The sequence below is a fragment of the Streptopelia decaocto genome, assembly GCF_964273445.1.
Source record: "Streptopelia decaocto genome assembly, chromosome: 3".
Taxonomy (NCBI): Eukaryota; Metazoa; Chordata; class Aves; order Columbiformes; family Columbidae; genus Streptopelia; species Streptopelia decaocto.
The window spans coordinates 111,333,196-111,405,284 of NC_138656.1; the positions used below are offsets into that span (position 1 = coordinate 111,333,196).

The 72,089-nt window shown below is 36.7% G+C and overlaps 1 protein-coding gene across 1 annotated transcript; it reads right to left on the reverse strand.

Moving 5' to 3' along the window:
* Positions 1 to 7,916: 7,916 nt before the first annotated feature.
* APOB (apolipoprotein B) lies at positions 7,917 to 45,007 on the reverse strand (the record flags this gene model as incomplete). The annotated part of the gene is made up of 29 exons (XM_082048166.1): positions 7,917 to 9,743; positions 10,861 to 11,044; positions 11,844 to 11,958; positions 12,747 to 20,327; positions 21,284 to 21,660; positions 24,037 to 24,182; positions 24,430 to 24,617; positions 24,752 to 24,927; positions 26,285 to 26,495; positions 27,114 to 27,235; positions 27,465 to 27,647; positions 28,405 to 28,616; positions 29,808 to 29,975; positions 30,758 to 30,949; positions 31,244 to 31,420; positions 31,961 to 32,198; positions 32,555 to 32,766; positions 33,824 to 33,970; positions 34,094 to 34,211; positions 34,400 to 34,627; positions 35,648 to 35,867; positions 36,626 to 36,711; positions 36,908 to 37,032; positions 38,035 to 38,190; positions 38,376 to 38,529; positions 39,569 to 39,714; positions 40,575 to 40,690; positions 43,339 to 43,377; positions 44,950 to 45,007. The coding sequence occupies 29 exons, from the start codon at positions 45,005 to 45,007 to the stop codon at positions 7,917 to 7,919; spliced, it is 13,902 nt and encodes a 4,633-aa protein (XP_081904292.1).
* Between the last annotated feature and the right edge of the window lie 27,082 nt (positions 45,008 to 72,089).

Genomic DNA, 72,089 nt, shown 5'->3' on the forward strand with positions numbered 1-72,089 from the left:
TTGTCAGGGTAATCAGACATAGTGTATGGATTAAGAAGATATGTAAAAAGCAGAAAGTTGACAACTTTCAGTGAAAACCTTAAGAGGGAAGACATAGCAGTCCAGATCACACACATACCTGACCACAAAGAAGTCATCAGGTAGTTATCCCACTAGTGAAACACCAACATACTTTTTTTTAAAACAAAAGTGTGTTTCTACAAGGACTGGAAAAATTAATTTCAAATCTTTTGGAAGAGGAACAGGACAATACTGAATAAGATCAACCGTATCACTTCACAAAATTGTACATTAAATTCACCAGTGCATTTTGGCTAAAAGAAAAAAGTTAAGTCAAACTGCCTCACTGCAACATTTTAAAAATATAACTTTCTGATTTTGTGTTTACACAAAAAATTGAAGCTTTAGGTGACAGTCTTGGTGGAACACCATTGGTGGAGCTGCTGAATTAATGGGACCAGGGTGGGAAGAGTTATGTCAGCAGTTAGCTAACAGACACGTTGGGGAGACTTGGCTGGCTTGATGTGCTGAAACGAAGGGGATGACCTAAGGATTAAAGATTAGCTTTAGGCTTTTAAATTGACGGTAATGTACATTGTACATGTGCGTGTGCTTGCATGGATGTGTGCACATATAGACAGATATGTCTGAGAGACGAGGTGGGGTTTGTACCGCTGTAATGCATTTGATTTCATAGCTTTGTGTATATGGGCTATGTGTGAGGAATGTGTGTTCCTTCAAATTTGGCTGGTTTTCTGCTCTGCAACTTTAAAATGAAATTATTTTGCATAACTTTCTGTATTGTTTGTAAGCTGTAAGCCAGTCATTACCCTAGAGAAAACCAAACGCTTTTTAAAGAAACCAATACAATAACAACTGAGAAAAAACATTATGGGGAGACAAACAGCCTTCTAACAATGTGAAATGTCTGTCTGAAGTGTCATGCAACACAAAGGTAGTAGGTGTTTGTGAGACCTTATTTTTAATCACTGTCTCTTTGAGAATATTCAAAGGTAGTAAACCTGAAATAAGTTAAAATAATTTCAGACAGTGATACCACCTCCCCACTTTTCTTCCTATTTTTGCAGCATAATGTGATGCAGACTCAATGGGAGTGTGAAGTGTGAGAGAATGAGCATGTACTCAATGGGGAAATGGGGATTTTTTGGCTAAATGCAGAAGCTTGATTGGATTGCCTGAGGATGGTGTCTAATACCATCTTGTTACTGGCTTTGGATCTTAACAGCCTCTCAAGCTAGCCTCTGATTTACAAATTAAGAAGGCTTCAGAAGGAAAAGAAAACGTGATATTTCAGAGTAACTGGTGGGTGCTATGAGGGGTTGTTTAAGAGCCTGGTCACAAAAGAGTATATCAGCAGATGGAGTGATTTCTGGGGGTTCCAGAACAAAAATCTTCCATACAGAAAACCTGACAACAGAGCTATAATTGCCAGTGCTTTCAGAGCAGCAGTAGAGCTGAGTACAAAGGCATCCATAAAACACTTTCTACAGAAAACAGTTCTGAATAAAAACACTATCAAGCTTTTTAGAAATAAAGTCCTGTAATCATAGTGCATACCAGAAAAGGTCCTACTGCAAAAGTGTATGTTCACTTTTTTTCCTCTACTTGGCAACAATATTGGAATACATCTTAACTGTGGCAGAGGTAGTGCTAGCAGGGAAAAGAAAAGTATGTTCTGGAGACTATTTGCTTTCCATCCTTAGCCAAAGCTGTACACAGACCAGAGCAGAATATTACCTCTGTAAGAATAACAAGATTGCCCCGAAACCCAAGAGTCCCCAGCCTCTTGAGGTATCACTTCCATAGAATTATTATATAAGTGGCAGGCAGCACTGGAAGAGTTACACATCTGTTATTTTTCCCCATGCATCTCCTCAGCTAAGATCATCTTTACTCACCCTGGTGGCTTCCTCTAAGTATTGGACCATGCCATTTGTAGAGTAGATGTAGTGAGCATTTTCATTCTGTATGGTCTGGCTGCTGTCCCTTTGGTTCACTCCTTGCTTCAGTCTCAGGTCCCCCAGATATCCATCCTGCATATGGCTTTTGGCTCCAGTTAGAAACAACCAAAAGTTCCCTCTTTAGGAGTACGGGACACTGAATAGAGGGTTGTTCCAAGTCCTGTTTCCTACAGGCTATATAACATTTGAGCTAGTTCCTATCACTTGTTCAGAGACCAGAACTTACTCCTTGAGTCCCAAAGGCAGTATAGACTTATGCATAAATTCAAGATTGTTTCTAGCATGTCCTCTTGAAATAATTGATTAGGAAATCAAAATGAGGTTATTACTTGTCATGGGTCTCTGCTTACAGGAAAGAGCTGGCAAAATCTTCACAACAGATGCCCGGTGTAAGCATCTCACGTGAGCTTTATACCGCTGTAAGCTGTTGGTTGTACTGCTGCTCAGTGTGCTTGATCCTCTCACTCTGCCAATGCCCAGACTAATAGATGATCCTTCTTCAGACATTCTGAGAAGATCTAGTGTTGCTGTTTATTCTCCTAACAGCTACCGAAACCACACTGTCTGACTATAAATGGTAAGAACCATAGCATGGTTTTGTGATCAGTTCTTGTGTGCTGGGAAATCTCCATGGTTTGGCAAAGCAGAAAGGTACTTTTGTTTAAATTGATGTAAATAACACAGAAGAGGAAAGAAGCAGAATCAGCGGAGAAGACTTCGACTGCTGGAATGCTTCCAGGGAATTTAGGAAGCTTGCATAGTAAGTATGGACCAGATAAAGAGTACAAGATACAGTTGTGGGGAATGATAGCATTTGCCATGAAGAATTTGTCCTACATTGTTACCTATACTACCTACAAGATTTTGCAAACTTATACTCACAAAGGGACATACCCAATGTTATAGGACTGACTGGCTGGTTGTGAACACGTTACCTATCCAAATTCATGTCAAGTTCACAGAGAAAAAATACTTCAAGGAAGGTAAAGGCAAGGGCAGAGACATTCTCATCAGTAAGAGAAACAGTGAAGTGTTGCTTCTTGTGCAAGAGTAGGTGAAAGAAAATGTTTCCAACACTACAGGTTGAAGCATTTTTGAAAAGCCCTGGACTCACAAATTCTGGTGGGCCTGGAACCCAGATATATTAAAGAGAAATTAAGGGAGATTTTTGCAGAAGATGGTCCACGTTGATAGAAGTGAGCATCACAGACATTGATGGGCAAAGGAAATTATACCAAAGAATAATGTCAGATAGCTGGCAGGTAATACCCAGGAAATGTGCAGTTTCCTAGGGATTTTGTGTGTTTTATGTACAGTTAAGGAAGAAGCTACATCCTGGAAAGAAAACAGCTGCAATAGAAACATGGTGGAAGAGCTGTAGCAGTATCTTACTGTCAATCTAAAGACAGAAGTTCAAGCCTCCTAGCAAACTTGCCCTGACACCTGCTTCACCTCAGTTCAGCCATGACTGGTTATCAGGTTGCTTGAACTGGAGATGAAAGATGGATGGATGTGTTCTGTAAAAGCTCGTCTTGACCACACTATTTCAATTTCCTGCTATTGAAATGTGCCTTCATCGTACCTGTTCAACAGCATTCCAAACATCTAGCTGGCCTTTAACTGGACTGTTGAATGGTGGATATAAGAAATACACTAGTATGCATATGTGTGCTGTTTGATGCTGCCAAAACAGTGGTAGCCTAGTGACAGAGACTATTAAAATTGGTGTTTGCATGAGTTTGGTATCAGGGTCTGTGCCTCATACTTCCAATCAGAATGACAATGCATTTACACACAGAGATACCATAAAACATATGTCTTTGTATAATAACAGAATGGTGATGAAGCCAATTGCACATAAGCCATTTATCAAAGGTATTAGGTCAGGTAACCTAAAGCCATACTGGTTTAGTCACAGAGAATCAAGGAGAAACTTAGGTTGGAAGGGACCCTGAGAGCTTGTTAGAGCAACCTGTCACTCAAAGCAAGGACAACCTTCAACTCAGACTGGGTTACTCAAGACTTTGACCAGTCGGGTCTTGCAAACCTCCAACATACGCTTTTGTTCTAGAAGGTCCCAATTTCTCTCAATACCTTGGATGGATAATGAAATGGGGGAAGGGGTGATGAGAGGTATAAGGATATTTCCATGTTTAAGGCATGGAACCAGAACCCAGGATTCTTGGCCCTGGCAGACTTTCTCTGTGAAACTAGGTAAAGTTGAGTAAAAATACTTAAAGAGGCTCTGGCTAGTGTCGTGCAGGCAACCTTCATTCTGGCCTGTCTTGAATTTGTTAGTGATTAATTTTCCTGTCTGCATGTTTTTTCAAAGATATTTTTGTGTAGATTTTTATAGATAATAATATAGACTTTGTCCTACAGGATCCCAAAGTGCTTCTCAAGTTATATACATAACTGGCCAAAGCCTACTCTTGCTGAGGCCAATAGACATTTTGCCATCTATTTCATCTGGGCCAGGATTTGGTTGTGTAGAAACGGAATACAAGCAATTCTGTATGTCTGTATGGCCTTTAATAAATTCTGGTTTCTCACCTGAGCAATAAATCTGCCAGCAGAAGAGCAATATAAAATTTGGTGTCACTTACTAAACAAGTAAATGTTTCAATAAAACTTTGTAAGGTATCAATAGGTCATAATGACAGTTGCTCTAAAAGTATCAGTCGCATAATTTAGAGCCAGAGGTGGATGATGCACTATATAGTGTGTGTGGGTGTGGATGTATGTGTAGAATCTGTGTATTTGCAGAAAATTATACACATATTTTCAAATCACTCAATAAAAGATCGGCTCTAGTTAGTTGCATAATCTAAAATTCTGGAACATTTTTGCTGTCCTACGTCTGCAAAAGTTTTTCATTTAGGAACACACACGTTTCTTGTCAATGTTATTTCTACAATCACTTAGTTAGAGCAGGGCATATTGTTCTCTGAATTTCTTGTTAAAATGTTTCACTTAATTAAACTTTTACAACCAGTTCTGCTCTATGTCTGATACTTGCTGTAAATTATAAAGAAAAACCCCTCTGGCATTTATGAGAATTCAGATGATGAAGAGTATAGAAAAAAAAAAGAAAGAAACAGTGTCACTGAGCCCTAGATAGTTGCTGATTCCCTGTTATCTTCCACACTCTTCGATGTAATGAAATATAATATAAAATTCCTTATTATATAAACTAGACTGAAAAAGATGCCAGAATGGAACTAATAATATTTCAAATTATTATATTGTAAACATTTAATAAGTTGAGTAAATTGCAGCATAATTTGAATAATTGTAGTTTTGTCTACATTTCTGTAACTTATTATGTGAAAAATAAGGCTAAAATGTGCAAGAACCTGAAAGAAAAACAACCAACCAACCAACCAAAAAACAACCACCCCAAATCAGGAAGCAAATCACAGGAAAACTAATGGGAATTAAAGTTACACTTGGTTGTACGTGCTTGTGCGACGTACCTGTGCACACATGCAATTAGACACTACTCCTTCCTTTACCAAAATGTTGCCAGAGTTTCAAGAGGGTTCTTGAGATGGCCTCTCTGGTGTCAGGATTTAACAAAGCAAAGTTCCAGCAAGATCTCATTTTTGAGAGCAACGTTCTGCTTCCAGGCCCTCCCAAAACCAACTGTGCAATGACTGCAAGATGGCTGTCACATCGATTACAGGATTGAGAGCTTTAATCCAATTGGCGGCAATGCTGCTGTGGACTTGGAAATCTCCTCTAACCTCTAACCACAGATTAGTGAACAAACTATTGTGTTTGCTCTTGGGAAGCTTCACTCTTGCCAAACAGAGCCAGTATTTATGCTATTTGGCATCTTTTTTATTCAGTTAACCCATTCCTTATAAGTAAATCCTTTTTTAGAATTTATAACCCTCCCAGGAACTATGGGTGATGGACAGAAATAAATAGAGGGGAAAACAAAAGAAAACAAAACTTTAAATCTCTTTTCTCCCATAACTTTTATAATTTCTTCTATTGTCCTTTGTTTCACAGGGCTATTTGTCATGATGAAGGGAAGCAAGAATCAGACAGTGTCTGGAAATCTGGTTGTGCTTAAACATTTGTGAAATTCAGGGAAATGAGTTGTGCAATCTGACATCAAATAAAGATCAGATGACCCATGGGCTTCAGTTTCCTTGTGAATGAAGGTAAAAGGGCTCTGCAGCTGACATCTCTATTTACTGGGGTACTCAGTAGGACATGTAAACAGGGATTTTTATACGTCTGGCTCCCCCGGGCAGGGTGACATATGCAGATGAGTTCTATTCAGAATGTAAAATTCTTGTTTTATCGTTCGCAGGGGACTACTCCATCTCTTTATCTGACAATTATTGCTGTATTTGTGGTGGCTGAAATGTCTGAAGAGAAAATGGATTTACCTTACTTTCTAAGAGATGCCCACTCTGCTGACAGCTAGATAGGTGCATGTATACTAATGTGCTTGTTGGATTCTTATTTTGAGGTTAATGTAACTCATTGGTGAAAAATCATTATTGGCAAACTTACTCAGGTAATAATATTATCTGGCAATAGGGATATCCAAGTTGTAGAGCCAATTAGCTCTGAGACCTTGCCAGATCAGTGTGGGCCAGCTGTGGAGATGGGAGTGTTGTTGCTGCAAAATTCAACACTGGCATTGGGGTCTCCCCTTTGTGTGGTGCTGCTCTGTGATGTAAATATGTATCTGTAATATGTATTTTTTAAACAGATGCTCCATTGCTTCATGTAGGCAATTAATCAGACCATGAGATGAAACCGGACTCTCTATTTTCCCATCAATGAACAAGGAACAAACATATTACAAAGTGAGCTGATTGTTTCAAAACAGACATTATGCAAAATTTCTAGTGTTGTTTGTTAAAGAGTTTATTCTCAAAGAGGCAACATTATTTCAGCCCGAACATGCCTTTCTCGAGGACTATCTATATAGTATTCCAACAGCTGAAAATAAACCATAACAGGTCCATACATTTTCCACTCAAAAGTAGTCTTATTTTGTGAGTGACTTCTTCAACATTTTTTAAATTCATCTTTAAATTGAGAATTCATTTAAAGAAGTCTAGGTTTCAGCCTTAGGGGACTGAGGGGAAAACTTCTTGAGTCCCATCATATTCAGTGATGCCAGTGAAACTTTGACAGTTAAGTAAACTCACAGTAAGTAAAAGTTAGACAATTTCATGTGAAACCAGAAATATCATGGGGAAACAGGTAAGAAAACCCTGTATTTCTGAATCATAAATTAGCCAGTAGAAAGAAAACCCATCTAAAATTCTTGGCATAGTTTTCTGAAAACTGACACAAGCATAAATTTATTTTTCTTAACAGAACAATGGTATTATCATCTGCAGTTTTCTATATATGTTTATATTTCTATGTTCTTTTTCACTTTTTGATGTTATTTCCAGAATTCATTAATTTTTTTCTTCATTTTTTTTATACATGCTCTTTTTATCTTCTTTTTCTCCCGGTCTTTTCTGTGAAGGCATTTCTATGCTGAGAAATAGATGTGTTTCCAAGTTGTTCTTCAGCTGCCTTGTGAATGTGACCTTTTTATGTTAAAACCTGTTTATTCTGTGTATTCAATAGCTTTTGTGACTGCTTACAATATGTATTGCACATTATTGGCTTGATCCAACATACAGTGAAATCATAGCAAAGACTTCCCATTGACCTTGACAATTGCTGGATTAAGCCCTATGGTCCAAGTAAAAGTAGCTGCAATGAATGACACAAAAATGTAGTAAAGAACTCATTTATTGGCTTATTAAGCTTATTAAAATAACCTAGTGTAGATTATTCAGTTTTCATTTACAAATTCAGATTCAAACAGTATCTACCTGAAGCTGATTGCTGTTATTTTTAAATATATTGTGGTACAACCTTGTTACTTTTCCTCTTCTGCATGTCCATTCAGGTCTTCATGCGCTGCTGTATATTTTCCATAATCTGCTGAAGGCTCAGTTGCTCAACGGCAAGTTGTTCATCAATGAATCTTTGCATTTCTTCCCATTTCCTGGAGCCTTGCTCAATGCCTTGCTGAATCAGTGTGCGTGTAAGTTCCACTTTATTTCTGAGTGCCTCTCTGCTTTTTTGGGGCATTCGGTAAATGGACTGCCAGTCAAATGGCTTGGGCACATCTATTCTAAGCTCTCCTTGACGAACAGCTATATATGGCTTTATGCTCTCACCTGTTATTTGCTCCAACCAATGAAGAAGCTCTGAGATATATTGCAGGAATGCAGAGTAACTTTCTATAGTTAAATCAATTAACCTTTTGGCCTCACTGATTAGTTTTTCTTGGGAATGACTAAGCTGCCCGTAGACCTCCTGGAGTTTTTCTTTGAGTTGTTTGTTATGTTCATTGATTTTCCTTTTAGCAGCTGCAGACCAATATCGGATTTTTTCCTGAGTAGCAGCAGAGAGTTCCATGATCTTCTGTTTTCCTTTTCCTTCAATATCAGTTATAAGGTCATAATATTCCTGCCTGTAGTTTTCCACCAATTCTCTTACTTGGTCTGTCAGGCGTTTAACTGAGTCTGCAAGATCTCCAACATACTTGTTATGCCAATCCACTAGTGTATCTATTAGATTCTTCAGCCATCCTAGTACCTTATCTTCCACCTCATAGTACTTCGCTGACCATCCAAGTGTAGATGGATCAAAATATTCCTCCCGCAATGCCTTTACGTAGAGGAGCAGCTGGCGCAGCTTTTCTGAAAGGTCCTGGAATGTCTTCTGGCTGAAATCTTTAAACTGAGAAATGTATTTTTTAATATCTTCTGCCAAGGATCTCAGTTTCTGTGCATAGTCTGAAGCCATTGCATCTTTGTATAGCTGCTGCATTTGGACTTTGACGTCTCCCAAATTTTTGGATTGCAAGCTTCTTACCATTTCTTCTACCTTCTGAAAAACTTGTTGCACTATTTGTTTCAGTTGCTTAAGCCTTCCTGCAAAATCAGCTTCCTGGAGAGTAGCAAATGTCTGCCTGACTTTTTCCTGCAAGTGTTTCAGCATTTCTTTAATTTGATCAAGCACATTACGACCTCTAAGAATTGTTTCAGAAGCAGGAACTCTGACTTCCATCTCATTGATAGCTGCAATCAGGGCATCAAAGTACTCCTGGAGTTTTGAAAGGCATAAATCAGCAATTTTTGCTACCTTCTCTGTAGCCATAAGGTATATTTCTTCACCAGTGTATTTTTCAGACAGTCCAGGGACCTGGAATTTTGTGGTTTTCAGGAATTCAATGGCTGAGTCAATTAGGTGTTTTATTCTCTTATGGTACTCTTCTATTATGTCAATTGTAGCATCCAAAATCTTTGCTTTTATGCTTTCATAGTCAAACTGTTCAGCTTGATCTGCTGCTTCCTGATATAGATGTTTAGCTTTGACCTTCATCTCCTGATATTTGTCAGAGGCCTCATTGGCAGCTGTGCGAAGCTGAGCATCTATTTGATCTATTTGTTTTACAGCAAATGTGTATGCTTTGTCAGCATTATTCTGCATTATATTCTTCATCTTTAAGGTGGCAGCACTAATTTCCAGTCCCATATGCTCCTTATGATACCGATTAACATACCTGTAGACTGCATATGTAATTTTAGGTACTTTTTCTTTTAGACCCAGCAGCAAGTCTTTGGCAGCATCCTGTTTCCAGTTGAACTTCATTTGAATCAGGTCAGGTTTCTTGAAGGATATCTCACTTTTTAATATGTCAATGTCCCTCTGTGGAGCAGACTGAAAATATAAAATAGTATAATGAAAAGTTAGCTTGTATATAAAACAAATCTGATACTACTCATGAATGTATTTCAATAGTCTAATTTTGCTTCTTTAATTTTACCATATATTAGAACACACACACACACTACAATTTTTTTGTATACTGCATGTTTGTTTTCATCTTGAAAGCTTATTTTGGAACACATTATCTTCTATCAAGCTACTTTGTGCCTCTTTGAACAGCAGGACTAGAACATAACTTAGTCTGGTCTTTTTTGAAATTTGACTGCATATAAGATTTTCCCTTCCTTTGTATTAAACGTCTATGATGTCCCATAAGGCATTCAAAGTACTTGAGAAAATAAGGCTTCTAGTCATTCTTGAAATCACTTAAAGTGAATTCAAAAAGCATTTTCTTAATATGAAAATATTAGAAAACTTCATTTTGTAATCATTTAAATCAATGAGTTAATCTGAAGAGTTGCTCAGACTAATTAAAGATCCCTGCATAAGAATCTCTTTATATAAACAACTTTTCCAGGTTTTGGTAGTAAATAGTGAATTAAGAGTTGCTTGTGATTCCTAAATTAGTATATCATCTTGCAAGGTAAGATTTTAAGTTTGAAGTTATTGTACTGTGCCAATAATAATGGCACCTTTTATTAGCAAATCTAATAAGGTTTTTACTTCACATAAAGTATTGTGATGGACTAATGGATTAAAAAATAAGACACTCTATAGGTGGTCTGTTCCCTTCCAGTGGCCTGGTTCCTAGAATGGACACTTTTGTTGTAATTATAAGTAGCCTGATAGGTATACATTAAACTTGATGGGTGGCTTATCTAGAAGTGGATTTGCACTTTCGTCACTTTCAGGGGGTGTGTTTCCTCAATCATCGGAGAAGGCAAAATTGATTGTGTGGAGGAGCTGAACCAGCCTCTTCACACAGATGCTACTTTTAGCAATGGAAAGGCCAGTGCAGGAAACAAAACCTGTAATTACTGCTAATATACCTTTTGCTTGTGCAAAGGATCTGTAATTTACGTCTTAAGATAAACATACACAAATTCTAAAAACTTTTCCTCTTAACGCACCCAACCTTTTTGCTTTTTATTTCTAATATCAAGCTTACCCGGGTTCGGTAGTAAACTTTTGCTGTGAGAACGTCAGTGTCCTTCTCAACAAGATAGCCCAAGGTCCCAGCAGAGGGTGAAGATACTGAGCCAGATAACCTCCTGTCAGTCCCTTGATAACGCACATGGACATCTGTAAATGTTGGGCTGATGATGTCTAGTGATGCAGTGTTGTCCACGAGTCTACAATAACAGTGAATAGGCAGCTATGAAGGAATGCACGAAACACAGTATGTCTAAATGCAACACCACTTGTGATTTTATATATGTGCATATATGTAAAAAATACCTTTGTCATAAAAATAAAATGTAGGTTTTTACTATGCACATTTCTTAGGATTTAGCCTAACACATTCAAAACTTTATGTCACTCTGATTTTCCTGTTTTAGATAAAACTGTATTGAGCTCTGTTGAGAATTTTCATTAAATCAGGACAGCAAAGCAAAACCTGTAGCTGTACCACTGTCAGCATTCTACAGACTTCTACAAGCTGACCGCATTTTTTTCCACTGACACTAATACAGGCAGTAAGTTTTACCTGCATTTGTACTTGTCTTCACAGACTTCTATCCCTTGGATATTTCAACAAAACACTTGCAGAATAAACCAGGCACTTAGAAGGCCAAGTTTATAATCCCTAGTACTGGTATTTGTGAACAAAAATTACTCTTAAAAGCGTTTCGGTGAAAAAAAAGAAAAAAAAAAAACAACAAAAATCGAACAGCTATGTTGATGGTCAGATCTAGAACTACTCTGATTATAAATTACTGTTTTTATATCTCAGAAGTGTTCTCAAATGAGGCTGCTGAGAAAAGCTATTCTAGAAATACTGAGAGCAGCTATATCGAGAGGGAAAAAGTCACAGCCGACAATGACAGGGTAGCTACACAGGTTCTTATTAATCACAGCAAAGCAATCTGAGGCATTAGAGATCAAAGCAACAATACATCACTGGCAATGTTGTCTATTAAGAATTTTTACCTAATTCCCGAAAGAGTAAGATCTTCCTTGTAGTTTGCACTCATGTCAAGATGTGAAAAGCTGCCAGTTGACTTCATAACAAACACGCCTTCTTCATATTTGTAGCTTGAAACAGCTGTGAAAAAGATTTCAAATGTATATGTTTCCAGGGCTTATCAGCAAACAATACAAAATAAATGTCCAGTTGTATGTTAGATGGCCAGTTGTGGGGTGTTTCAGTAGTATATAAAATTATGCATCAAGAAACTGAATGCTCATAATGCCCCAAATAAAAAGATATGAAAATATTTCTTCAACTGGAATGTTTTAAAATTCAGTTTTCCTCTATATTTAGAACAACATGGATATAATACTTTGCATTCATGCACATCGTAAGTGGGGATTCTAACTTTCTGAGAGTTCAGAATTTTATTCTGATGTACATTTTTAGTATTATTATAAATTCTTAAACTCAATTCTATATGGGAGTCCAGAGTTTTCTGAGTTTAAATAATTTTTGAAATCAAATATGCTTAGTTCCTAAGGAAAAAGATAGGTATTTCTTCATCCAAACTGAATCAGATAGAAAGTCAGCCTGCCTTCTCTCCTTTACATGCAATATCATAAGTGTTGGAGGAATGATATGTTGTTCACAATTTAAAGTAAGAAGCTGCCACAAAGAAAACAGATCTTTTACATTTTTTTCACACTGTGCCATACATATGCCTGGTCAGTAGCCTTCAGGGTGACTGACAGACACTCTGAGAATAATTCATGAAAAAATGCTGCTGATGATAAAAGAAGCATAATCAAATGTCAATGCTAAATAGAGAGCAACACCTTCATATGCATAGTTCTGAAAGAAATAAATCTGAAAAAAACCCACTATATAGTATTGTGGCATATAAAATTCTAAGGTCTTACCACTCAAGTCATATTCCAGGAACTGCAATGTTGAGCTGCAGGTAGAGTCAATGGACTGTTCAAAAGAGTCCTTTTTGTTTGTTAAGTCTGTCTTCCAGGTGACATTGTACAAAGGTGAAGCAACTTTGAAAGATCCACTCAAGGAACCAAATGATGGGATGTAAATTCCAGCAGGCAAGGACATTTGGAGAGGGGGGATCTCAATTTTCTGTTCAGGAATTGTAACCGTAGGCAGATCAAAATCTGCAATCTTACTGGCTACTTCATCCAGATCTACATGGAAACTGCCAAGAGAAATAGTCTTTGGAACAGTGAATTGAGACACAGTTATTTGGTATTCAGGTATTGTCACCTCAAAATACGGTATTTTATATTCTTCTAATGTAATATAATTGGCTCCTACATCCACTTTGGGGAATCTTAGCTTCGGCAGTGTGGGTAAATTTACATCAAATGGCATTGTGTTTAGTGTCTGTGGAATTTTTATGTTGCGCAAGTCAATGGTGTATGCTGGGACCTGGAGAGTGGTGAAAGGAACTCTGAACTCTGGAGTGCTGAGAACAGGACTTGGAGCCTTTAGATGTAACTCAGGAATACTGAGAGTGAAGCCGTCGGTCAGTTTATTCACAGGTATGGGGAAAAAGTAACCATCGTCACTCTTCGTGTACACGAGGGATACTGAACCATTTAAGTACTGTTTTCTGTAAGGACGGGTCGTGACGTCCAGCTTCAAGATATCCCATAAGCTCTTCTCAGAAATGGGACACTTTATGTTCTTGAGGAAGTACATGTATGCTTCTAAAGATCCAGAAATATCAAACTTTGCCTTTGACTTTTCGTTTGATAACTGCATATCATGACTGAGGGATAATGACTGAATTTCGCCTTCACCCTTCCAGCCAACTTTCTGGTTTGCAGCACTGATTTTCACTATGACAAATTGATTAACTGAGGCTGTGTCCAGGAGGGTATTTGGCTGAGTGGCTTGAATTTGAAGATCTGCTGATATAGCCCAAGGAGCCAGCTCCAAGGTTGCTTTGCATCTCTGAGCCCCTGTTGTTGTGAAAAGAGGTGTATATCGTACAGAATTCTTCCCGTTGTGCTCCCAGACTGCATAAACACGACGGGTAGATGCTTCAACTGCAAGTATTTCTTTCATTTCGCTGTTGCAGAGTCCATCCACTTTGGACTGGGCATCAAGCTTGAGAGATGACCGTGCTCCATTAGCATTCAGATAGGTGTGTGCCTCATGGTCTAGACTTCCAGAAAATGCATTTCCAGTGAAAAATTCTCCATCAATATCTCCAATTGTAGAAGTTTCTACTGATATGTAAGACGTAAGGCTCTCTAAAGCAAGTTTGTGAGCAATTCGCCCCTTAATGCTGGTGCTATATTTAGTAGTATTAAAATCATACATTAATTTTATCCCTGAGGAAAGAGTGGGTTTAGACTTAGTATTTCCAGAAAGTTCCTGGCTGAAATTCAATTTTAAAACTGGTGTGTTGATTTCTACATTTGTTGCCACTGAAGCTTCCAGGTTCTTCTTTGTGAGACTAAGAGTGCTGTCATGATTTCCTCCCAGAAATTTGCTATTATTCAGGGACAATGCTGTGGCCAGCTTCAACCCCCTTTTTCTTGTCAAACTTGTTGAACCGTCCAGTTTAAATTGTAGTGCATCAATGACAGAAGAGGATGAGACAGTGAGATGCCCAGCAATATCTGACTGATTAAATAGCCCAGCATTTGCAGTCAAAGTGATCACACTGGATTTAAATGAGAAGTCGTAAGTAATGTTTCCCATGGCAGGAATTAAGATGTGGTTTGACGGGCTGTTGATTCTGAATCTAGGAAGCTTTAGAGTGCGTAGATCCTGTGGAACATGAAGGACTGGAAGCTCCAGAGAAGGTAAGACTAGCGTGTAAGACGGCACTGAAAAGCCAATAAATGGGACTGTGAATCCTGTTGTGCTTATTTCTTTTGGGAGCATGTAACCAAAGGCTGGCAGCTCAGCAGTAAAAGGAGAAACATCAATATTCACAATTGGAATGGTGTATCCTGGAATCTTGAAGGTCCGTGGTAGTTTGTTCAGTGATGTCTGTATTTTGTACTTGTCAAATTTTGTTTTGGCTTCATTATATGACTTTGTGAGAAAATCTAAAGCGGTGTTTCTTCCTCTCTCAAAATGCTTGTTGAAGAAAACGATGTATTTATTAAGTACTTCATGCACAGTTGCTAAAGGAAGTGGGATTACATGCATGTCTTTGTTTTTGTCATACTGAGCATTCAATTTTAAATCAAAGGATTGTCTTGTTGTCTTCAATAAATCCTTCAGGCCTACATGTTCCCACAGTGAATAATCTTTCAGCTGTGGAGTTTTGATTCCAGTGTAGGGAATCTGAAGCTGAGGAATGGTTAGAGGAATACTTAGGAAGTCCAGGTTGGCATCTCCATTCATTTCGACATGAGCCTCAATTCTGTCATAATTGTTGCCAGCAGACATATTATGGGAATATCTGTACTGATTGAACCTGCCAGTAGTTTGCCAGCTGACCTGCTGAACAGAGGAACTCAGTGCAAAACCATAGTTATTCAGGAAGTCAATTTTGCCAGTCAGTTTCATTGGGAAGCTGATTTTCACATTTCCATCATTGTTTGTTAACAGACGAATTTCAAAAAGCTGTGCCAAGAATGAAACCTCATTATTTACAGTTCCTGTAATCCGTCCATTGAGTCGAGCATTGTGAGAGCCTGTTAATTCTACTTTCATTCCTCCAAGATGTCCTGCGCCTTTCACATTCAGAACACTACGTCCCACACGTGGTGACTCAATTTCAGACAGAAGCTGAAGTGTTGCATAATTTAGGAAACCACATTCATACCTCACAGCTTGGTTGACTTTCAGGTACTTATCATTTATTCTGTTGTCAGCAGAAAATGTCATAATGGCGCCCTCAACCCTGAAAGTGGCATGTGAATCATGAGTGCCTTCATCAGAGAAGCTAGGAGAAACCCATTTCCAGTTTCCTTTACCGGTGGAGGTAAATGATATGTGTCCTGCTTCTATCTCTGTTGTCACGTTGTTGACCAGATCAGCCTGGCTGGAGAAATCAGCTTGTGGAATACTCAGTCTGTGGGAATATGATGTTCCACTCTGCATCCAAATTTTTCTTTGCAGCTTGACCATTAAATTATTCTGTAGTGTTATTGAATTTTTCTTTGTATAAAAGTTTGCTCTAGTTTCAGCTTCACCTTCTACTGAAGTTCCTAAAAATATCACTTCATTGGTGTGATCAACTTTAAGGAACCTGTGGTTGACTTTCATGGAATTTTTAAGGTTCAGCTGCTTCATTTCAGGGGCCAAGAGACGTGAATCTGCGATAACACTGAAAACTAAGAAGTCTAATTTGGATGTTGTTTGAGCTGAAATGGAGGTCACAAATTCTGGACTGTTTGCAGATGTTGTCGTATTATGAACTCCAGCTTGTGTAGACAGTGTAAAGAATGGAGAGGTGACTCTGAAAGCACCGGACAATTTGCCAAATGTAGGGACGGTCACAGTATGTGGGATATGTGGGAGCTGGAACTCTGGTATCTTCAGGTCAGCAATCTGGAAGTCATTTAGACTGAGCTTTGGAACCAACAATTCTGGTATTTGAAACTGAGGCATCTGTATTTCTGGGAAAGAAATGTCAGAAAAGGGCATATCTCTCATCTTCATATCTTTAAAATACAAATCAATTGCTGGCACCTGAAATTCACCAGACATGAGTTTGTCTATTGTTTTCACAATCTGGAGTTTAATCTCATTCAAGTCAATTGTATAGGAAGGAATTTTAAAGGTATTTAGAACTGTAAATTCTGGGGTAGTAAATTTCATTGATAGTTTCATGTCCTTTAGTCTCTTAATATTTATCTCATAGGAGGGAATATGCAGATCAGTCAGTGGAACAATGAAGTCTGGTGTTCGAAATGTTGCTTCCCGAAGACTTCGGAGACTAACTTCAAAGGCAGGTATAGTGACTATAACAGCTCTGATTTCAGGGACTGTAAATCCTGTTTCAACAAACTGGTTTAAATTTTCAGCCCAATTTTTTAGGTCATACTTTTCAGCCAAAGCAATGATTTTCTTAAAAGCTATGTTCCACTGGTCAGAAATGTAAATGACAACAGAGTTGTAGAACTGGCTTATCTTCTGAAGACACCACTGGAACTCCCGGGAAATATCCAATTCAGAAATCCTCTCTCGCAGGTCTTCCAGATGTTCATTTACCTTGGCCTTGAGATTAGCAAATGTTGTTGAGTTTATGAGCTCCTTGAACCAGTTAATTATTGCAGCAAGCTTGGTGTCCTTCAGTTGTTCCACATATTTTGAAATCACAGCTCTGAAATCTCTCAAATACTGTTTCAGTGCTTCTGCTTTCTGTGGAAGTTCTAGATTTCTAAGTTCCTCATTTATTTTCTGGGTCACTTCTCGGATTTTTTTATTTGTGTCATCAACAAATTTGTTATAGTCAAAAGACTTGAGCTTTTTTATAACCATATCAAGGAACTTGTTCACTTCCTTTATCATCATTTCATAATCAAAGTTCTGCACTTTCTTGACAGCATCATCAATAAAAATGACAACTTTATCAAAGCAGGACTTCACATCAATATTTTTCAGGTAGACGATCAGTTTCTGGGCAGTTTCTTTTATTCTGTACTGGTTAAACAGTTCTATAATTCTGTCCATTAAAAAAAAAATCTGCTTATCTATTTCATATTTTACAATCAATTTGTGTATATGACCTCGGAAAGCACTGATCTTCTCAGAGACTTCATACTCCTCCATCAAATTTAGAATAAAGTCTTTGATTTGTTCAAGAACTACGTTAATTTTTTCAATTGGTAATGAACGCTTCAATTTTTCTAAAACTTCTTTAACATCAAACATTTTAATCTGCTGTTTCAGATTTTCTGCAATGTGTCTGACATCAATATTCTGAATCTGAACCTTGAGTTGCTCTAGGTTTTCCTGTATCCTAGCTGTAATCCGGTACTCATCATCTACATTTTTAATCCAAGCCAAAGTGCTGCTTCCAATTTTGCTAGGATAATACTGGCGAAAAAAAATTTGCAATTTTTGAATTGTGTCAAGTACAGTCATTCTTATTTTATATTTGTTATCTAGAGCTGTCACTTTTTCAACTATTTGGTCAAGAAGCTGTGCAAGAAGTGTTTTAAGGTCATATTGGTCATAATGATCTTTGATGTATTGCTCAATTTGTATCAAATAGACCTGCAGCTGAGACAGTATTTCTTGAAGCTTGTCCATGGCTTTTTCCAGCATAATTTGGAGATCATCAGATGTTATTCTGTAGTCCTTTGTAAAAGCAACCAGATTATTTTTCATGCTGCTAACTCTGCCTTTCATATCTAATTTGTCCATGTAATCATTAATGTGCTGTGGGAGTTTATCCAAAGTTGCCTTGTATTTTCTCATTTGTTGTTCTATGTTAATGTTTTTCAGGTAACTCTGTACAGCCTGCAGTGTGGATAGAATGGTGCCCCTGATTCGTTCAAAGTAAACTGGCAAATGTTCCAAGAATGGTAGGTGAATGACATGCATGTCTTTATTTTTGTCGTATTTCACAAAGCCGGAGATGCTGAATTCTTGAGGCTCTGACACACTGCCCCTGAGGCCCAATGCATCAATTAAATTAACTTGTCCAGATGTGAATGGTAGAGTTACTGATGTATCCATTACAGAGAAATCTGCCAAAGCTTTTCCACTAAGTTCCACACCGGTCTTTTCTTCATCATTATAAACAGTGAGATCTTGAGAATATACATTATTGTTTAGCTGACTTTTCAATTTCCAAGCACTTGACTGCTCTGATGGAGTGAAAAGCATATGAACTTTGCTATCAAGCAGGGTAGTGTATTTTCCCCTGGATGTCAAACTATGGCTACTAGATCCTCTGTAATCATGGGAGAAAGTGAAAGCAAGAGGCTCTGCTTCAAACAGGAATTTGCTGTAGAGGTCTCCGGTGTGTTCACCCATAGCGATCAGCTTTCCATTACCGTTGGTATGTATGTCAGCAGTGATAGCAAAGGGGGCCATAGTGGAACGCAGAGTATTGCTGAACCGGAGATATTTGGAATCACAGTTTGTGTTCATAGTAAGTGAGGAAGCAAGTCCTGCCACATTCAGACTGACTCTGTGACTCACTGCTGCACCTTGAACATTTGCGACTGTATCTGTTTTAAAGTTTACAACTAGGTATTCAGATGTAATGGCGTAGGTATGCCTTATTTCATCTGCTCCATAGGCTGCTCTGATGTTGCCACCCAAGTTCAGCTTCAGAGGCTCGAGTTGAAGTTCTGCTTTGTTGGAAACTTCTGTTTTGGTGTATTTCATATTATTGCTCAGTTTAGCTGTAAGTGAGCTAGGCTGCAGTTGTAGGTCAAAAATGTGCTTGTGGAACTTGTCAAAGCTGAAACTGTTGTCCAACTTCGAAGAAAATGTTAGGGATAAGCCAGGAATATTCAAGTCATTTGTGTACTCCAGCTTAATCTCTTTGAATGACCCTTGCAAATTATTGGAAAACTTGAGTCCTTCTCTATTAACTCTGAAGTTTAAAACATGTTTGTTGTCCATACCCAGAACTGTACTCTGATATTCACTTCCCAGCGTTATTTCTGCTAGGCTTACTCTTCCGCCTAGATTGAATTTGGCATTGTTTTTACCATAGCGCCCAGAAGAGGACAGTGACATGGAGCCTCCAGCAGTATCAAGTTTAGCATTCATTTCACTCTGCATTGTCAATGGACTAAACTGCACATTTGTGGTTGCGCTGCTGGCGAGACCATACTGATTCACATTGAGTGATGACTTATGTGCAGCTCGATTCCTTTGATCAGTCAGAGAGATATCAGTGTTGAAAACAAGGTCCTGGGAATTGAGAGAACCTGCAAACAAGGCATAACACTGGGTTTGCTTGTAAGTGGCTTGGTACTCGGATCGAAGTGCTGCCATCTTCTTTGACAAAATTAATTCAAGCTTATTGACACCTGCAATATGTCGATACCTCCCATTTGTTTCAGACGTAATTTTCAGCTGGCTGTTCTCGTACTTCAGTGAAGCTGTGTTCTTTAACAGTCCACTTTGTACATCAGAAACTGAAGTAATGGAAAATAAATCATCACTGTATCTGCCAGATATCTGATTGGTAGCCTGAAGGTAAGAAGAATCCAACTGCAGATTTGATTTTCCTTCTAAAATCCGTCTCTTTTCATTGTATGAGCTTGACAGAGTGTAAATGCTTCTTGCGAAGACAGAAGCCACTTCCAGCTGTCCTTCCATCTTCACATTATTGATATTCACGTTGTTTGTCTTTTCAGAAACAATATCACCGGAAAGTGAAAGCAGAGGACCCAGAGTACTGGATGCCATAAGTGATAACGTGTAGTTTGCAACAGAACTAGGTTCATTACTCTTTGTCCTGGCCAGCTTAAAAACTGATGTTAAGAGTCTGTGCTTCAGGTGATTTTCATATGCACAGGTGAATCCATTTCTACTATATGATGCTTCTCCAGAACCTGAAATAGGAAAAGCAGACAAAAGAAAATGGTGTAATTTATACCATTTTGTCTTAAGTCTGATGCCACTAAGCTTTGATGTTACTACTTGAATTGTAATTACTGTTATTATACTGTTTTGCTTTAAAGGCCAAAGTGTTTCAGTAAATCTTGAATATTTCTATAAATATAGCTATTATTTTGATATTTAGGGCTAAAGTTTTGAACTATAAATAAATTAAATCTCTACAGTACTCTACTAAATATACTTATGTAAAATGACATGAAGTTCTTTAATTATTTAAACTTAAATTGAGAAGGTGGACTCTCAAGAATAACCCATATCTAACATTCCCCTTTTTTAATGTTTTCTTCATTATGCTTAATTTATGGTTGGGAGATTAGAAGGGACTGAATTTAGTTTGTTCTTTTGCAATTTTAGAACTCAAACTGCAATTTGAGAGGAACTAACTTAAAAATACCAGTTTTCAAGCCTATCCAGTCTGACTCCAGAATAATTGCTGTGTAGTTATAGCAGTATATGGACATGTATAAATGATAAAAAAAAAAAAGAAAAAAAAAAGATTATATATATAAATATAGCCAGAAAGATTAATAAACTGTGGTCATACCTACACATTCACCTGCACATTTGATTTTGAAAACACTCGATTTGTCAGATACACAGGTGTTTATAGAATCATGCCTTTAGTTTTGAAGGGCTTTTTATCCACTAGGGAAACTCTAAGAAAATGTGGACTTTAAAAGTCTTTATTGAATTACTCTGACTTTACTTTTAGTGCCTGAATAAGCAGATTCACATACTATATTTTAAAACAAAGCAAAAATGATTTGAATGCATATAGCAGTTTTTTTTAAATAAACAACAGGAAAATCAATGTGCTATACCCGATACATGGAAAATAACGTCATCAAAACAGTTTTGCTGAAATTGCAGTATTAGCACACATTTTTACCTTTCACACTGTAGGAAAGTAGCTCAAAAACAGAGTCAGCGTTCGTGGCATATGTAGTTCTTACACTGGGTGCTTTGTCTGTGGTGCTGTTAGCCAAGGTGTACGCTGCTGTCCAGTTGTAATAGTTGCTGTACACATTTGCAGAGAGCTCTAATGCGCCAAATAAAGGCACACGAACAGGGTAGAATTCTGGAATAGTAAATGTCGGGATTCTGTATTCCTGAGACGGCACACTTATTCCCATTGATTCCATTACCAGAGGAGGTGTTTTAACAGTCTGTGGCACCCTTATGTCACGGGATGATCTTCCACCAAACGGCAACGGGATATTAATTAGAAAACTGTTTTTATTTAAGCTGTATCTGATCCGGCCTTCACTAGAAAATAAAAGTGGTTCTATTAGAAACTGGAAGTCCGTGAAGCATATACAGAAATTTCCATGAATCCTACTACTCCCATGATACTGATCTTACTTACATGTTTATATTGATTTCCTGAATTTAGGTTTAGAAAGAAATGTGATGATTATCTATTATTATTATCATTTTTTAAGCACTCATCTATCAGAATTTACCGAAAGCACTTTTGAGATCAGTGAATGCTATCAATGTTTTTTCCCCTTATTTCCTAAGCGGGGAGACTCACAGGTCAAGTAGTCCAGAAGGTCATTCTTTCTGTAAGACCTCATATTAGAATTCAAAGGTTCCTAATTCTTTGTTCAGAGCTTAACTAACTTTAGCTCACAGGTGGAGAGTGCCATTCAAGGGCTAAATACACAACTGTTAGGAATTTTGCGTTTGTTTTTCTACTCTGAGAATACAAATCCGCTTTATGAACATTAATGAAAGGATGTGTTGGCATGAAAATGATCCTCAAAATAAAGGAATTTGAATGAAAATAGCTGACATACAGGAAAAAAATCCTCCAAAACCACTGCCACACTTGTGCAATGTGGCATGCTGAGTACCACAAAAAGGCAGTTATATTCTTCCTTAAAAAAGTGATGTATTCTTATAGAAATGCATTAAAAGTCTTATTAGCATTAGAAGTTGTAAGAATCTAAACTATAATTAATTTATCTTTCTGATTATAAGCATTTCCAAAGCTTCTTCCAGATATTCAACACTTATTTTATTCTGAATAAAAAGAAATTAAAATCTAACCATTTGACCAGAAGCTAGGACTGGAAAAAATGGATCATCAGCTGAAAAGCTTGTGGGGAAAAAGTGCAATTACAAAAAGGCAAAACAGGAGGAAACTCGGCCTTAATTTGTTCATGAACAATAAGCTGGCAAAGATGCTCTTCTTGTTTGCCTAACTGGTCTTTTATATTACAAAATCTTTTTTTTTTTTTTTTTTTTTTTTACTATTAGATCTACATCTTAAAATGAAAATTAAGGAAACATTTTTGTGATTTTTTTCCTTTACATCAAATGGTTAAAAAAGCAACATCACAGAGCAGTAAATATTCCTATTATTATAATGTGCACTGCTGATAAGAATATAGCAGAAAATACATTTTTCCTTGCTTATACTTAGTTTAGTAACACAATGGAAGTAATAGAGATGTGTGTCATTAGCATACAGTTTTGAATTACCACAGTGAAAGATAGCACATGGAAAAACAGCACTAAGAGACACAAAACGCAAGACTGTTCTCCATCTGTTTCTGTAATCCAATCTTATGCTAGCTTCTGTTGTCCTTTACGTTTATTTCAACCATCAATATTTCCCTAGCTCATGGGAAAACTATACAGACATGTTTCTATTTATCACAGTGGTGGCTGTGGGTGTATTCTGAAGATACTACCAAGCAATACTGTTCCTTGAATTCTTACACACAAGCAGAGCAGCAATGTGATATGAACACTAAATGGTAAGAACAATATGTGTTACGAACTGTAATGAGAGCAAATCCTGGCAGGTGCGTGAGCATTTTGAAGTCTAGATCCACTCTGGGGCTGACATACAGTCTAACTTCCAAGAAACAGAAGAAATATACTATTTATCTGCCTTCCAGTCTCTCCTTTTGTTTGCCAAAACCCACCTTCTAGAATTTTTTAACATATTGGATGATTTCTGTCAAATGTGACAGAAGGGTAAAAGCCTCAAGGGTAATTGCATTCATTCAAGTTCTGTGAAACTTTCTGTAAGTAGAGGAGATGGGCCCAAACTAGTGCAAGCATTGAGTCCATATGTGTACAACAGTGGCACGTGTTGCCTCTGAGCAAGCGGAAGATGAAGTCAGACCCTGGGAAGAAGTCAGGGTGCTATTAATATATTTGTGGAGATCAACCAGTATGTGTTGGGGAATGGGAAAAACTGTCCAATAGGACTGCACAGGAAAAAGTAAAAATACTAGGGTTATGGCCAAAGACAAGGGGTCTGTAGGGATGCAGGACACAAATTTATGGGAAGCCTGGCTTCATGATTTCTGTGGCTTAGAGTAAGGATTGTGGAATGCTGTATTTTTGTTTGGTTTTCATTACTATATAACACAATACTTCAGGATGTATTCACATACTGCAGGTGTGAACGCTATAAACTCAAATCTGTATTAAAGACATGCATCATTTCCTCCACATAGTTTAATCTCTCTGGTCTTAATATTCTTTGTTATGATTCCAATTTTATGCTAATATTTACAGCAACTCCAGTTGTTTTATAAAACAAAGTACACTAAAATAACACAACAATATGAACAAATATCTATTTTCAGTTTCCTGTGTGACTATCCTCATTTCTCTCCTTACCTTTTCAGGAAAAGTTCTTCAGGAATGGTGATAACAGGCAGGCTAATTTTCTGAATGTTCAGTTCCTGAAGTCCACTTAGTTTGTCTTGCAGAATCTGGGCATAAGGAACATCTTTTGATGCCTTTTGCAGCCAGGTGTTGGTTGCCTGAAATGAGGAGACATGTTTTTCAAAGTAAACAACAAGTTTCAGCACTTCCCAGTAAGTTATCTGAAAGCCATTGTAACGATCCATATACTGAGCCCAAGGCATTTGATAAAGTTGGAAATATACATCCTGTTCAATCTGATGAGTACTTTTACACATATTTACCATTTTGGCTTTCATGGGGGAGGCAAGAATTCACCAGGGCTATGTGGTCAAACTGTAATATCTACCGTAAGTTGAAACATACCACAATAAATTGTGACACAATATGTCGCAGTGTCATATCTGTATGAGCCACTTTCCGATCCAGCAGTTCATTGGCATGTTTCTCTAAAGTTTTTGGATAGTCTGAAAAGTCAACTGGGAAGCCAGAAGACATATTTTTCACAGCAGCACTGGCACCTGAATTCCACTCTAGCTCAACTTTCTCAGAATCTGAAAATCAAAAATTTAAAAGAAAATGGTAGGATTAGTAATATTCTTAGTCTATTTAAGGATATACTGTAAACTAATGTAACAAGATGTTTAAATGTATAGGTTGTACATGTAGATCATATTTTCGTCTTTACCATATCTGAAAATAACTCTTTCTGAAACTGAGTTTCCATGAATTGTTGCAGCTGAGCTCATCTGAAGATATCCTTTGGCTGGTGAATAATGAACCAGTGCTTCAGTTTTAAGTTCGGTTTGCAGGCGAGGAATAGAAATGGTACCTCCTAACATTGCCTCTTCCATTCCAGCATATCTGTGAAAGCAGAAAGTAAATGTGTGGGGGTTTTTTGTTTGTTTGTTTGGGTTTTTTTGTTTGATTTGGTTTTGGTTTTGTTTGTTTGTTTAGGTTTTTTAATAAAGAAAAAATAATTTAAAAATCCATTTTTCTCTACTTTTTCACTTATGTTTCAGGAGCAATTTGAGCATTTAAATCTATAGTAAAAGAATAATAGGTGCTACAAAAAATAGATTGAATCAAACTTGTAAACCCTATTTCAATTCAATGAACGTTTTCAGCTTCTGCTAGTTACTTTGGGAAATCTATGATAAATTATTATAATGCTGCTATGCAGATACACACAATAATAATTCTGTATTAATTTCATAACACTGAAATGGATGGAAATATGTACCTGTCTTGCTAAAGTTGTACCTGGACCAAATTCTGAACTTCTTACTCAAGCTGAATTGTCTGCTAGGGGTACAGACTGTGGCCATGAATCACGTAGAAACAAAACACTTGACAAAATATATTATGCCACTGGGCTTAATTTTCCTCTATTCACATTTATTTTATATCTCTGTAACTTTGTTGACTTGAGCAAACTTCTACTATTATGTTAGTGCAAATGAAAGGGAATTGAGGTCCCTGACATCTGTCCAAAGCTCCCACTGATATCAGAGGCAATTCTGCATGAACAGCAAAGACAAAGACTCCCCAGGGCACCATCAAGATCACAGAATTCCATGGAAGATTGAGGTTTATTAAAGAATGTGATCAGCTCATTTCACTATGGGCTTGTGAGGCAGACAATTTTAGAAACCCTGGCAGGCTGAACATTTTTGTTAGCTCCCCTGTAGATGTTCCCGGAAATATTCTCATCATGAAGCGTGGGAATTTTTACAGGAAGCTCTCAGTTATTTTTGATTTTGTTGCTTGTTGAGTGCCATTAGACTTCTTCATGGGGAGATGTAATAACTTTTTTTAGAGCCAAACATATCCAGTAAAAGATAATACCTCTCTGAACAAACCTTGCCTTGTTTATATCCTTGGATTATCACACCTGCAATAACACTAGTACAATGTCATTCTTGTAGTCATACATGTGCAAACATGGGAGAACTAGCTCAAAGAAACTGTAATACAAATTATATATATATATATATGCATATAGTAGGAAAGATCAGTTGGTGTATTAGATGTATGTATTTGATGTATACATGATGGATTACAAATAAAATACTTTAAGGGTTTTAAAGAGAGTTTTAATGACAAGTGTATGTGTCTCTCTATATAAGTAATTTCTCAAAAATCGGATGAAATTTTCCAAAGTATTCTGCCTTTAGATATGCTATTCAAATGTAAAAGTCTAAGTGGTTTTCTGTGTTACCTTATCTGGCCAGTAAGAGTAACTTCAGAAATCTTCTTGTTGTTAAAGTCCAAGATAATGGTATATGCTTTCTTCCCAGGAATGGATTCATCAGTAATTCTGAAGTTTGTACCAAAGTCGACATCAACACGTGGAATCTGGACATCACTGGTCAAAATTTTTCTGTCTCTGTTGTACCTCAAGGTCAATGTGGCCTCATGCTGCTTTACACCTGGAAAATATAATGTAATTTGCTTATTTGCAACTATGGAGTCTGTTTGGACTTTTTTTAAAAGGAAAATAAAAAAAGGATTGACTGGAAATTATATCACCCTGAAGATCTAATATAACTTTCGATGAGCCTGAATCAAAAACTGGGTCATCTTCTCCTCATCTTCTAAACGCAACATGGTCTAATCCACTAATCCTGTCACTAGTTTTGTTACGTAAACTTGCCATCTCACAGGTTCTCCCTTTGATGCTAATGCAGTTCTTCTCAGTTTGTGTACTTTACTTCCAGATTTGATCAGAAATTATATTTTTCTCTTGCTCGTATAGAAGCCACCAACTTGTCTTCCTTGCTTCCATTCACCAACATCACGCTTTTATTTAAATCAAGGGGAAGCATTTTGGGGATATGAAATCAGTCTCTGATCATGAAAGTCTTGCACTGTGATTGCACACATGAAACGAAATGACAGTTATAGTATTGGCCTGTTTTCATCTGAAAATTGCATCCTATTTTATACTGTAAAGAATTCTATTATGATTTATTCATATAAATATTTTTTCCATTAAATGACACAGTTCAAAACTGAGCTAATCTATACCGCTTTTTTCAAACTCTTACCTTCTGCCTGTATAGCAAACGTTAAGGTGTCTATCAGGTCATTTCCTTCTCTCTGCAGGCCGTAGTTTGCACTTGCAGAGTATTCCTTCACTTCACCTGTGGACACTAATTCAACTTCATATCTAAAGAAGGAGTAAACAAATGTATTTCAAATAACTATTTTGTGTATGACCACAAACAAGATAAATCATACAGTTCCCAATAGCTCTCTTTCTGAGCCCCTCCTGCTAGCCTGTTTTTAAAGATTTTTAAAGGCAAGATTTGTGTGAGAGGGTTCTGTAGATACCACGTCCTAGGAGGGAAAGTTAGTTAACAGAAAAGAAAAACATAGTTAAAGCTGATATGACTTACCTCGATTCTCCAGTCAAGGGATAATATGGAGCTGCCTCCATGGCACTGGCATTAGAGTACAATAATTTGGTGCAGAAACTTAGACCAGGAATGAAAGGCTTGCAAGAAGTCCAGGTTTCTTGGTTCTCAGTCAGAGATGGAATCTCTTCAGTTTTGGCTGGAGACACCAAATGTAGCGTATTGCTGAAATAACAAAAATGAGCCATTTATTACCAGGACATGTTTCAGACATTGTCTTATTAAGGTTATTTTCTGAATATAAATCACTTGTTAAGGTAGGGGCTTAATGAAATAACATTAGATGGCTAAATGATGGTGGTTTACTATTGTTAGGTACAGGGTGTTTCAAAAAGATGGACCCACTTGAGAGGCATTTGGGACGAATTCAGCTATCTAGATGTTGTCCATACAGCAGGCAGAGGGAATGTAGAGCATTTATAAGAAGGTTACTAAAACTTGGTAACTCATTAAACTGTTTGTAAATTTTTGTGTAATTATAACATGTTACCATAGTGAAATTGGGTCCACTTTTTTGAAACACCCTGTATTATTACTGATAATTATAATTGTCTGTATTGAGCCATTTACCCTCTCTAAAATTAGTGTTAAGTAGTTCATTTAAACTCAATCAAAAAATAGACATTGCTACTAAAATATTTTTTCCATGAAAGAAAACAAAATAATAGTACTGGTAAGAGTCTTGTTGAAAATTTCAGAAATTAGCAATAAATTAAATAATCTATAAGCCATGGATTGCAGTCACCACATATCTGGGATATTTGCTTATCTAACAGAAGACATCACAGTTTTACGATGTCTAGGATTTTTCTGAACTGAAAATTTCTCCGTGCCTCCCCTAGCCTCTCAATTCCATCACAATAAAAAGCAAGAAGAGAAGTAAAGAACATGGCCTTGAAAGTTCTAAGTCAGTTCTCGTTACCTGATACTGAGAAGCTTTGTTGGAGTCTTTGGAGCAGGAATGCTGAGTTTCAGCTGTCCAGCTTTCATACTAACATGCGCTTCAATTCCAGACTCATGGAATACGTTAGAATTCATCTCCACACCACTTCTGGCAAATTCAGGCATGTTTATTCCCAGGTGTGTTACAAACTCAATTGCCACTGAAGGTTTAGCAATGAGTTCTGCTTGCATCTAGTTTATAAAAATAAAATTGTGTATTTATTTGCCCAATGCATATCTTACTGGTTTTATGAAACAAATGTAATATTCTTGATAACCTATAGGTAAGTTTTATACAATTGGTTTTCTATTCAAAAAATTTGATTTCCAAGTCACATAAGCAGAGGGACCACAAAAGCGGTAACTATAATGTAACAGCAACAGTAAGATGATAACACCAAGGAACCATACCTACTTAATGTAAAAATATTCATGCTTCAGGAAGATTTTGTACATGGAGCTGTTTGCATGTATTTTTAAATCTGAAGACAAGAGCCAGTTTTCCATTGTAAAAGAAAAAAAAAAAAGGCAGTTTTCAAAAACAATGAGCAAACTATTCAACAAAAAATAAATGGATCCAAGATTTTATTGTTTCTAAACAGAAAACAGATTATTTCCAAGCTTTTGTTTTGGCCATTAAAGAAAGAAGGGACAGAATGCAAAATTCTCAAAAATATTCCAAAAGGAACTAAGAGACAACCAGTACTAAATTAGAGGGCTCATTTTTTTTACTTTTACTTAAATCATGCGTATGGTAGAAAATTAAAGCTTAGGTGAACTGAAACTATCGAGAAGTGACTAAATTAGAATAAAATAGTTATTAAAATGGTTAAAACCATAAATATTTTAATTTTTTTATTTTTATTTTTTTACTGTCATCAGGTAATTAGTTTTGTCACATGCTCTTTAATTGTTATGATTTTAAAATGTTTCCTTTTAGATCAAAAAATGTTTCAGTTAACACAATTTTCAATATTTCTTTTAGCCAAAAATTAAAATTCTCATTTTCAATTGGCCACATCAATTTTTTTAATTAACTGTTTGGTTTGAACAGCAAATGCATATGCTGTAACTTTTGTATTATTCTCATTTGAGAGCAGGGAGAGAAAAATAAATAGAGATTAAAATGATTATTTTTGAAAGGGTGATTAAAATACTTCTAATTCATAAATTTTATTATGTCTCATACATCATTCATTGCATGTATTACTGCTTTAATGTAAATGTTATCCACAAGTTAACTGGAGACCTCTAATAAGTAAGTGGTTTTTTCATTTCAAGAGTATTTTGTAGTCTTTGAAATTCTTCTGGTGTTACAGTTTTATCCCTAAATGAGATTGTAGATTAGGAGGAGAGAAAATATAGATAGCTGTTGAGACTTACGCTTTTTTGATGAAGCTTCACAGCTACTTTGGCCCCAGGCGTTGCTATTCCAGACAAAGCAAACTTCAGTTGCAAACCTGCTCCAGTTGGGAGCTCAAACTCATTGTCCATGAACATATAGTGGACAAATAAATCCCTGTCAACACCTTTGGAGATGGCTTGTGCAATCTGTGAATAAAACAAGGACATGAACTCCAACAAATCTACTTTGGAATACATACATTTTGTACTTTAAAAATTCACCATGGAATGATTGTAACTGTATAATCAAAAAATTAATTTCGTATAAAGTATAGAATCTAGTTTCTAGGGATTCCTTGCTTCAAAACATTTATTAAAGACTGTTTATCAAAATCTCAGCTTTAAACAAATACTAGATTTTATCATCTGTCTCGATACACAAAGATCACTTACTTTGACACACACATACAAAGGTGAATTGGTTTATATGTAACACTCCGGTTTCGCCAAAGTCAACGGCAAAGCATTTTTTTACTTTAGTGAAAGAAGGGGTTTACCACATATTCCAAAACTGTACTACATCCTATTTGCTCTTAACATGACAAATTACTGCCTAATTTTAATATACACTTTCATAACTGGAAATTTAAGAGTATAACATAATGGCCAACACCAAGATTTTAGGCATCGTTCCAGTGGATATCTCAGTCATACAATAAGATCTGAACCTTCCCTTTTTCCTTTCTCTCACCCATCTTCCAGGAGGACTCCACCTGGTTATTGAGGAGTCTTTGTGGGTTTCTCAGAGTACTTTGGACTAAATTTGGATATTTTGTTTTAAATAATTGTATTTTCATGCTGGTATGAAATATCCATTCTTTACATAATAGACGAACACAACCTAAATCTTAAAAAAATCTTGTAGAAGAAACAAACAACAAGAACAATTTCATAATAAACATTGGTGCATCAGTGCATCAGAAACATACCATTTCAGGAACAGTCTGAAGAGTTTTAACACTCTTTAAAATCATGCTTCCAAGAAATTTGAAATCATTGAGTTTCATGTACCCAAGTTCTTCTCCCAAGATTCTCAGATATGCTCTTCCTTCAGGAGCTTCTTTGCTGCCCAATTCTTTTACCAGTTTTTCAAGATTAAGCATTATTCCTTTCATGAGATCCTGAAAAATCAGTCAGAAAGTAGTAAAACAGATTTATGAGAAATCTCTAAGATCGTATCTCTAGAACAGTTATCTAGTGAATGTCTGCTAATCTGCATGTGCACTTCTTACAGTTTTATGTCCAAAGTCTCCTCCCAAATATGATTAAGAAAAAAAAAGTTAAATATCATTAAGGATTTCTATTTTAGCTTACTAGAAGAGGAGAAGGATCATATACAAAAAAGAGGGAAGTGCTGTAACTATTGTATAAAGACAGGAATGCTGTGCTGTGCAGAGAATGTTTTCTAGCTATACCTGATCCTGTTTGCCATCTGGGGAGTAACCAAAATAGCCAAAAAGCGCCTTGGAAACCTGCTCCGGCACTCTGCCGTCAACCCAGTACATGGCCTTGCTTGCGGTGTCTGGGAAAAATCCATTCTCTCCAAACAAAGCTTCCAGTGTTGGTTCAAACCCCTTTCCATCCAAGCCAAGCTGAAACAAACAGGACAATGCAAGAACTGAGACAATTTCTCCACTTCTTTGGAGCTTTACAACAAACAGACTTTCTGAGGAACAAGCAACGCATTCAAGTGCATCTTACAAGTCTCTGATTCTTATGGGAAGATAAGAAATACTAGGTCTTATGATTTATTTTATCTCAGTGGCGAGATCCACACAAAAAAAACCTACACACATGCTGTATCTCAGTTAAAACCTACTTCAGGGTGCCAGTAATGATTTATTAGAATGAAGTCAATTTGTTACAGATGGCTTCATTTTACTCTAGCTGAGGCCTTTAGTAACTCCAACAGGGTTGTCCATTGAGTCAGTGGCAAGGGACATCACATAATGGATGGCTTGCTCTAAAGTCCATTGAGATCAAATGAAAGTCCCCTTGTAAGCATAATGATCTTTAGATTTCTCCCAAAGCTTATAGAAACAACACATTGTTAGGAGAAAGTTGTCATAAGAGAGCAGAAATGAGAACAAAAGCAGCTGAATACCAGCAAAAGTTTTTTATAACTTTTTTACCTCAAAGATATCTCTTGGGCCAAGTCCATACGCATTCAGGGTGGTTTTTAGCATAGTCTCTTTAGGAACATAGCTGTTTGGATCAAACACCACATTTCCCTCTACTTTGGCAGAGACAGGATGAAGTCCAGGTAGAGAAACTCTTTTGGAAATCTGATAATTTCGTGAGAATTTTCTGAAGTCTTCAGCTGTTGGAATCTGGTTTCCTTTCAGAGCTTCTTCAACTCGGCTTTTTAGGCTAGGAAAGAGGACAGCAATGCAAATATGATTAGTATAAATTCCAAAAACTCATTTAGTCTTAGATGAGGGATTTCTTGTGTCACTTGCAGACATTCATACAACAACAGTGATTGTAAATGGGTAGGTCTCTGCCGATCTTAACAGTAAAAATAATACCTAAGGGAAAGACTAAACTGGCACTGCTTTAACAAAGCCACAGATTTACTCAGGTGATGTATTTGTTAAAAAAAAGAAAACACAAGCAAAAACCAAAACAAAACAAAAAGCAAAAAATGCACTGCTAAATAACTACCACTGCAACTATGGTTAGAACTTTGTTCTTCCTAGACCAGTATATAACTAAATTTTACTCACTCTTCAATGCCTACTTCTTCAGAGTCTAGGATGTTGGCAGTGTGTGAGGCAACAAAGCTTTTCACTTGCTCATTCTTCTCCTTCGTGAGGACTCTCAAAATCTTTGCGAGATCACTTGCGGAAGGATCTTTCATCAGCATGAGATAGGCTGCTAGACGTTTATCTGTAGGAGAATCCCCCTCCTGGAATGCTTTCAGAAGTGCTGAACGGTCCTATTTAAATAGAGAAAGTTCACCCTGATTAGCAGACTAGTAGATGATATTGTTAAACTCTTTTGGGAATATAGAGGGTGAAATAATTTTAGGATGTATTCCTATACCTTATTTCTATAACTGTCTTAAAATGTTTCATTAAAGCTAGTTCAATAAAGTTTATCTTGACAGAAAATGTCATAGAGATTATGGTTTTATTAAAACTGGTTTCCTTATCCTGTAACTGGCAGGTTACTTTTTAATTTAGAATACCGAGTTTTGATTGGTGGGAATTAGAAGTGTTCTGGTCTCCAGACAAAAACTCAAATTTTGGAAAAAAAATAATTTGATTTAGGAAAACTAGGTGATTGAAATATTCTGCTGCAGGAAAATTAAAAACATAGTTTGAAAATAAATAATTATTTTAAAAAAATTAAATGCTTTAAATTAAACTGAATCTGAGGACGTGAGTTCCAGGTGTTTCCAGGCTTCCAGACTCATTGAGCCTTGTCTGGAAAAATAAAGCATGTCTCTTAGAGGAGAAACTCATTGATATTGAAATTATTTCATTATACTAAGCTGAAGTGCTCTGCATAATGACACCTATTCTGTAAGATGCGCTTTAAGGTCATTGTAATGTAATCATAAATCTAGCCAGTACCATTAATAACAATGACAACAAAATGCCAACATGAAATAGGGAACTGATTTTTGTCTCAGTTAAATCCATTTAAATCTGGAGTAATTTGTTAGTTAAAACCACTCTGAAATAAATAGAACTCCATTTAAGACACTCTAACAGAAACAGATCCAAACTTCTCATTTAAACTGAGACTTTCTGTACCAAGAAACTGCATCTCAAAGGGGCAACACCCACTAAGTCAGAAGTCTGCAGGACTTCTCAGATATGTGTATGGAAACTGAACTAACGAAAGGATTTCTAAAAATGCTGGAGGGAGCTAAAAGGGAGACAGCAAAACTATGAAATAATGGGAATATTTTCACATATTCAGGAACTTCTGTGAACAGTCAAGGTGAACTGAAGACAGCTTATGCTGGTTCTTGTGATCCAATTTACCTCTTCAGTAACAGTCATTTTCCTGAACGCCTGGATGGCTGCTTTCTGAACTGAAAGTGATGCAGCTTCATTTCTGATACACGTCTTAAGAAAAGATTTCAGGCTGGGTTTAGCTTTCTCCATGATGGCACCCATGTTTCCAATAGCCTGTCATTTATGAAAACACAGAAAGATGATACACATTTTTTTCTCCACCAAGAAAAGCAGAGTAGCTTATGTGCCACAATTTAAAATAATAGTCTGCACAGGGAAAGAGGTAAATAAATATACCCGAAGTGTGAGGTATGTGAGCTCATGTTCCCCAGAACAATCAGTGCCAAGCAGTGATACCATGAAGTCTGCAACATCTGTTATTTCCTCTGTCACAATCTTCTTCTCATTGTAGAACCTAAAGAAGTAAGCACAATAGAAGCAAAAAGTGAAAATGGGAAATATCTATTTATTTTTTAATCCCAAAGAGCAAATTCATGAGAATAACAAAAAACCCTCAAAAAACAACCACCCCTAGGGTTTACTCTAAGCATTATAATGTTTTCTTGAGGTTCTTTTGTACAATTACATGTTACCATTACTCACTTAGTAACAGAATGACTCAAGCCATAAAAAGAAGCTCTACTTGGCTGATACTGGGCCATGTTAAGAATTTCCCGTATTGTTTCTGGAGTTGGAGAAGGCAATAGTGCCAGGATATATGTGACCAGGTCTACCACAAGAGGATTCACATTTCCAGTCCTCAGTATTTGAAGGACTGCACCATAGCACTCTGGAGTCCCGCACTGAGTCAGTGCCTGAACTGTGATGGAACTGAAAGGAAAAGAGAAGACTTTGATTAGTTAATTTCCTGTTTGCAGTTATTACTGCATGTTACATGTTTGAAATAAATATTTGCCAGGTTTCTGAAGGTGTTTTAGTAACAATATATCCTTACGCATGCCTGGAAGCAAATCACACAATTATTTACAAAAAATAAGCCTCTTAGTTTTACAATTTATACTAATAACTTGATTAGCTATGAACCACAAGAAAGTACTAATCACACAGAAAGTACTATAATCACACAGACATATCATTTTTCTCCACAACAGTCTTTCCCACAACTTGGAAGTATTATAATATATTTAACCAGAATGAGGCTATAGTCCCATTTCAGATTGAGGACATAAAGTATGTGTAAGTTGACTCAGCTCCAGCTGGGACAGAAGTCTAACGGTATGGAGTAGATGGCAGGGTCAGACCAAAGAATTGTGCCCTTCCATGTCTCCAGAAATCTCACTTTCAAAACTGTGTTCTTTGCTGTAAGTCAGACTTGGGAGTCTGGATTTACAGTCATTGTCCCTGAGCAAAACTGCGTGAAATATATTTGGCTATAATAACATATCCACAGGATTTTGTCTGGCAAACACACTTGGGCTGGTGGTGGGGAGAAAAACTCTTTGCTGGGCTGGGTTATACTCTAATTCATAGTTCAGCTCAGCTTCTCCAATAAGTTTGGAAGACTTGCTGGGAGAATGATCAAAACCATATTAGTTCTTCATAAAGGCTAGAACTTTCAGATCTATTTCAATTCTTATGTTGTTCTCATATATTTAATGTTTACGTTCCAGTTAACAACTGAGTAGTTCTGATGGAAAAATGTGAAATCCACAGGTTTTACTCTCCCTTCTTTATTTCTTTCTCTCAATAATTCTGATGATACTTACCTTTCTGAAAGACAGTCTTTACATCTACTTAACCTCAAATTTAAAACCACTTGCAGCAAATCATTGACCTTAGAACTGGCTGTGGCACTGACGTGTATTTGCATAATGAACTGTTGTAACATACCTTGAAGTTTCCATCATCTTTGGTACAAGAGAGCCAAGAGTGCTGTTATGTAAACTTCTAAGTCCGGAAACAAACTTGTAAAAGAGTCTTGCTCTCTGCTGGTTCTGCTGGGAAGCTGCGAGTTTCTGCAGTTCCTGAAGGATTTTCAGAACACCATCCCCCTGCCTTGGATATTTGGCCTCTGCACTTTCCAGTGCAAGTCCTTTCTCTTCCAGTTCATCTAGTAATTAAAGAAAATGCATTTTTATGTTATTATCAAGGAGTTATGTTAATTTTTACCTTCTTTCATACATTCAACATAAATATAAACTCTGTAGATTGTTTTATGTGAAAATTGTTGTAGTTTAACAGCTGAATAGTTTTTAGAAATAAAACAATGGAAATTAAATGTCATTCTCCCATAAAATTAATAATAATACCTGTTAGCATAAATTATTTTAAATTTCTGTGGCTTCCATACCACCTTTTATATTAGCACAGTTTGCTCCTTCAACTTTTAACGAATATATCTTAGGAGAAATATGGTACGACTATGAACAACAACCGCATCCCAAAGAAGTGTGTTTCAGAACCAAACATATAGTAATCATGGACTGTTTACATTTGGCAGATAAAGCTAGAAGTTGTATAAGAAATTATGGTTAGCCAAAAGGGATCATTAAACTCCTTTGCAATAAGATTAAATCTATGTTCCAAGTAAATTATAACTGTTTAATTAGAAAGAATAATTTCAAAATTAAAAGACAAAGATTATTTAAAATTACAGAGTGCTTTTAGAATTTTAATTTCTTCCCATTTTATACACTAACATTTTCCTGACTAAAGTGATCAAATTTCATTTGAAATTTATGAATTGTTTTCATTCTATCAACTGCATCGTTAATGAATACACATTTTAAAAAATCAAAATTGTCCCGGTATTTGACCTGTATTTATACATTGTCTCTGTATTTGTATTATTGAGAAATGCAGCTATACCTCCATCAAAATTTCTGTTGTTGATCTTTGGGGTATCTTCAAGCTTCAGCGTCTGGTTGACCTCTGTCATCACACCATAGCGATTTCTGGCAAACAAAGAGAAATTTAGTGCTTTAGTTGAGTTAAAGTACCTTTGAGGCATCTGGACATGCCTTCTGCCTCCTTGAGAAAAAAAAAAAAATACAATATATTTGGGGATGAAGTCATGACAGAATGTGACACATCACCATTCAAAATGAATATCTATAAAAAAAGGCTGTTGACAAATACTGAACAACCTACTTGTATGAGGCAGGCAGAAACAGGTGTTTTTCACTGCAGACAGCATCTCTTATATGCCTTTTCTTTGCATCAATATTGTAATGACAGAATTGAGTGCTTCTTAGAAGGGTAGATAATGGGATGTTCTGTAAAATAAATGGTTTGGCAGTCATTTTACTGAATAGTATAAGAAAAAAACATAGTTTTAAGGGCTGCCACAGTTCTCCCATAATATTAAGAGTTAACAGCATATTGGAAACAAAGGTGCATAACTGGAATCATTCTCGCACAAAGACAAAATCGTGCCAGCATCAATCTTTAGTCTTAAGTCTCTTCACAGGCAAAAATCCCACTGAAATTTTCCCTCAGGCCTTACTGAGGAGTTTGGCTTAGTAGTTACTTCATGACTGATCCCCTGCTGCCTACAACAAAGGACTCCTTCATAGAAACCAGTTTGTAATTTTTGGAGTAGTTCAGGCCCCTTATAAGAGTCAATGCTCTTTATGGTTTCAGTCTTGTTATACACATTTTAAAGATTTCTACAATAAGCTGTAAAAGTGGCGGAAATTATGTGGGGTTTTTAGTATGATATGAAGTCCTGACTTCCCCCCCCCCCCCCCCGCTAAGGAAAACACTTAAAATTACAGATGCCATGACACTGGGAAAAATCTACCAATTTTCATGCAAGCAACTGCACTTGATCACTGTGGATTCACAGATAGGCTGAACTGCATGTCAAACCATTTACTTTAGAGCATTTAGAATTCTCTCCTCCTGCACATCACATACATGTCAGGGTTTTGGTGGTGTTTCACGTTAAAGGGGAATGCTGAAAATTTTGACCCACAAAATTAAAAATTAGGATATGATCTGATAGGTTATTGTGCAATCAATAGTACCAACTCCTTCTGTGAAAAACTCTGCTTTAAAAATTGAGAAGAACGTGAAAGAAGGTAATTAAACTCTTTCTCTGTATGTTTTTCTCAATTGACCGTCTACAAAGCCACAATCTGATCTAACACAAGGGTGTAGAAAAGCTTCTTAAGCTTTTAGAACATAAATAAAAAAATTACTTATTCTAGTAGTTGTTTATCATTTTAAGTGATGTAGTGAAGAATGTATCATAGAACTTTTAATGGTATACTTACTAGTCCCTTTACAATGGCAATAGGGCTGACATAATCTCTGATGGGACTGAAGTTGTCACAGGCTTTCAGGTCCCTGTTAATTGAAATATCTTCTGCAACATTTCCTTTTCTAGATTTGAATTCAACTTCACTGTCACACTTTCCATATACAGTATCCTGGAAAGAAGAAATAAGTCAGTGTCTTTATTCATGCTGCCAGATGTTTTCTGATCTAGCTGAAAGGTAACCTTTCTCATCGGAATTCCCAGATCTTTTGAAAACTATATTCAGGACTAACTCTACTAGGTGAGATTTCTTCCATTTGTTAAGGAAATAAGGTGAATGTTTTTCAAAATACCTACCATGGAAATTGTTTTTACATTTTCTACTGTTTCTGTTGGCACAAGTAGAGCTGAAATGATCCCTCTCTTGAGATTCAGTACATTCAGAGGTTCATCCTTCTCTGGATACAGTTTGACTTTCGTCTCATCCTGAATGCTGAATTTTAGCTCATGTCTGTCCAAAAAAAACCAAACATCAGTATAAAATCACGTTAAAGCCACCCAGTGAAGAATATGTTACCAATAAACTGCTGGGCTATAGCTAAAGCATAAAGTTTATTTTGGTCTATCATTATTTACTAGTTTCTCTTGTTACTTTTACAGAGTATTACTATTAAAGCACCAAAATTCTAACCAAGGACATTCTGATATCACCAGACTACGTCATCTAAGGACAAGTAAATATCAAGAGGAATGGCTGGAAGTTGGAATTGCACAAATTCAGAGAGGAGATAACTAAATTTTTAGAATGGGGTAATTATTAACTACTGCAATAAGCTACAAAATGATGGGAAGGATTCTCTACTAGTTGAAATCTTCAAATAAAACCTTGATTGTTTTCCGAAAAACATATTTCAACACTGTCTCAAGCTGTTTTGAGATCTATGGCTTGTGAAACAAGGTAGAGTGGATACTGAGGCATTGAAACAAACATGAAGGTGCATGAGTAAAACATGCACTGACAAGCACTGGAGACTTAGTTGGGTGGAGGGAGTAGTAGCAATAAGTTACGAAAGAAGATAAGTAAGGAGAAGATAAGTTGCATAGGTCATTAAAGATCATGATAGGAAACCTGGACTTCAGTCTCAAATGCCCTTCTATTGCACAGTCTTCGTACCATGTCAGCAAAGGAAAATTATCTTAAATTTGCTGCAGACAGTCATTTGAGAATTTGCTTACAAGAAGGAACATAACACTTGCAATAATCTCTTGGGGACTACTCAACAGATTCCTGATGTAGATGATAGAAATGACAAAGACTTTCCAGGTCAAATATCTGGATGGAAAAAGTCCTCCCCTACTAGAAACTGAGAAATGTTCCAAGTTAGCTCTAAATTATATCAGGGAGAGTTCTGTTGTGGAATCAGCTTATAAATCTGCAATGTCATCATGAAATGTATTCTATGCTTGAAAAAAACTTTGTGAAGATGGACTGTAACATTACAGCTTTTTAAATCTCAAGCCTACAAGTATTGATAATTGATATTGCTTACTTGGACATGGCATTTGCAAAGTCCTCTGAGTTCTTTGATTTTTTCAGCATGGCCCTTCCCTCAGTGTCAACACCAAATGTCTCCCTCAGGGAGCAATGCGTTGTCCTCAGGATGAAGTGGCACAGCTGTGGTACCTCCAGTTCAACCTGAAAACACAAATACGATATATTTACCCTTTTTTTCATGATCATGTTTCCAGAATCATCCAGTTACAATTTTGAAAACATGGTGTTCCTTGGGTTTTATAAAGTGTCAGAATCTCTCTGCTAGCAGTTGTTGTGAAGGATTCCAAAGTACTCTAAATACATTAAGGTAAGTTGAGGGAGAAGATATGAAAGCAGTTATTTGCTTGGCTCATGGCATGGAGTATAGTACATGTTCTACATGGTCAACAAGCAGTGTAGGTTCTGAAAATTTATAGTACTAGAACAGTATGAAAACTTGATTCATTATACTAATCAATTTCTATACTTGGTCATAAAAGTGTGTGCTAGTTAAAAAAAAAAATCCGCAGTTACTGCATTTCAGAAAAAAAAAGTCATGATGGGAGAATTTTGTGCAAGATGGAGGGATATTGGATAGTTTAATGGCCTATGGGACCTTTTTCTCCTACAGCCCTGATCATGGCTTGACTGTCACCATCAACAGGCTATGAAGTGGTCTTCATGGCATCAATGTGCTGGTTTAGTTCAACTCTAGAATTGTTTGGTGGGCATTCATAGACTCAGCTTGGAGCCAAGGAAAAACGAACTACCAGGGCTTTCCCCTCTCCCATGTGAGATCAGGATCAAAATGCACTGGCACAGTGTTATGAAGGATTTTTGACATCCTCAGTGCCCAGGTCCAGGTCTAGGACAGGAAGGGCTTAGTCTTCAGGACACTCAACATTTGCCTTTTAAAATAATGATTTTATTTGGAAAACCACTGAAGGATTCTCCCCAGTTGCCAGCTCCCATCTTATTCAGTATACAATCCCAAGGGGTTGTGTTTACTTGTTTTTCCCTACCTTGCAAGTGATCTTTGAACCGCTTCGAGAATCTGTTGTGCCCGTGATCCCATTTGATGTTTCTGCTTCATATGAGTACACATATTTTCTGAGGTGTTTGAATCTCGTTGCATCTTCTGCAATTAGGAAAACAACAGTACTTTTATAATTTGGGTAGGATGTGCGTATGTAGATCCTTATAGTATACACTTAGTGTTCTGTAATTAAAATGAATGCTACATATAAAGGAAGCATGAGGACCCTCCCAATATTTCCTTTTATATTTGCTATAGAAGGGTTTGCAGACAAAAAAGTAGTGCCTTCATGTCAGCTGGACACTTTCTAAAGTATAAGTTATAGCTCAGAGAAAACTTGTGGGGAGAAGCATAAGTTTTTGTGTTCACTGCTGTTTGATGAGATCTGACAATATGACTGTGTCTGGCTTTCAAATCATGCCCCTTTAAAGTTAATGATAAAAAGAAGACAAAATTTAAGATGCGGAACTGTTTTAAAAATTACCCTATTTCTTTTAAATTAAACCTATCAAATGTTAGTTTTCAAATTGCTGATGAAAGCATTCAATTCAACTCCAATTTTTCCATCATAATTCAAATCCAAGGAACGTCTTTATCTAAGTCACATGACTGATACTAAAAGAAAATAAACATAGAAAGAGTCAAAATACAAAAACTAGCATTCCTCAATACAATTTCACCTGAATCTAGAGATTATCTTCCTCTTGAAACATGATCTGCTCTAATTCACTTATTAAATCAGCAAATTTTACTACAGTAGACTCTTTTCAGTGGAGATAAACTTTTGTTATATGAAGAGCATTGAGAACAAAGCAAAACCACTAAGTTATGAGTAAGAATAAGGCAGGAGAGAGTATTCACAGAGGTGGTTCTCTTTTAACCAAAGGAAGCCCCAAAACCTAACGGACTTTCTCAAAGGGATTTTTTTTTCACCTGTGTTTAATCTCTCCCTGTTGCTTTAAGAGGCAATTAATCCATAATTTTAAATCCCACAAGCAGGAATAAACATGACAACTGAGACATAAGAAAATATTTTGGCCTGGTGTCAAATACAGGGATATAATATCTTCTTTTGGTGTCTTGAATGCATAATACTGGCCAAACAATGGCCTCAATTACAATTTTCTCCCATTATAACTGCAGGCATCATTTTGAGCTAAACATATGAATGGGCATTTTTAGTGACTGTGTTAGAGCAGTTTAGGTCTGTCTCAACCAGAAGCACTGTTCCCTCTGTTTGGACTGAGCACGTCACAGGGATTGTGACGTTGTTGTGATGCTGAGTGAAAAGCAATTTCCTAAATTGCCCCTCTGTGGTTATTTGTGCCTGAATATATTAGAACCCTGATCTACTTTTATAGAAAGAAAAATGTTAAAGTCATCTCAGTGTAAACTCACATCTACCATCAAATCTGTATGATTTTGCTTGCCTATATCTGCCATGAATATACCTTAGTCTTCCTCTTCTATAAAATATTTGTCATGTCAGAGGCCAATGGCAATGTTACCTTGCCATTTGTGTCACAGAATTGCATACTTAGGGAGCAGGATAGAATATTACTGTAAATCTCATATTTTCTCCTTTGATTATCACTTTTATAAGCTTTACATAGTTTAATGTTGTTTTAAGTCTGATTACTTTCATGTAATCACTAAACAGAATTATTTTAATTAATACGATTTATCATACAGTAATCAGCATCTTACAGACATTTGAAAACTGAATTAAGTTACATAATTAGCCTTAAAATTAAGTACTACAAAAAAATTCAACACCATCCCTGTCACTTTTGGCTGTCCTGGACTATAACAGTGATTAAATGTACATTCTCAGAAATTTTTGCAACACCAGCATCTACTATGCTAAAGTCAAAATACTAAATATTGCTTCATTTCCTGCTTTTAAACTGAAATAAATGGAAAAGGAATAGGGAAATTATAAGATTAGAAATGCAAATACAACCCCAAAATCTATTATATCAAAAATACACAAGAAATTGGCAATGAAGCCCAGAAGTCTTTGAGTTGATTCATGCAGCTGAAATAAACCCAGTTGCCTGGAGGTGGTGCTAAAGCATCCAAGAAGAGAAAAAAATCCTGAAGTTCCAAAGGGACAAAGAACAAAACAACCCCTTTGGTACTTTGACCCTATGGTGGAACATTATGTATCTAACCAAGCAGTCAGGGACAGTCAGAGTTCATTGTAAAGGTAGGGCAGAAAGTCATCATTTCCTGAGTCTTGACTTGTTTAAAGAAATTGGTGCCCTTCCTGACAAAGTTGATGATTTATTCTACTGGCATTTAGTTAAATATCCAACTGCAGTTCTGTGGGTTTATCAGCCACTGTGAAGGGTAAATAAGTGAGATTCAGCCCATAGTAAAATGTAATGTAAATAACCTCACTGCTAAAGCTTCACATTTGATAAACAGGAATTTCTAGACTACGTAATTTGCACCTGACAATTAAGAGATCAACAAAACAAACAAAAGTATTTTCTTAATGGGAGCTTTTTAGAAGTTCGGAAATGTAATCTCAGTTCCTCTGACCTTAGGAAACTTTTGAAATTCTTTGAGACAAGCTTTATGGATAATTAAATACCTAAAATAAATGGCAATAAAGACTTTAGAATATTGCCATCACTTTTGTTTGTTATTTCAGAGTAACAGATTTATGGAATAGGAAAAGTCAAGCTTTGAAAGATGTATTCAGTTAATATAGCAGATGCAACTAGATGCAAGAAATTAGTTACTTGAACATCCAGAATTTCCACTTTCAGGCGTTTCTTCTTCTGTAAAGAATAAAAACAAGAATTAAAAGCTGGAAAACATTTTATAGCTATAAAACAAAGGCTATTGCAATATAAATAGAAATACTACATTTTCTTGTAAGAACTTTCAAATTCATGCCAACTGTCGATGTATTTTGGTACACTGATGTAAATAGCAAAGCTACTATTAACATTGAAAATATAGAGTCAAATCTAAAGAGAATGAAAGTATTTACCTTGATATTGTGAATAAAGATCTCAGATTAAGATCTTTTAGTCACTGAATTAAATTATTTTGATCTAAACTGAGAAGGAACAGCTTCTAGGTCAACAAGTAATTTTAAAAGCCCTATGTTATGTGAAATAGAAAGTTTATAAATGATGGGCACAAAATGTAGAGGTAGACAGATGAAATGCAACATACAACATGGTTTACGTTAAATTTTTAGTCTATTTGAGCACATAAAGATACTGCGTAGTGAATGAATGGCTGTATTATGGTTTTTGTACATTTTAAAAAGGAAAACTTTGATGATAAATACTACAATCTCTGTTGTTAAATATTTTCTGAATATTGAGAGTTCATTCTTTGGAGGAAAAGAAAACTGACTGGAAGTCTGTTTAAGTTAAGAAGAACCATTTGCTCCAATCTGTCTTAGGTATGTCCCATATGATTCTATTTAAAATAAAATAAAATTAATAGAATCTAGTAAATTTGCTGCATTCATCTGATACTATGTAGTTCTTTGGGTTATCACACATGAATGCCAGCACTTTTCACAGTATTCTCTGCACACTTTCCAAGTTTTTGTTCTGAGAATTCTAAGTTTGGCCACTCTATAGATTTAGAGTGTAATAGCAATAGTGACAGTACTACTACCATTACTATTTCAATAGTAACTGTACTAACTTTATTAACACCCATGAAAAACAAGTGCGTCTTTTAAAATTGTATAACATCAGTCAACAAGAGGATATTAGTTCAACCATAGGGTCTTTATGATGAATTTGATTGGCGTGTAAAACCAGACCTGTATAATTGGCCCCAGACTCTCTTTCTTCCTTAAGGTTCCTGAAGTCTTAAGTAACACTACAGTATCATATTCAATAAAGCTACTTCTTGGGAGGCAAGGAGAGCTCACAATCCACAGCACCATATTGATCTAGGCTGTCTCTTCTGATCTTAGGAAAAAAAACCCTACTGGCCTACTTCTTTTACTACTACTACTGATGACCATGTCCCTTTAAAAACAAAACTGTATTTCAAATATCAGTATTGCATGCCAAATACATTTTGTTTTATTGTCCTCTGTCTTCACATTTGCTTCAAAATAGGTCAGCAACAGCTGGAATAAGTCTGTACAATATCTATAAGCTGCATTAAATCTGATCAAAAGACACCAGGTGACGTTTGTGACATTTTCTATGTTGAGATTCTCCTATGATTGCACACTCCTACAAAGGGAAGAGATTATATCTTTGCCACACTTACCCTCTCTGATTCTACAAATAATTGTCCTGTTGATTTTTGCATCATTTTTTTAATGGGTTCATAAATCAGCAAAAACCGCTAACACAAAAGGCAGTACTTACGTGTGAGAACACCACTGCTGAGCAGCAGCAAGAGCAGCAAGAGCTGCACAGGGCCCATGGTGAGCCCCAAACCCTCTTGCTGCTCTTTCTTTTCCTGTTTTTCCTTCCCTCCCCTCTTCACCTCTTCCTTACCGCCTCAGAGGGAGAATGAGCCTTCTGACTTGGACCTCCATTTATATAGTCTTTAGCAAGCAGCTGAGGCATACGGTTTAGAAAGCTCAGAGCAAATTGCCAAAGGTCCAAAGGTGAGAGTCTCAGGTCCTCACTGCGCTCCAGACAATGCTCTGCTCTGGTTGTTCTGGGTCCCTGAAGGCAGAAGACTGAGTATATACTGGAGATACGTCTCTTCCAGTTCTTTTTTTTTTTTTTTTTAAATCAGAGCTTTAAAAGCAAAATTCCTCAGCTGCAGACTCTAACAATGTATTCAAATAAATTTCCCACTTCTACATAGGAACGATTACAATGCATATATTATAGCTGGAAGAAATGATCACTGCAGCATGCTTTCAGTATAGATGTTGAAAGACTTAAGGGTATGAGTACTTGAGAAAAGAAGAGTACCGTGCAGTTTAAACATCTTCCATTAACAGGCAAGAGAATTAAAGTGTAAGTTTTTTCCTTTTTGGTACCCAAATTTTTCACATACCTTCGTAAGAATGATTTGACTTTTACTTGCAATACTCTGTTTGATCAGGTCATGTTCATGTTGAAAGTAAGCTCTTCATAATTATTTTGTTTCCTTATTTTCAGATTCAATTTATTTTTTGCTATTAATAGTGGAAAAAAAAATAAAATAAGATGATCAAATTTATCGGAAGAAGATAAAGCTTAATAAAATACAAACAAAAAAACTTTTTATGAATATGTATATTGCTAAAAAAATAATTTTATATCATGAGAAATTCTAGTCATTTGAATTCTCATATTTATCAAAGCTAATTGCAGTAAAAAAATTGACTATGGAAATAGTTAAGAATATATTGTTCAGTAAATTTAATTTTCACATATCTGATCAAATTGAAATGTTTTGACATTCCCAAATCAAAATATTTCCTCTTAGCTTATTGAATCAAAAAATCAAATTTTGGCTAGCTAAGTGGTAATTCTGTTTCCTTTGAAATGTTACCATGTTACCATACCTCACGCCAGTTATCTTTAAATTCTCTTATTTCTTCATACCCTTTCTCTCTTGGACTTCATAGTTAGGTTATATTTCCCAGAATGCACTACAATCATGTAACTCTTAACATCAGTTCAAGCAAAAGCTAAGCATTGATGTACAATGGGAAGTACTTTCCAACAAGGGACACATCCTTGTAATTAGGATTTCATCTAATGACATTAACAAGATGCCATTTCACGGAACTTTCAGAAATTTCTTTCCTGGATTCATCAGTGTTGGAGGCATCACAAAGAAATTATTTCTTACGTTTTTCCATATTGGTTTCTGTCCTTGGCTTATACCAATCAATAAATCAATAAAACAACCAATAGGTGATTATTATTTTTTACTTCCAAAAAGCAACATAGGTTTTTGTTTACTTTGGTGTCTACAGCTGCCTCAATATGTGTTGTGATACATAACGACGATTTCACTTTGTAGTATGGTTCTGCCAAAGAGACTGTACAAAAAATACAATATTTTTGCCCAAAGCATTTGATCCCTTTCTGAATTCAAACATCAAGAGATTTTGACTATTACTTAAAATCTATTTATTTATTCACTTTAGCACTGCAGATAAATAGAGCTCTGGAGTGCCCAGCATTAAGAGTTATTTCCCTATGCTTTCACGTGGTTATTTGGGGTCAAGCTGAGGCTAATTGATTGTATATAATATTACGCTGCAAGGACATAAACAGATTCCAGAAGTTATGACTCAGTCCATTAGTGTGCAGGTAACATTCATGCACCACGCTATCGTGACAAGTTTATATTGCTGCATTACCTAGTCAAGGGACAGCATTTTTTTCACAATAGGTGCCACAAAATGCCATACGCTGCTTTCAGCTACTCAGTCATCAAGGAATCCCCACGTTTCCAGCTCATTGGAAGAAAACAATATTCACATAGACAACATAAAGTTCTTATTTCAGCTGTTTCTGTGAAATTGTGGGCTTTAGCCTCAGAGTACAATTTGTCTTCCAGACTAGTTTGTTTTAAATGCTTCTGATATACTGAATTAATTTTGTACAGAGACATAATTTGTGCATGGGTATTATTGATATGGAAAACCCCTCATGACGTGCAAGCCTTAGCAATCATAGAATCTGAGGATAATCTTGGTTTGGAAGGGATCTCTAAAAGTCATTTAGACCCACCACACACTCAAAGCAGATCTCTCTAGATCAGAATGCTCTGGGCCTCATACAGCAAAGCCAAATCAAATGATCATTTGACATCCTGTCCTTCATGGACTACAATCTATCTGGAGGTTACTGCCTGCTCACATGTACATGAAGAAATATGTATTTGGGTGCATTGCCATACTCCAAATGACTGGAACAGCTGCATTTCCATGGGAACTACAGTACTTGCTTGAGAAGTAGATGGCCAAGTTTCCTGCTTTGCCATCAAAAGAAAGCATTTGATCCCACATATAAGCGTCCTGTGTATAAGGCTACATGTAATTTTGGGTTGGGAGCAGCTTTCCTGATGAACCTGGAAACTCTGTAGACACGATTCGAAGTTTGTATAGCCAGAAAATTGAACAAGTAAATAATGAAAGAACTCCTGTGCATGTTGGGGCATGTATCTGGGAGTACAAAGTCCTAGCTTCAGTTGTGTATGTATGGCACATCTGGATTAAATGCAAATATAATACATGTGGCAGGGACTAGGGCTCAGGACTGAGTAAATCTATTGCTTATTTTCAAACTGCTTGAACTCTCACTTGTAAGCCATGGCACATCATTTAGGGGAGAGTGACCTGGGGGTCCTGGTGGACATCAGGATGACCATGAGCCAGCACTGTGCCCTTGTGGCCAGGAAGGCCAATGGCATCCTGGGGTGTATTAGAAGGGGGGTGGTTAGTAGGTCGAGAGAGGTTCTCCTTCCCCTCTTCTCTGCCCTAGTGAGACCACACCTGGAATATTGTGTCCAGTTCTGGACCCCTCAGTTCCAGAAGGACAGGGAACTGCTGGAGAGAGTCCAGTGCAGGGCTACAAAGATGATGAAGGGAGTGGAGCATCTCCCTTATGAGGAAAGGCTGAGGGAGCTGGGTCTCTTTAGTTTGGAGAAGAGGAGACTGAGGGGTGACCTTATTAGTGTTTACAAATATACAAAGGGTGAGTGTCACGAGGATGGAGCCAGGCTCTTCTCGGTGACAAACAATGGTAGGACAAGGGGTAATGGTTTTAAGCTGGAACATAAGAGGTTCCACTTAAACTTGAGAAGAAACTTCTTCTCTGTGAGGGTAACAGAGCACTGGAACAGCTGCCCAGGGAGGTTGTGGAGTCTCCTACTCTGGAGACATTCAAAACCCGCCTGGACACATTCCTGTGTAGCCTCATCTAGGTGTTCCTGCTCGAGCAGGGGGATTGGACTGGATGAGCTTTCAAGGTCCCTTCCAGTCCCTAGCATTCTATGATAGATACCAGACAGTTCTATGATACACAGGAGTATATTAATTAGAATAAAAATGGATTGGGTGGTCACAGCCACCTGTAGAATCTAGAAAACCCAAGAAAACTGAGCACAGTAAACTAATACCAGCAAATAGCTGGGAGTCAGCAAGGGAAAGCATTTTTAATAGCTCCTATTCCATAACGTGTGTTATGGTGTCCTGTATTTATGGTACATATGGCACATCCTCATGGCCTCCAGAGTACTGTACATTCACTGATCCCTCTATTTTCAGTACAAATGTGTGCATCTAACATTCCTTCTGTTGTATTTAGGGATTGTCAAATGGATACCATTAAACAGAAAACCCACTTAAACTAAAACTTTGACTGATAGGATTTGGGCTTTGAATTTGTTTCTTAGCCATACTGTGCATTAACCCTTTTTTTTTTTCTTTTGTACAGTCTTAGTTGCAGGAATTCACCTGTCAATCAGAGTCTAAGTTTGATTCTAGAAAGAACAATTTCTTTCATCAAATTTTGTCTTCAGACTTCAGTCCACGTTTTTCCACAGCTGTACAGAGGAAGCTGCATCAAATCACTCACCTGAAACTGAACTCCCTCCTCTCATCACTGGCCATATCCATCAGAAATTTTATCTTGTGTTTGTCATTTCATTGTCTTGGGATAAGGCCCTCTTCAATTAACTCATTTAGGTTCTTTGTTAAGTTTTGCATCTTTTTCACTCAGTGGTTTCTGCAAGACAACCATACAGTCTGTGGAAGCAACTGTACTTGGCACTATGTTGCTTATATTCCAAAGTATCCTTGTGTACCTTTAATCTCTTTCTCTCTTTTCATTTTTCCTTCCTTCCTTCCTTCCTTCCTTCCTTCCTTCCTTCCTTCCTTCCTTCCTTCCTTCCTTCCTTCCTTCCTCCCTCCCTCCCTCCCTCCCTCCCTTCCTCCCTTCCTCCCTTCCTCCCTTCCTCCCTCTCTTCCTTCCCTTCCTCTCCTTTTTCTTCCTTCTTTCTTCTTTTCTAAGAAACACACCCCCTACACAGTGTTCACTTTTTTTCTCATTACTTATTTAAGTCAAGGCCCAACACTTCTGGTTCTTTGGGAGCTCCTTGGAAACATTGGTTTTAGTCTTCTACTGTTTCCCAGATCACAGTGTCATCTGTTTAGGTCTTAGTATGTCCCTCATCAGAGAAAAATGGTTGTATTTTCTGGCGAAACACCTATAGTGCTAACTGCAACCCAATGGCAATTGGAGGAAACCATGTCTCCCAAAGGAGGTGTTGGAGGTGCATAAACATACCCTCTGTTTGTCTAAGAACCACTGCCAGAAGCCTGCTGAGGCATCAAGAGTAGAAAAATATTTGGCATAAGCCATCTCCTCCAGAATTTCTCTCCTTGTAGGTAGTGGAAAATGTTTCCTTTTTACATATTTATTTAGTTCTTTTGAGAACCCTGGGCAAAGAGTCTGTCTTCTTTTTGTACTAACAAGAAAAAGTACTGCTTCTGTTGAAACTTTTATTCACACTCTTCCTTCAAAGTATTAGAACTGCTCAGTTCCTTCATTTCATTTTGTCCCTAGGCAAAGAAGCGCACTTTTGAACTGTGGTAAGTTGGGATCTCTAAATTCAGTTTGGAATTCTGCTGAGATATTCCTACAAAGGTTTTGCAAAGCTCTACTTTATTCTCTCTCACCAACGAGGTGACATGGTGAAGTGCTCAATGTATTTCTACAGCAGCATTTTTTCCATTTTTTTTAAATTTTCTTCCAATTTATTACTTATCCACAACTTCCATTCAAATGCTCCCTTCTAAGCTCACCTCTGGAAAATTGATCTTCTACCATCTCTTTTAGTACTAAAAACATTGTTTCTGGTACAGATGTCCAGTGCATCTGCAAAAAAGGTAAGACTAAGAAACAACCCATTTACTTTCACAATGACAATTCAGGGATTTCCTGTACAAAAAAATTACACACTGCTGTTCTAGTTACTTCCACTGAAACAGTGGCATGTTCTTCATCCTTTTTGTCCAGGTTGTAATGTTACAGTATTGCCAGCCTTGCCAAAATATCGTATTCCAGTGGAGTGTCATGATGTAAGTGGATCACATTTTTTGAGAACTCCCAACTTTAAAATCTGTACACCTTTTGCTTCATCTCTCCCATGGTTTCAACCCTCCATCATCTTTATACTGCCAGAGCTCATGCTGTCTCCACAGGCTTTCACGTACACAGGATGCCATCTCTGCCTGCAAAGTTCCAACTGCTTTCCCAAAATTAATTCACACCACCACTGTGCTTTCTATGATGCTTTTCTTCATCTCCACATCTGGCCACTTCTCAGGGACTCAATTTGTTTTCCAGACTTTGTTTTCCAGATTATGTTTTCCAGACTATGTTGAGTTCATCAACATAGAAACATTCTTTCCTTTTTTTATTCTTTTTTTTTTTTTTCAAATATTTATCTGTTACATGTTTATTTTTCTACAGAATACCATATTCCCCAAATAGGTACACTACACTTCAATTCTTAGTCTTCTCAATTTCAATTAAATGGAAGATTTGAACGTAAGAATTATCATTTATAGAACTATTGCCTTGCTGTTTTTCTTTTTGCTGGCTTCTGCTGTTCACAAATACACAGAGGAGCAATGTTTAAATCTTTTCCAGTTGTTTAGGGAGCTCATTTTTCCACCACTGTAAGCAGTTCATTTTTCTTTCTGCTTTTGAGAGCTGTTCAATAATCACTCAAAGTCAAAGAGTCTGACAGGTCAGCTTCACTCAGTGTCTGAGTTGATCCACCAATTTGATAGTTTTAACTGACTGGTATTGTGCAACACAAATTTCTACACAATGTTACATGGAATTTTACTAGATCATTCCTGAACCTTTTCAAGGCATTGTTCTCCTTAGATAGGGAAAAATACTCTGTCTCCACATTAGTCATCGGGAACAGAATCACAAACAACTAACTTGCCTTACAGAGCATAGGAAGCCCTCGCTATAGCTTTCTCCCAATGTTAGATAATTAATACTGCAGAAGATGCCCCCTGTGACATATTGGCTGTTTGACGGCCACAAGGAAGGCTCTGTGAACTGATCTTACACATACTAGTTAAGGCAATAGTTAGGTTTACCCAATATCTCATCTGAGGAGGAGAAAAAGTTTTCTGTGTGTTTTGTATTTGTTTGGGTTTTCTTTCTTTTTTTTTTTTAAAAAAAAAAATATATTAAGGCTCTGATGCTATATAAGGAAGAAAAAGAAAAAAGGAAAAAAGAAAGAGTCAGTACTTTTTGCATGACTGTACCACAAACGATAACAAAACTTACGAAGCCACAAGAGTGACAGTAGATGTGGCTGTCAGGTGGGGACCTAATTTTAATCTGTACTTGGACCAGGTTATAAATTTCATTACTGGATGATGAACTGCACCTGTTAGGCTTGAGGCTCTGAAAAGTTAGAAAGGAAGGGGACATGTCATTCAGCATATTGGTACCAACATCAAAGGCTTTTCACTTTCTGGTCACCTTCGTTAATATAGCCTTAATGAGCAGTGGGTTCAGTTTGCTTACCAGGGTAGAAATATTTTAAAAATTAGAAACATTATTGTAGTGGTTGTGATTTTAAATTCTAGGGCAGACCAAGAACAGAAAAGATTTGGGGAAAAAAACCCTGTCTTTTATCCCTAACAGGGCTTTGCATTGTATCATTGAAATATCCTCAGCTTATCCATACACCTGGGTATTTTGCTAATTAAACAACACAATTTTATTGATGATAACAAAAATTCTTAATTTCTAGAAAAGTCCTCTGAGAAAAAAAGGTCTTTTTATCCTCTGACCAGATTCCTTTCTAAACTCAGTATAGCAGCCTAGATTAACATACAATTGTCAGGAATCAAATTCATATTTTAAAGACAGTTATTTGGGATATTTTTAATTATTACATTAAATATTTATATAATTACTTATCTGGGGAAATGTTCTGGTGCAGGAACTACATACCACTTCTTTGCAGGTACAGTTAATCTAAAATGTGCATTTTTCATGTATATTTTAAGTAAAGCATTTGTCCGTGCTTCATGAATTGTTCATTTTACTGGTAAGTTTCCTCTTTCCTGTTCTTTGTTAATTTCTTAATACTCCTTTTTGTCCAGCAAAATCAGTGACAAATATTATCCCCTTTACACATTTCTTTTATTCCAGAAACCCCTGTCTGAAGTCACCTTATTCTCAGTTCTACTGTATTATCTTTTCTAAGGACTTTATATCCCTATAGTGTAGTTCAAGCTTATATATGAGCTCTTATTTCTTTCTAAGTGCTCTTTCACTCCTTTCATTCAGTTAAGAATGACTCTGTACTTTATAAGCATGTTGTGGATTTTGGGGTTGTCATATGCAGGGATAGGAGTTGGACTTGATGTTCCTTGTGGGTCCTTTCCAACTCAGGACATTCTATGATTAATGCAAATTTCTGCCAAAATCAATGGGTTTCCTAATCTAAAGTTTTGCTTAAAACTAATTTCCAATATTTGCACATTTTTATGAGTTAAATCATGTTATTTTTGTTAAGTCCACCATACAGTTAGAAAGAATGGTGTTGGAAATAAGAATGGCACCCTTATTGGCATTACTTATGCATTCAATGATGTCACTGGGGCTACAGTGACATGGTATCATGATTCCAGTTTTACGTATCAACGTACGTGGTCACATTCTCACATTGGTCATTGAATTCCTTCTGTATACAGTTTCTGTTTTGGGGTGTGAAGGTTTGAATATCAGTCGATGACATCTTTGAAAAATGTGTCTCTCTTTGGGTAATAATGGGTTGCAAACAGTTGCCGCTTAAGCAAAAGCTCCTTGACATAAAGGGTTCAGTGAAGATGGAGAATTTTGTTTTATATTTGTGTATGACTGTCCAATTGTCTCTGCTGTCGACAATGTAGTGATTCATTATGCTGATCACTCAAATGAAACCGAACCTCATTTAACATAAAGATAAGGTATGAACTGCAAAAACAGGTTAAAGTTCATCTTACAATAGCAGTGGAGGCCCAGAAAAGAAAAGGGAACATCCTGTTATTTAGTAACAGAAGGAAAACTTCCAGACTTTTTTTTTTTTTTTGGTTATTTGAAAACATTCTTAATTGAGTTAAATAAAACATCTGAATATTCATCTAGTTAGCAAGAATGAAGATTTCTGAATTATACATTTTGGCATAAAACCCCAACATATCAACGTAGTTTAATGAAAAAGGACAGGTTTCTTTGAGAAATGTAACACTAATAGTTCATTTATCTGCAGAAATGAATTGGTTAACAATTACAGAATTATATTACTCTATCTGATCTGAGGATTTGGCTCAATTCTGAAGTGGCCTCTCTGTTCTTATTTGATGCTTTCAACAGCTATTTCTCGGCTGACTGCCCCACCATTTGCTTTCTATTCCTTGACCTTTTGCCATCTTTCCCCTTGTATCCGGTATTTCTGATTTTTCATTGCCACAATTGCACTTAGAGAGTTTAATTTTCTAGTGTTATTCTTCCCTTTCTTCTTCCTATTTTCTCTGTCCCAGCACATCACTTATATACCTCACACTATCCCAATGTTACCTTTACTTCTTCCTCATAGTTAGCATTTTGCTAAGTCTTACTTTGACTTTAGACTGCTGAAATCTTCTCTTTATCTTCCTGTTCACTAATCCCTTGTAATCCACTGTCCTATTCAGAATTCCTCTGTGAGAACAGCCTACCAGGTTCTCATGACACTCCACTTCAGCTTGTTAAAATGGTCACTTCTGTTACATTAAGCCACACATAACCTCGGAGTACTTTACTGTGTGGCTTCCTGAAATAATGCTCTGTCCATTTCCTAATCTCATGATGCAAAGCTTGAGCACTGTTTCCTCGTCCCGTGTAGACTTCATGATACAATGTTCAGATGACAAGTTTAGAGAAGATGAATTCCACTGCGATGGTAAGGATTTGGTGGGCAGAGAATGTGCACACAGTTGTAAGCAATTCTGAACTGTGGTCAATGTGCAGATGTGGGGAAAAAAGCAAAACAGGAACAGAATGAGGGAAGAGAATGGAGAACAGCGTCAAAACATTAAAATGGTATTACAGTAATGCAAACAATGGTATGTTCTCAACAGTAACGGTAATAATAGAAGCAAACAGAGCTATTATTCCCTTCCTGTCGTTCCAGTTCAAATAGTATACAGTGGAAACTGAGAAGGATCAGAGATAGGCCGTGGAAAATATTCCAGTCTAAGAGAGACTGAAGAGACTGTGATTATTTGCTTTGAAGAGGAGATAAGAAGAGATAAGATAAAGGCACACAAACCAATTACAAATACAGAGCAAGATGAAAACCACTAAGAGTATTCCTGCAGTACATGAGGACATTTTGGGGGTGCTTGTGTGTGGACTCAGTTCCTGAAACATGGCCATCCAATTCTATTTTCAACTCCTAGAGTATCAAGGATACCTATATGGTGGCTGGAGATAAGACATGGATCTTAGATGAGATTTGCACTGTTCTCAGTTAGCAACTGAAGGTCAGAGGAGATAATGCACTGAGTAAAAAGTGATACTATATGCTCAAGTCTACTTAATCTTGCTTTCATTGCATTTGAAAGTTGGCAATAAATCTGAATGTAAAACCTAAACTAACTGAGCAAAAACAAGTATTAAATATGTATCACAGATAGCTTTGGAGACCTCTGAAGTTTATTCATTTATGTGCCTCTTGGTTTAACTTATCTCCTGGACATCCTATTCTAGCTGGGCTGGGACCTTATCACAGTAGTGTTTTACAAAGACAAAAAAGAATTCTTCTTTCCTTGACTCTGCTGGTGATCTAAATACAAACGAAAGAGACTGAAACAGACAGATACAATAACACTATGATGCAGAAAGTATGTAATTTATCTATTTGCCAAAACTTGGACATCTTAAGTCATCTCACATACTCATATATTTTGCCTGGTTTTCAGCTGCCACTTCCAAAGAGTAAAACAGCTTAGTTTTGAAATGATCCAAATTTTCATGCTTAAGCATGTAAGCTATGAATTTTCCTTCAGAGGAAGGTAATTCTATAACTCCTTCTAGCATTTCTCTGTAAATCACCTGACATCACTGGGGAAAGAGTGTAGTTGTTTCTATATGTCTACTTTATATTCTATAATAATCCATCTTTTAGTCTGGATACTAATTCATGATGCATGATTCTAGTGGGGCTAGAAAATAAATTTCAAAGATGCAATTATGTTCTCACATAAAATTCACTCTCAACAGACTTACTTTGATAGACGTTTGTTTTCCTGCATCTTATGTGAAATAATTCCTCATGTACCCAAGTAAGAGTGTAAAATGTAGATTAAGGAAGAATGTAGAGTGTAGAATCAGATTCCTCAGTCGTAGATGGTAGAGTTTGAAACAGGTAAAGCTGCGAATGTGAAACTTCTCCAGTTCTTTGAAATGGCAGTTGTGCTTAGAAATTCAGATGTTAGCATTTTTATTATTCAGTTTCATGGGATTAATGTCAAGACTAATGTTGAATTTAAGTTGAGACTTATGTTGGGAAAGTGTTTGAAATTTTCCCATGACTTTACACTTTGGTAAAAAACTATTCTGAAATAAAATTACACATGGGCTTAACATTTCCATGTTAGCTTTTGGCAGAGTCTGTGTCGGAAGCTTTCTGCCTTAGTCACTGCTGATGGACATCTAACTCAGCCACAGTGCAGAAGTAGGATTAGATTGAAACACCAAATGGTCAGCAATCACATAGACCATGAAAAGGCTACTTTGGATAGGAATTTTTCCCTATTTCTTTAAAGTTAGGGTAATGAGAGAGAAGATGATGATGGTTAGGAGAGAGTAGATCCAGAAAGCTAGAATGTATATTATCTTTGGATGGGGACCTGAATGAAGCTATGTATTCTAAAAAATAGAATATAAGGGGAAAAATGTTTGAGAAGTGGAAAAGTGGTATTCAAATAAGGATGGAACAGAGAAGTTAGAAGAGTGAATGGGCCACTCAAATATTTATGCACCTAAAGATGCCCAGAACTGCATATAGTAACTTTTATGAAGAAAAATTAAGATACCCCTTACTACACAGAGATTGATTTGACAAACAGATTTGCTTTAGTGGAGAATAAGAAAGAGAGACAAACAGAAACTATCTAGCAAAGAAAAACTAGTTCCAGGGCAAAAAGGTGATGAGGACAATAGAGTTTATTTGTGCTAAAAAATGAAATGGGCCAAGGACCATTTTCTGGCTCTGAGGCCAAGGGTTGTGCTATAGTCCATGTCCATCAGGTTAAATTCTCTCATGTCACCCAACAAAGTGCTCACATGCAACTGTGTATTGGGAATGGTTCCTTACTTAAGTCTGAAGCTGTGCCTGAGTGTTATTTGGGAAAGTGCTTGTTGAGCTGGCCTAAAAACATACTGTTGACTGTGCTATTGAGCTGTGAGAAAAAGCAAGGTCCAATTGCCATAGTTCTGTTTAGTTTAGTAGTGTAGGTGTAGCCTGGGAGAGTAGAGTCCAAGGAGACATGAAGATAATATGCAAAGAACTGCAAGATTAAATGGAGTGCAATGACCTGAGGAATGAAGAAAAGCAGGGAGGAAAAATGCTGGGATTCATCTTAACTTCAGGAGAGGTCAGGTCTAAAAACCCGGGAAGCATCTTACCAAGAAATGTTTAATAAGCCATCAAAGCCATTATATTTTGTCATCAAGGTGTATCAGGTGAACAAATGTACGCAATGTTTGCCAAAACTACAGACAATGAGATACGAATCTGAGGAAGCCTGAAAAACTCTCTATTCATTTTTAGGTGGGCTGGAAAGCAGTGATTCTGCTGGTTTCATACTGGAACAGGTTTAGATTGTGTCAGTTTAGTGAAAACATTCAAGAAAGTGGTATTATTTCCAGTGATCCTTCTAGTGGAATTTCAGATATTTTTTCTTCCAAAGGAGGAGCATAAAGATTTTACAAGGGAAGGAAAACAGGTAGATTATTAATTAATATTCCTAGGAAAAAGAAATCTTGAGTCACTGACATTTATGAAAAGAGAACTGTTCTCAGGGAAAAAAATCAAATGAAGAGCATGATCTGTATATTTGTGGAAGAAGAATATAACTTCTTTACGGCAATACAACTTCGGAATTTCCATGTTAAACAAGAGGAAAAACCTTGAAAGGAAGAACTCCAAGCCTTACTGAATAAATAACTATGTCAGAAAATACTCTTAAAATAAGCAGAACTTTAGCAATGAATAAGGCAAAGGAGCACATCAGCAAAAAAGTTAGATCTTGGAAGGGTTAATGGAGAACTGCCAAAAGTCCAGATGAAAAGTATGAGTGCTGTAAAAAAAAAAAAAAATAATATGAAGAAAGGAGTTTATAGAAAGACACTTTTAAGCTTGGTCTGAAAATTAAATTGACATCAACCTCCATTCTTACTATCAAAGTTTGAGGCACATGCAGGAACAGAATTACTATGGTATTTTCTAGTGATACAGAGAGGGACATGACAATGCCAATGCCATCAGAGGTAGTCTGATACTCAGCAAAACCAGCAGAACTAAAAATTTGACTGAATCCTACTATATCTTTCTGTGGATCTAGCCTATAGTCAACATATAAGGGATTAGAAGGTCACCCTGGAAGGAACTAAATGGTCTTAAGAACTAGAACATTAGGAATAGCATGAATTTCAGTAGTACAAAGAGAAATGTTTTTAATTTAAAAGCAGATAGGAGGAAATTCTGTTATAAGCTAGAAACTTGTATATTGGAAAAAAATAAAGAGAGGAAGGGAAAGATTTATACATAGATATCATTTACGGGCAGAATAACCGTGAACAGTGAGCTGTGACGTAAGTGGAGAGCAGCTGCCGTCTTAGGATATATCGGTGAAAGTATTTGTACCAGTGATAGGGATGTATTACCCATTACTCATTACAATATAACAGCAATTACTGATTATTTGCTCTGGTACTGCTGGGAGTTCATGTTGAACATTTTAAGTACTTCTTGTTACTCATATACAGCAAACATGAATTTAAATTAGATGGGAATGGAAGGACTACTCGAACCCATATGGAAACAAAAAGTGCTTTTACAAGGAGGGACAAAGTAGCCTGACACTACTATCCTAGAAAAGTCTGAGAGGACTATGACTGATCCCTGTAAATCCACAGGAAGACAGAACAGCCATACAAGCTTAAGGATGAGGTTGTTATGGGCTGAAAATAAAGCAGCCAAAAGTACATGAAGGCTGAAGACTGGAAATTATGCATCAGTCTGCAAGCCTTTGCAGAGGAATAGTGGGGCCAAAACTAAATGTTTTTAGATCCTAGTTTAATACATTTACAACTAGTAGAAGAAAACACAGTTGCTTGTAGGCAGGACTCTGGTCCTAAGGATTTCAATAGTCCTTTCCAGTTTTATGCTTCCATAATGCTAAGTGGCAATTAATTAATAGAATGACAAAAATACACAGTGGTTACTTCTTGACAAGATCAGCACACTATATCTCCAGAGTTCTTATAGAAAAAATTCTGTTTGCCTGTATTTACACCTAAGTTTAAATATTATCCTGAAAGGTACAGCCCCTCATTGCAACATCAGATGGTATTTTCCCTGAAACACTCATGATTTAAAAAAAAAAAAAAAGAGAGAGAAAAAATCCCACTAAAAACCTATACCAAATATTTCAGGAATGTTGTTTCTAAAAAGAACTGTTTCTAGAGTCAATGGGTGACAACTATGTGAAAAAACACCGATTATTAAATTGCTATAACATTGAAATACTCAGGCCCAGTCTTGTATTTTTTATGTTTTCTTATTAAACCCATGATTATATCAGGGAATGCATAAACAAAGAAGAAGACAACAAGCAAGATTTTCGAAGGCACCAGGAACAGTTTATCAATGGAAACTTGGTGGCTAAGAGTATTTCCCTTTTGCATATAGATTCCATAATCTCTGCAATTAATAATGTGCGTGGGGCTACCAGTATATGCAAAAATGTATGCAGTCATAGTAATAAATCTAGGAGTTCTCCCGTAGCAACAGCTCTACAATTGGGTACATTCTTTCTCTGGGAGATTCTTTGCCTTAAAATCTTTAGACAAATTTTGTCTTGACCAAAGAAATTGGCCTCATCACACTTCAAACAAAAATCCATGCTTTTATAATGCAAAAAATATTTAAACAGACCAATTTTTCCACAATGACTGGAACTGGTAGAAAACATCAGTTTTCATTGAGGTATCTAGTTTAGTATGATGAAGTTATTAAGTTTAAACTATCTGATCCCAAGAACTCTGCCTACATAAAACACTGTTTTTATTAAACACTCCATACTATTAATTAAGGAATGTAGATGGATGATGTTTACAATAATTTCCTCTAAACTATGCAATAAGGTCTGGAGAAAGTAGTGGACAGGATTTAAGGAGAGTCATTCCCACGGGTGTAGATTTCAACACCATAAGAAGCCACCCATGGATCACCTCAACTTTCCTTAGCAGGAGGATTAGCCACCTCTATTGACATTTGCATCTTGCCAGGTCCCATTTTGCCCTTCACTGGCTTTTCTCCCAGAATGCCTGTAAAATATTTTTCCTACAGTGGGGCTTTATATTAAGAAAACCAACCTTTTTAGATCACTGTTTATTAGAACATGCTTGATAATTTGTACCATTCTGCGGCAAGAAAAGAATTATGAGGAATAGAAGGCATTTCAAGGAACTGCTGAATGACAGCAGAACTCATCAAAGTCTCTTTGAACTTCAATTTATGTTTCTGTTATAATTTGGGCAATGTGATGGCCATGCAAAGACCTTCATAAAGCACTTAATGTTGTAAATGAATGTTGACACTTCATTGGTAGAAAGCAGCGACTATTCTCACATTTGCAGAGAGAGTCTATTAATCTATTATGCTGTCATTAAACACGATAATTCTTATGAATATTCTAAAGATTTCTTTCCATTGGCTTACAGTTAGCTACTTATGTCAGCCAAGGAATGATTTCCAAGTGATGTGGGGGGACAACACGTACATTGTGTTTCACTAGCACAGGCATAAATTCAACAGTGAAAAATTCATGATGTCATGAACATATTTAAGAGAGACGTTGTTAAGTTACATATTTATTGGTGTTTGATATAGATATAGTCATAAAAGTTAACGATGGAAAAGATCTGAGCCAAGATTTTGAAAAATGGCAATAATTAAAATGAAGTTGCTAACCGTGCTAAATATGAGTGCATATTTAACCAATTAAAATAAACACCACAGAGATTTTTTCACAATCTAGTAGCTTCCATTAAATTTTAAAAAGTCAATTAAAAGGTTAGTTGCAATGAAAATAAGGCTACTAGTTTCCAATACTAAATACAGACTTGGGAGCCTAACTTTTAAAAAACATTTGGCCTTGTTAGACTAATGACTTATTGACACTCAGTGGTACCTTTCATTCTTTTTTTGAGGTGGATTTTCAAAGGCATTAGTGAGATGCTTTGTGTTCACTAATGTATTTGGAAAACTGTGGCATAAATTAGTTTACAGAGTTCTTGCCCACAAAGGTAAAATTTCCTCAAGTATCTGAAATTGCTTAAAGGTAATAATTCTTGACATACCATTTCACTGCATGTAAAATGTGTGCCCTGTCTTGACTGGGAAATCATATAGAACTCTGGAGAGAGGCACAGGGTCAGAACAATTGCTTCTTGGACAGACCAATAGCTGCTGCTAGGAACTATCTCCAAGAAAGTAAGAAATGCCATAAAAAATGCTATGTTTTTGAATTTGCATTCATTTTAGTGCAAGGTCTGCAAATATAGACATTAAAAAATACACAGCGTCAATTATTCCTGCATCAGTAAAGCTGCTAAGATAACAATTTTGTAGTGTCTTTCTACAATCCAAATATCAATTTTGGTTTCGAACAGTAAAATAGAGGAAAGGGCAATTTTAGATTGTTGTCAGTCATGATAACAAAGCTGAGAGACAGCAGCAAAACCCAGCTTAGAAGCTGGGTGAATGACTGGGCAATGAAGTCACACTGAGCTCTGCCCTGCTCTGGCTCTACTTGAGAGTAGAACCCATTACCAAGTTCAAGATCATCTCCATGCACTGCAGTCCTAATTACACAGATCTATGCCAAGCCAAGCTCAGTCTGGCTGAGGAAGGGGTCAAGGAGCAAAGTGCATGGCATAAAGAGAAGAAAGATCAAAGTAAAGAAACTCAGCATAAACTTGTTAACCAAACAGATAATGAAGGCGTTAAAAAAGAAGAAACAAAGTATCTAACATTTTTATATGAGGGAGCTTGCCATGATATGGTTGACTGACAGAATCTATTTTATTGCAAGATAAAAAAAGAGCCAGACCTGATGGAATGAACTACAAGGGATACCAGGGCAGGCTCCATTACAGCTGACATGGTCTCATTCACCTTACATGACACCACCAGTATGTTCCACAGAAGCAAACAAGGATGTTTTGTGTCATAAAAAACCTGTAAAATAAAATGCCTTATTATGTCTCTTCCTACACGTTTGTTTTTTTTTCAAATGTGCTACAAACATTACTGAAGTCTCTGGACATTGTTGGCTTTCTGAGCTACAGGGTTGTATAGCCTGGGGACATAGACAAATCAAAGCCAACAAATGTGACCACTGACTCCATGGCGAATCTCTGCTGAAGGCAGCAGATGATGCTTCCAGAGCTCAGGAGTAACCAAATAGTCATTTGAGGAAATTATGTTTAACATCTTGAAAAATTAGGACAAGCACACAAAAATTACAGCCTGTTTTTTAGAAGTATGTGTGAGTAGGGGGGCTGCTATTCTTCATTATTCAATTCAGGCAAACCTATACAATATTTCCATACCCCACCTGTTCTGTTAGGATAAGGTTTGCAAGCTGTTTTATATAAAAATTTCCATTCTTTTTGCTTTCTTTTTTATTCTTTTCTCATTTTAAAGCATGTATTTCCTCAGTTTCCTCAGTTCCATAAGTCCTTGTGGTCTTCTAGTTAGGGTAAAAATAAATCTCCCCCAGGGTTCCAAATACAGCCAGAGTTCATCCAGAGATAACCAGTTACTGGTAGACCAGTCCCGTTATGCACCTCATGGCCACAGAAAATGCTGAATTACTAGAACTTCATACAGAAGGAACAAAATAAAGATTCCCATTTTTAAATGACACTTCCTCACGATGAGCAATCAAAATGGAACATGTACAAAAGAAAGGATTAAAATGGATGTGCTGTATAAACCTATTGGTTCCTCTGACAGGTACAAATGTATTTTTTTATCCTTTTATATACAGATAAGGGACCAGAACATTTGTTTCCAACAACAAACCAAGTAGATGCTCTAATCACAGTGTTAAAAATAGAAAAAGGAGTAAAGCAAAGCATAGAAAAAATTCTGTGGGAATTTACTGATTTACCCACTTCATTTCAAAAAGCATTTAGGTGTGAACTAGGTACTAAATTTTGTCCTTGTCTGTGAAGTCTACTCCTGTTTAACCTGGGAGGGTATTTTCCTACTGAAGCATCAAAATTTTACTTTCAACTACTTGAAACTTCCTAGGCTTATAGAGGGACACCGTACACCAGAAGATTCCACATTCTAGCAAGATGCTTCATGTTATAACATCTCTAGTTTTCTGTTGGTATTGTTTCCTCTTGATTTACATCCTTAGGGCCACATTTTAATGGCATTTAGTTACCTGCAGGTATGAAATTAAAGTGGAATTATTTTCACCTAATTTGGGGTATCTATAATCTTTAAATTTGCCATCTAGATTAATCTAAACAAACATTTATAACACAAATACATGTATTTCATCTAGAACCTACATTTCTCCCATACCTAATGGGAGGAAAACAGACCTCGAGGCAGAGCTCACATCTTTCTAAAGTTAAATCTAAAACAGAGCAGGTAACTTGTGCTAAACATGCCTAATCTCAAAGTATAAAGAGATCTTATAAAATCTCTGAAAGTACTTATTTTCTCATTTTGGTGTCTAAGAATTTTTACAATACATCCCCCAGGAGTCTTAAGTCTTGCTGAAATTAAATGAGATTATAAATACCTTAATTACCTAGGAATTACTTCATCTAACTTTGTGCATCTAATCTAGTCTAATGTTGTTGAGTCACTTAAAATAGACACCTACTGACTTGGTGTTTACAGTTAAGGTAAGATGAGCTGAATTTCACCCCCTGAGTGTTCTTAGTTAGTCTAAACTTTTGTTACTCTTTCTCCTTATAAGAAAAGCTATGGAACATGTGATTAAGTTACTGCTCCATAGAAATCTAAGTTGTTTCTATATATGCTTTCTATGTTTATGTCACCATTCCAAGTTCTTTATAAATCAATAATAAAACATTTACTACTTGAGAGACTGAATAAAATATAAATTGCCTTTTAGAATCTGAAATAGGATCCTTTATCCATTCCTTCAGAAAAGCAGCGTAAGTGAAATTGCACTGCTTGTATCAATGACAATGAATTTACTGTAAACAATTAATCAGTTCACATTTGAAGTTCCTGGCTCATAACATAGATTATAATAAGAGGATGTCAGCATTTGCTCATGTTTGATACCTACAGTATAGAAATGAGCACTGCTCCCAGCTCAGTGTCACAAGCAGACGGGCAAATTTCAAGTGGCAGTCTTATAACCATGCATGATATGTCTTCTTACAATTGTAAGAACTGAGAAAAATAGTTTTCTTAAACTATAAATCATGTAGTAATGAGTGTAAATTTTTTTTATTTTTATTTTCTTTTTTTTACTGAACATTTCCCTCTTTGACTTGCAAATACTTTCAGTATAAGACATGGCAGTGGAAATGATTAGACAAGAGGTGATTACTTCACAGGCTTATCAGACTTCTGTTAAAAGGTTGTTGCTGCAACCCCTGGTTAGGGTCACCAGTCATCCAAAGACAGGATTAAAAACCCCAGAAAAAACAACTTACATAAAAGATTTCTCTCTCCTCTCCCTCTCCTCTCTCTCTTTGAAGGCTTGAAGCATCTTTTCTGTGGCACTTGCAGACAGGAAGAATAATTTCAAGACTCCTCTTTGATAAGAAAAGCTGAAAACTAACATGCAAATTCAATTATGATATCAGACAATTTTCTAATTTGCATCAAGTTACTTAGCAGAGGTGTTCTTTTGCAGCACAGGAAAAATGAACAGATCACCGCACTCAGCCACAGTTCCACTGCACACAGAAAAGATGTCCCCATACAAAATCAAATCGACAAAACACATGTTAATTGTTTTTTTGTATAAAGCAGTCAATAGTGACATCTCTAACTCAAACATACACAGAAATGCTAACTAATTTGTAGAGAAAGCTATAAAATGGAAAGAAAATTAATTAAAATTGTAATCTTCTTTCATGTTTTTAAATTGTAGTTTCAAAATTTCCTGACACTTTCATAGGCACTCTGTTAACTCCAGTTGTTATTTTTCACTTTCTCTTGGACAAAGGTAGAATAAGGGCTGTAGAAAAAGAAACCAGCTCTCACTTACTTCAACATTAAAAAATAGCTCATAATCACTATAAAGTCCTGTGCCATTAGATATATAGCACCACTCTGCCACTTTTTCTTTATTAATTATTTCCTTTTGAATAGCAATCAGTGAATCCAGATGTCTGAACGTGAGAGATCTTAGCTGTGGCATCTGGATCCTTCACAGATTCCAAAAGTAAGTCTGCTATTGGCATTTAAACTGAATCACACTCCGTCAAAGTATTTATACTGCATTTGGCTTGCTGTGTTATTGTGCATTTATTAATAAGCTGGTGTGCTTACATTTTCACTTGGGAATATTCTGTGCACTTTGGAAGAAATCCTATCCCCATTGAAGTCAATGGGAGTTTTGCCATCAACTAAAAGAGAGCCAGGATTTCATCCTTCAAGTTTTTGTTCACAGAGAGGAACAGAGCTCGCCTTAGGCAGGCTCTTCAAAAATATTTCAGTCCTGTAAGCCTTCATTACTTATCTATTTAAAAAAATCTGCTAAGGGGAGAGGTTAAGTTAAAAAATCCCGGTTGCTCTGTCTTTCTATTATCAGTACACTCATAGATCTCCAATTTGGACATGGGTTGGCACAGAACATGCTCAGACTGAGACTCTCAAATTGCTCACAGAATGGGTAACAGCAGGTAAAGGCTACTGAAATATCAAGTTTTTGGCCCAAAGTTACAGTCAGGGTCTATTGGGTTCACAATTCTACTAGATCCCTTTTGCTATAAGTGGTCATACGCCATGCTGTCATGGACCCATGGTGGGTTTGCACTTCTGCTCCCTTCCAATACTACGTGGAAGCCACAGACATTTATAGTTAAATATGCATCCTGAAAAAAATGAAGGAAACCCACTGAAGTCAGGTCTTCAAAACTGAGATTCATCATGTATTTTGTGAGCTGTTAGAAGACTTTTAAGTACAAGAATCTTTCCCTGGAAAACCCTTCACAGATTTAAGAACGATTTCTCATGAACAAATTCTAACAGAACAGAATTGAACTCTTTAATTTGAAATAGTTGTTGTCCACGAAAAGGGAATGAAAAGTGCTGGGAAAACTACTGTGTACATTTCAGTGCCCTGGTTATTTTGTCAAAGAAATCTAGGGCAAATTTATTTTAGTTAAACATTTATTTGGTGGCCAGTGTTTCTATGAAGGTTATTTTGCTACCCTTACCATTAACCGTTTGTTTCCCTGAATGCCAGTGAGCACCACACTGTTCATCTACAAAGAGTATTGCTTGTTAATGATAAATTGAAGAACTAGTTTTCATGGTTCAAAATCTTGGGTTTGGCAGCTCAGTATAATTTAGGTCATGAATCATTCCTACTGCTCTATAGTGAATTATAAAATATCAATCCCTATTGCCCCAAAGAAAAGAGATAACATGCAAGGTACATGGCTGATTGTTTGTTTGTTTGTTCATTTGTTTGTTTTATATGGTTGAATGCTTATCCACTAGGAATAGAACAAAGGTTTAGTTGGAGAGCCAAGTTACCAGAGTAATTCTCCATGTGCTCACTCCTAGCTTACAGCAAATGAAACTCACATAGTTAAGTTCACACCTCCTTAGAGTTAAGCATGTTAACTCCTTAGAGTTAAGTATGTCGACAGCTAGATCAACTTAGCTGACATGAAATAACTTCTGAAGCTAGAATAAATCATAGAATCATAGAATGTCCTGAGTTGGAAGGGACCCACAAGGATCATCAGGTCCAACTCCTGCCCCTGCACAGGACAACCCCACAGTTCACACCATGTGTCTGAGGACATTGTCCAGTCTCTTCTTGAACACTGTCAGGTTGGGGCCGTGACACCTCCCTGGGGAGCCTGTTCCAGTGCTCCAGCACCCTCTGGGTGAAGAACCTTTTCCTAATGCCCAACCTAAACCTCCCCTGGCACATCTTCCTGCCATTCCCTCAGATTCTGTTGTTGGTTGCTGGAGAGAAGACATCAGCATCTCATTTGAACAGAATCCAGTTTGTGCACTCCAAGACAACTCTGTAACGTGAATCAAAGCACAGCAAATGGGAGGTTTGCTTTAGGAGCACATGCTGGATCCAGATTAAGAAGTGAATGTAGTTCAATCATCAGATCATCTGAAGTCATACACTCTTTTTTTGAGTACCTACATGAATCACAAACTACTTCTCATTCCTCTGTTTCTTCCTCGCAGTCGCAATAGCTGGAATAATATCCTAAAGGAGTGTCTTGCATCTCCTCTTATCTCTGTCAGCTGTCACTGGGAAAGTTCAGCTGTTTCTCTACTTCCTCAACTGTACAATGATTCAGTTGCTTCTTTTTTCATTTATTTTTGTTGTTTCTTTTTCATTTCTTTGCTTTTATTTTGTGTACTTTGGAAAGCAGAAGTTTACACTCTTTTTTTCACTAAAGAACGTGTAAGATTAAGCATCACTTCTCAGAAAGTGGTATATTAAACTGAGGTTAACTCAAGGAATCAGTATGTTATCACTATTATCTTAATCTCCTTAGAAATTAAAAAGATGGTGTTAGCCTTTCTATGTTACCTTTGTATGAGAGGCTAGCCTTGTATTCTTTGCTTGCTCAGGACTTCTTATCTAGGTAGGAATTTCAACCGAGCATGAAACGCTGGGCTGTGCTCCACAGATAAAGTATCTGAGTAAAAGTCAAAATAAAATGTCCTTTAAATTTACTTACTAAATTATCTAGTAAGAGGAATGGTGATGGGTTCACATTGCATTTTTGTCGATCAGTGAAGGGACGGGGAAGTCACCTGAAAGCCGAGCAAAGTCAGATAGAACATAAACAGACTGAGGAGAGTCTGGAAACCCTGAGTTCCATTTCCTGGACGACTGGTTTAAGTCTCTCGACTGTTACACACAAGTCTGATGCTTCCTCCAGCTGCACTTTTGGATGAAACTGTCTGTGACTGGCTGTGCTTTGTGTTGAAATAAATGCTGTCCGTGTGTGTTAGAGGTGCCGAGAGATGACTGATTGAACCGACCTCCCAAAGGAGCTGAGTTTGAAATGCCTTGTTTGTAAATCATAAACAGCCTTAAGGGAGAGAGCAGCACTGAGAAGCCAAGACAGTGATGCTACAGGGAACATAAAACATTTTGGCACCAAATTAAGTTTTCACTAAAATAATAAGCACCCACAAAACCTTAGGTGCCCAAATAAGATTTATATAAATAACTCCAATGGACTCAGTTCCTTAAAATCCTCACTGCATTGAATTCCATGTGCCCAAATGTATTTTTTTATATTGCTTTTTGAAAGCAAATGGATGAAATAAATGCTTTGAGCTAGTCCAGTGTACATCCATGCATTTTACGCTATCTCCCTGTAAAACATGTATGTTAAAGATAACTAAATTAGTCTGCACATTGGGAATTATCAAAATATGAATATTACAGAAATTTACAGCTGAATTGCTTTTTTAAACAAAAAAGCATAGTCATTTGCAAATAGCTTGCATTTCCTTTTCTAATCTAAAACAATGAAAAACAATTAAAATAGAATAATGGCTAGAGTCAGCTTTCCAAAAGCATCTAAGAATCTTGTGATACATAAAGGCACTTAATGGGAATAACAGCTTATGCTTTCCAGTTATGCCACTATTTCTTGCAGTCCCATTTATGTTGTTCATACTTCGCTGCCTGGATATTTTAAGAAATTCTCTTCCAGGCCCAGGTCCCTTAAAAATTCCAACTCTTCATACTATAACTATAGTTCTGTTTACTTGACCGAAAAATGCAAAGAGGAAATCTATAAAAATATCACATGTATTTTCTCTGCTTTTACCAGAAAGGAAAAAAAAAAGAAGTTAAGGTAAAAGGAAATGCAATACAGTTTGAATTATTTATCTGGTTTTAGTTTTCGAAAATATTTTTCAGAGTACATCTGGCATTACAGTTGGCACATATTAAATAGTTTTTCTAGCCAAAAGGGTTTTTTTTTTTGTTTGTTCATATCTGACTTCCGTGTCTGAGTAATATTCAAATATTGCTATAAAATTATGATTAATTAATAGTGCTGAAAGAGGCTTTTTTCCTCTATTAAAATAATTTCTTTATTCAACTAAATTAGAGCATGTATTTGCTATAAAGCAGTGGTTCCTTCTGCATTTAAGAGTATTTTTACAAGACTAACTTCACACCATTTCTTTGTTTTTCTGTTACTAACTCAACGAGCTCAGTGCCACGCAGCAGACATATTTATTGTGCTGTGCAAAGGTTGCAGCCAACAGAGATTTGTTATGTGCAAAGTCCAGGTATCTGGGATCCTAGTAATTAAAGCATGGTATTTCTTGCTTCTTCTTTATAATCCAAATGGGTTCAGATAGAACAGCTTCTTTATAACTTCTCTGATAAGGACCGGGGTAAACAGGAGGTACAGGCAGGCACTGGTTTCAGGCTCATTCACTCACTGACACCAGTTTTAACCTACATGCACAATACTGATAAACACTGGTAGAGTCAGCACTTGATAAGACTCCTGCTCCCTGTACAAATACTGCACAGGTCTTGCAGTTCAAAAAATCCACAAGGGTGCTTGTCAAAGTTGTTTTTGGCTAAGAACCTGCTATACTGTACTTGCATCTATAGAGTCCAACCTATCTGGGCTCCTCCCAGTCCATAGAGTAGACAGGAAATACCAGGAGATAGTGTTGTAGTCTCTTCAGTGAATCTGAATCTGAACCATTATATGTAGGACAGTTTCATTGTTCTATCATTAACTAGAGTTTGTAAGTACTCCTCTGACCTCATTCTCCACTGAATGATAAAGCTATGGAGAGAAAAAAAAAATCACAGACGAAATTATAAAATCTAGCCAGTAAAGCTCAATAACCAAGTGAGCAAGTATACACTCATAGACAATTGCTTAAATACACACACTCCTGACTAAGCACAGAAAACAACTGACTTCTGTTCCACTCCCAGATAAATGCCTTAGTGTTACCATTAAACAGTAATAAAATATTAAAATCTCATTATTATTGTGTCTTTCAGCATTCAGAGCTGCCACTGTGATGTTTGCTATTATAATTACCCACAAGACCACTATACACTACAGGTAATTGGTACTGAAGTCTTTCTACTTCCAAAGAGTAGGTTCTCTTTAATTCCTTATGACAGCTGATGTTACAGTGATGGTTCTGCCCAGCGCTGTCTCAAGGCTCAGATATGTGCTGATTTATAAGACTATGATAGGGCCTAACTGGATTTCAGTTTTGCTTCTGCCTCACTACCAGTTTTCTAGCATTACACACAGGTAGCCTCAGCGCATGTTCATTCCTTTCAGTCAGGTAGGAAGGAAAAAAAAACAGAAAAAAGAGAGTTACAAAACCTTGGTTTTGTAACCAAAAGGATCGAGCAATAGACTGTTACTGTAAAGGGCCAAAAGCAAATTACCTCCTTTTCAAGAACACTCTCCTATAGTAGGCAGTTTATTGTCACTTCTGCACGGAACTGGCAGTTAAGAACAATTGATATCTGAAGAACTTCAGAGTTTTAGTAAAGATGCGCTGTAAATATGTTACATTGGACATTTTAGTTAAAAAGCACCAACATGAATGACAATCCTGTTAGCAACACTGGAGTTACTGCTGCTTAAGGTGAGAAGTTATTTTCAAGACTGAATTATATCCTTTTGTTCTGAAGGGAAACATTTGAAAATTATTTCAGAATACAGAGACATTCCTGTGACATTACAGGAATTTAAAAGCATCCAATTGAGACAGTTGAATAATGTTTTTAAAACGTGCATCTTTCAAATTTTGACTACCAAATACAAGACATTTCTTTCTTACATTTGATATCAACTTAGATGAAATGTTATGTGAATTTGTGCCTTTAACTTTACATTTTCTTCATATTTTTGAGGGATTCTGTGTTAGCTGGGATAGCTGAGTTTTTATTTTTCCTTTTTTTTCTCAAAAAGAAGTTAAATTATTTTAACAATTACAATGGATATCTTACATACCTTTCACATTGATTTGTGGCAGTAACAGAACCCTATTATCCAAACTGTGGACAAGAAAGTCCATTAATTATGGAAGCTGAGCATTGAATGGTTGATGCCCTTTACTGGTTAGATCAGAATCATTCAGGAAATTAGGCTGGCAGAGATCTCAGGATGCTGTCCCATTCAACCACTTCTCAAAACAGAGCTGATTTCAATGTTAGATCAGGTTGCTTGGAGCCATATCCAGCTGACTTTTGAATAATTTCCAAGCATGGAGGTTCAGCAACCTCTCTGCAAAACTTGTCCTACCATTTGGACACCCCATCCTATCAAAGATTGGTTTTTTTGTATCTAAACGGAATTTCCCTTGTTGCACTTTATCTTCCCCAGCCTTACACTGATCATCTCTGAGAAGCGTGTGGCCCATCTTCTCAAAGATGTTCCTATAAGGTAGTTGGAGACAGCATCAAGATCTCTTTTCCTAGGGCTGAACAAACCCAGCCCTCTCACCTGATACATCATGTTCTCCAGACTCCTAACCATTTTGTCAGCTTTCCTCCAGACTCTCTTCAGTTTGCCAGTGTCTTTCTTCTACTTCAGAGCCCCAGGACTTGATACAGTATCCCAGACCCAGTATTAAGAGTTCTCAATATAGAGTAATAAGCACTTCCCTAGACCTTCTAGCTACTTTCTTGCTGATATAGCTCCTTACGAGGAAGGCTTTCACAGCTGAAGGGGCATACTGCTGACACATGCTCAGCTTGTCTACTAGTTCCCGTACTACAAGGCCATTTCTTATCAAAAGTCAGTCCCCAGCCTGTTCTGTTACATGGTATTACTCTACTCCAGATATAAGAGCCTGTACTTAGCTTTGCAGAACTTCAAAAGGTTCCCGTCGGTCTACTTCTTTAGGTTGTCAAAGTCCTTCTCAGTAGCAGCCCTGCCCTCCAGCATCTCTCTCTCCCCCTCATCTATTTGTTGTCACCCATGTATTTGCTATTAGTGCATTCTGTTCAGTCATCCAAGTTAAT